This window comes from Canis lupus, chromosome 6 (genome assembly GCF_003254725.2).
Source record: "Canis lupus dingo isolate Sandy chromosome 6, ASM325472v2, whole genome shotgun sequence".
Classification (NCBI taxonomy): Eukaryota; Metazoa; Chordata; class Mammalia; order Carnivora; family Canidae; genus Canis; species Canis lupus.
The window spans coordinates 16,566,709-16,635,933 of NC_064248.1; the positions used below are offsets into that span (position 1 = coordinate 16,566,709).

General features: G+C 45.2%; 4 protein-coding genes across 8 annotated transcripts; 1 reads left to right on the plus strand and 3 right to left on the minus strand.

The window, feature by feature from the left end:
- Window positions 1–31,798: 31,798 nt before the first annotated feature.
- LOC112679064 (alpha hemoglobin stabilizing protein) lies at window positions 31,799–32,726 on the minus strand. The gene is made up of 3 exons (XM_025478551.3): window positions 32,635–32,726; window positions 32,389–32,467; window positions 31,799–32,167 (listed from the first exon to the last, which is right to left on the minus strand). The coding sequence occupies exons 2-3, from the start codon at window positions 32,461–32,463 to the stop codon at window positions 31,964–31,966; spliced, it is 279 nt and encodes a 92-aa protein (XP_025334336.3). The 5' UTR covers window positions 32,464–32,467; window positions 32,635–32,726; the 3' UTR covers window positions 31,799–31,963.
- Window positions 32,727–39,594: 6,868 nt separating this feature from the next.
- Window positions 39,595–53,980, plus strand: RUSF1 (RUS family member 1). Of its 4 annotated transcripts, XM_025415966.3 has the most exons (13): window positions 39,600–39,965; window positions 40,161–40,275; window positions 43,478–43,523; window positions 45,144–45,176; window positions 45,266–45,371; window positions 47,563–47,664; window positions 50,109–50,179; window positions 50,259–50,443; window positions 50,526–50,583; window positions 50,951–51,021; window positions 51,677–51,820; window positions 51,929–52,006; window positions 52,492–53,980. In XM_025415966.3, exons 1-13 carry the CDS (start codon window positions 39,615–39,617, stop codon window positions 52,587–52,589), a joined length of 1,458 nt encoding a protein of 485 aa, XP_025271751.3. In that variant the 5' UTR covers window positions 39,600–39,614; the 3' UTR covers window positions 52,590–53,980. The 4 variants fall into 4 exon arrangements, 3 of the variants coding, with proteins under 3 accessions (XP_035574254.2, XP_035574255.2, XP_025271751.3); XM_035718361.2 differs by lacking the exon at window positions 51,677–51,820 and having other exon boundaries at window positions 39,597–39,965; XM_035718362.2 differs by lacking the exons at window positions 50,259–50,443; window positions 50,526–50,583 and having other exon boundaries at window positions 39,598–39,965.
- On the minus strand, window positions 52,645–58,854 carry SLC5A2 (solute carrier family 5 member 2). The gene is made up of 14 exons (XM_025415965.3): window positions 58,691–58,854; window positions 58,071–58,142; window positions 57,890–57,994; window positions 56,912–57,076; window positions 56,493–56,598; window positions 56,172–56,252; window positions 55,792–56,021; window positions 55,356–55,491; window positions 54,970–55,077; window positions 54,705–54,855; window positions 54,409–54,577; window positions 54,120–54,335; window positions 53,223–53,352; window positions 52,645–53,137 (listed from the first exon to the last, which is right to left on the minus strand). The coding sequence occupies exons 1-14, from the start codon at window positions 58,814–58,816 to the stop codon at window positions 52,911–52,913; spliced, it is 2,022 nt and encodes a 673-aa protein (XP_025271750.1). The 5' UTR covers window positions 58,817–58,854; the 3' UTR covers window positions 52,645–52,910.
- Window positions 58,855–62,137: 3,283 nt separating this feature from the next.
- TGFB1I1 (transforming growth factor beta 1 induced transcript 1) lies at window positions 62,138–67,710 on the minus strand. 2 transcript variants are annotated; one of them, XM_025415970.3, is made up of 11 exons: window positions 67,624–67,710; window positions 66,258–66,373; window positions 66,085–66,137; window positions 65,840–65,982; window positions 65,586–65,673; window positions 65,355–65,469; window positions 65,059–65,253; window positions 63,769–63,942; window positions 63,478–63,559; window positions 63,058–63,206; window positions 62,138–62,802 (listed from the first exon to the last, which is right to left on the minus strand). In XM_025415970.3, the coding sequence occupies exons 1-11, from the start codon at window positions 67,634–67,636 to the stop codon at window positions 62,536–62,538; spliced, it is 1,395 nt and encodes a 464-aa protein (XP_025271755.1). In that variant the 5' UTR covers window positions 67,637–67,710; the 3' UTR covers window positions 62,138–62,535. The 2 variants fall into 2 exon arrangements, with proteins under 2 accessions (XP_025271755.1, XP_048967194.1); XM_049111237.1 differs by having other exon boundaries at window positions 66,085–66,118; window positions 66,293–66,373; window positions 67,624–67,703.
- Window positions 67,711–69,225: the final 1,515 nt, after the last annotated feature.

Consider the following 69,225-nt stretch of genomic DNA (forward strand, 5'->3'; position numbering starts at 1 on the left):
ATAATTTAAAAAAGTAATCTGTCCAATTTCTTTTATATTGACTCATTCCCTAGCCATGTTTGGATCATCTCTGGAGGCTTGTCCTGTTCTCCCCAGAGCCTCATTATGTAGGTAATAAGCCTCCTCTTACTCCTTGGTCTGTCTGTGGCATCTCCAATCTTGACCTGTAATTTTAGGAAATACTCAAGGTGAGGGATAAGGGTGTCCTGAGACACATAGGTAGGCAGTATAAGACACATGTCAGTCAGTGTCAGTGAACTGAATATGGAGTGAGATTATGGTAATTCCAAGTTTTTCAGTTTTAGCAGATCACTGGGTCTGCTTGCTAGAGGTAAGAGATTTAGAATATGATGGAAGTAATCTATAACTATAAATTATATTTATAATATAAATCTATAACTTGGCTGTTGGTTTTGATATTTTGTATTTGACCATATATACCTTAATGTTTCTGAAATATTAATGTTTCTGAAATTAGTCAACCTTATAACAAACATAACAAAATATAACTAGTGTGAAATAGGTCTTGTCTAGCAGAATCTGTGTGACATGTTTATATATGCTACAATAATACAATCCGTAAAAATGAGCTATGTAACAGTAAGCTTTTGGGAAGAATATCATTTCACAGATGCTACTGGTATTCAATGTGCATAGAAAGACAGGAATATTAAAATATATAGATTAAGAATTAAATTTTTGAAATAAAAGTGTCTCAGAATATATAAACATAATCTTCAGAATTGGCCAGATAGTGTCTCATCAGCTGGGCTGTTGTTGCCTGGGCAGAAGGAGAATGCCCTTCCTCCTGCTGGGATAGTAAAGGAGTACCTAAAGTGGCATTAAGTTGTAGGGTGCTTCTTTTCCTGTTGGGTCTGTAAATGTAGAACAGTAAGGTGTTAGAGCTCTCTCCTGTGGCCCCCTGACTTAATTTAATTTAATTTTATTTTATTTTTAAAGATCTTATTTATTTATTCACTAGAGACACACACAGAGAGAGGCACAAGCAGAGGGAGAAGCAGGCTTCATGCAGGGAGCCCAATGCGGGACTCGATCCTGTGACCCCAGGACCATGCCCTGGGCCGAAGGCAGGCACTAAACTGCTGAGCCATCCAGGGATTCCCCCTGACTTCATTTTAAACAAAGTTTACTTCTATTAATTGTCACAGAACATATGATATTCTCTATCTTCATAAACACTGAATTCTGTTCCTTGACAATTCTGTTCTTTAAGAATCTTGATGATCCCTTGGTCTGGTATAGCTGTATATTTGCTGATTCTGCAGGAAGACTCCCTGAATCTTGATAGCTTACCCCTCAGTCTCAAATACCTTTAATATTTATATTCATAATCAAATTATTTGTCTATCGGATGAATTAGACTTGGTTTGAAGATCTAAGAGAGACTGAAAGACAATGATTTCCAGTGACATAATTTTTGGGATCTTCTTTCTCTTTCAAACTTGTATTGGTTTCATGGGGAATTTTTTGTTATTTACATTTTATATATACACCTTCTTAATTCTACCTCATAAGAAGAAGACTGTAGATATGATTTTTGCCCACTTAACTTTGGCTAATGCCCTGACACTCGTATTCAGAGGGATTCCAAGTGCAATATCATCCTTGGAAATTAGGTTGGAGATGGGTGATACTAGATGTAAAGCAATGCTCTATATTCAGAGAGTTACCCGGAGTATCTCTCTGTGCACAACCACCCTCCAGAGTGTATTTCAGGCAGTGACTATTACTCCAAATAATCATAAATGGGCCTGGCTCAAATACAGAATCTCTGCATTCATTCAACCCTCTTTACTTTTCTTCTGGATGATGAACTCTGTCATCTATTCTGTGATCATTTTACAAACTGTGGCCAACAGGAATATCACTGATATTAGACTTGGGTACCATGTTGCTTATTGTAAAAGCAATGCACACAATGGCCAGATATCATCAATATTTCTAAGTACATTATTCATTCGAGATTTGTCCTTTCTCTTCCTGATGACATGTAGTAGTATCTACATGGTGAATATCCTCTACAAACACCACAAAGCAGCTCAGAATGTTCGCAGTATCAGTCAGTCTTCATCACACTCTCCTGAAAACAAAGCTGCCTGTGTTATTCTCATACTGGTGAGCTGCTTTGTTTTCTTTTACTGGACCAACACCTTTCTTACTATTTATCTATTTTATACAAGTAAGAAAAAGCAACTAGAGAAGTTTAATAACTTTTTTTCATCATGTTACCCAACCATCTGTTCTCTCTTTCTAATTAAAAACGAAAATAGAATTTCCAGAATAAATTTCATGAAAGCAAGAAAAAGGCTTCTCTTTTAAAAAACATTCATGGATCATAGGAACACTCTTTAACAGTCTTCTGCACCACAGGAGTCATTTGTATGAATACAGAGTAACATGTTTATCAATGACATGAGCTACATTTACAGTCCCCATTGAACTGAGTCAACAATCCAAAGAGCTATGATCAAGTTATTGTCAATTTATGAAACATTTTAGACATTTAATGTAAGGCTTAGATTGTGATGCCATGTATATAAGTTTTAAAATTTTATAAAATAATAACATATGTCATATGTCATGTAGAATGTTTTGTAACATTGGAAACATTGTCATATAATTATACAGAAATCAATAACCTCCCAAAAGGGTAGTGGTTACTTTTTGGTGTAAGGTAACTCTAGCCCTAAGCAAGGTGATGAAATGTGTGTGTTTATTAAATTATGCTCTATACTTTTGCATGTCAGAAATATGTCATGTTTAGTTTTAAAAATAAACAGAATTATTAAGATTTGTGTATAAATTCAGAAATGTGTTCCAATTTTCAATAATTTTTTACCTACATTTAAGATAAGGATCACTAAGGATTAATAAGATCTCAAATACCTAGATTATTGTCCTGAGAACTGTTGAATATATAGGGGACTTGAGGTTTGAGTTGAAGATTGAAAGAAGAAGGGGACAGGGGTGCCTGGGTGGCTCAGTTGGTTAAGTGTCTGCCTTCAGCTCAGAATGAGCCCAGGGTCCTGGAATTGAACTTCACATCAAGTTCTCTGCTCAGTGAAAGGCCTGCTTCTCTCTCTCTCCCTCAGCCTGCCACTCTGCCTACTTGTACTTTCTCTCTCTGTGTTAAATAAATAAATAAAATATTTTAAAACAAAGAAAGAAAGAGAAAGAAAGAAAGTAAGTAAGAAAGAGAGAGAGAGAGAAAGAAAGAAAGAAAGAAAGAAAGAAAGAAAGAAAGAAAGAAAGAAAGAGGTCAACATCCAAGAACTAGATATCTCCCACAAGCAGAGAAAATACGACCGCTTGTCACAATTACACCTTGTTACAAAGGGCTACATGCTCAGCTTATGGCATAGTGGAATAGTGCAGATCAGATGGTTCTAGTATGTGGTTAGGAAATAAGGTATAGATTCAGGTTTTGGCTTAGATTCAGAGTCTGGGGATAGGGGTTTTGGATCAAGGTCAGGGTTAAATTTAAACATACCTGGCCCTCTTCCTCTCCTTCATCTTCCTGGGCCTCAAGGGTGGACAGGACTTGGGATGCCTGGATGGCTCAGCATTGAGCATCTTCCTTTGGCTCAGGGCATGATCCTGGGGTCCTGGGATCGAGTACCACATCAGGGTCCCCACAGGGAGCCTGCTTCTCCTCTGCCTATGTCTCTGCCTCTCTCTGTGTCTCTCATGAATAAATAAAATTTAAAAATCTTTAAAGAAAAAAAAAGGTGGACAGAACTTGCCCAGGATCACAAACAAGTCCAGGATTGAGCTGAAGCACTGATTTTTTTTTCTGCCCTTTAGACTTGGGCTGTAATATTAGAGTGACATGTCTACCTGGTCACTGACTGTTTCAAATCCAACCCAACCCCAGTCAAGGGTTGTGGAGGGTGTCAGAGCTCATGTTCTTTCCACTATCCCACCTGGGAGAGTGCTGTTGGTACCATTCTGCCTGGGTAGCTCCAGATGCCAGCACAGCCCTGACCCACGAGGGCACTCAGTAGTCACATGTGGATTTATACAGGACTGTGTGCGTGGGCTCAGTAGCCCCCATGTGCACCCTTCTTGCAGGCTGATGGGGCCTTCCTGGCACCCTTCACTTGGATGCACCACAATATGCTTATAGATTCGCTTATTGAAGGACATCCTGATCTCTTTAAGTTTTTAGGGATGATGAATAGAGCTACCATGCATAATCGCATGCTATTTTTTGTGTGGAAACAGTTTTCTCAAAGCAGTTGTCTAAATACTAGAAGTGTGATTGTTGGACCCTAAGGTGAGACTTATTTAGCCTTGGAAAAAACTGCCAGACTATCTTCCAAAGCAACCGTACATACATCCTCAGCATGAAGGAGCGTTTCTGTCACATACCACCCTCCAGCACCTGGTATCCTCATATTTTGGACTTTAGCATTTCCTATTAGAAATGTGTGTACTTCTATCTCACTGTTGCTCACATTGGTAATTTCCTAATGATAGAAGATGTAGAGCATATTTTTGTAGGCTCATTTATTATCTGTACATCTTCTTTGTCCAGGTGTCTGTTCAGATAGTCACTCATTGTTAATTAGGTTATCTGTGTTCTTATTGTTGAGTTCTGAGAGTTTTTCATATAGTTTGAATAAAAATCAAATTGTTTGAATATCAGATGTGTGTTTTGCAAATATTTTATTACAGTTTGTGAGTTGTCTTTTAGTTCTCTGAGCAAGGTCTTTCACAGAGTAGAAATTTTAACTTTATAAAGTTCACATCAATTTTTTTCTTTTCTGGATCAGTGATTGGTGTTGTGTGTTAAAATTCATCACCAAACCAAGGTCATGTAGATTTTCTTTTATGTATTCTTTTTGATATTTTGATAGCTGTGTGTTTTAAATTTATGTACAATGTTTAATGAATTTTGGTGTAAGTTGTAAAGGTTTTGTCTACATTTCATTTCATATCATATGGTTTTCTTTTTCTTTTTTTTTTTTTAAAGATTTTATTTATTTATTCATGATAGTCAGAGAGAGAGAGGCGGGGGGCGGGCAGAGACACAGGCAGAGAGAGAAGCAGGCTCCATGCACCGGAAGCCCGACGTGGGATTCGATCCCGGGTCTCCAGGATCACGCCCTGGGCCAAAGGCAGGCGCCAAACCGCTGCGCCACCCAGGGATCCCTCATATGGTTTTCAATTCATTGTTCCTTAAGTATTTCTGGAGAAGCCAAGATATTGTACTCCATTTCAGTGAGAAATTTCCAAAGTTTATTGGATTCAGCTAGACCCTGGAAGGAGCCAAGTGCGTCCATGGGAGTGAGTGCACCATATTCTGCAGGCCCCCTTGCAGTGTCTGAACAGCCCACAGGGGGGGCACCCGAGCTTAACTGCCCGACCCCACAGGTCAGGGGTGGGTTATGGCCCAGGAGTTTGGAGGGTCCTATCTACCACCATGGGGGAGACCTCCCCAGATGGCAAAGGTGAGGATGAGGTTGAGGGTGAGGCTCATGCTCCTGGCTTGTGTGCATGGGGTCCCTGAACATTGTCCAGGGCTCAGGGAGCCCTTCAGATTTCCCAGGCTTCTTGTATCTCCCCCTCCTAAAAATAGCACCATTTCCTCCTGGGTCGGTGGCCAGGCTTTCTGGTGTCACTCGTATTGTCAGTCTCTTGGGTTTCAGGGCCAAGCTCTGGGCCTGGGTCAGGTCAGAACCCAGTCTAGGGGAGGAAGCAAGATGGTGGAGAATAGGAGTCCGTGATTCGTCTGGTCCCCCAAACTTACCTAGATAACTTTCAAAACATCCTGAATACCTATGAATTCAACCCAAGACGTAGAGAGAGAAGAGCTGGAAAGCTACAGAGAGAAAAGTGATCGCTTCTGTTAAGGTAGGAAGGTGGAGAAGAACAAAGGCAGGGGATGGGGAGCGAAACTAGGGCAAGCTGGGACAGGAAAGTGGAACCACAGACAATCGGGAACTTTAGAAATCTGTGCCTGAGAGAGGCTTCCCTGGCCAAAAAGTGCTCAGTGGGGAAATAGGGCAGAATCGTAGGAGGGGCAGTGAAGCCTCAATATTCCCAGAGACGCTACAAATAGGGGTGCCCAGGAGAAAGCTCACTGCAAACCACAGTCAGATTGCTGTAAAAGGCTGAAATACTGCAACCCTCCCAGGGCATCTGGGAGAAGCTGGCTGGTGCTGCCGGCCAGCATCAGAACTCTCTTTATCTTAGAGCCCCACAAGGGATGGAGGCAGACTGTCCTCCATTCCCTTCAGAAGAGGCAGACCCCAGGAGTGCAGGTCCAGCAGCATTGGGCCCTCCATCCAAGGGTGCCCCAGCAGATGAAACCAGTTATCTCTGTTCCCTCCAGGACAGGTGGAATCCGGGAGGGCATGGAGGATGAGAACTCTCCTGCCGCTGGGCGCCCTTCAATTTGTGCAGATCAGTGTCCCCGTGCCTGCCCCCAGGAGCATCTAGGCCAGTGTGCACTGAGAGACTATGGTTTGGTACACGTGGGGAGCTCTTGGCTCCAGGGCTGGCGATCTGGCTACCACCATTTTTATTTTTTTCCTTTCGTCTTTCACCTGAGAGAGATGAGGCCTCTAAGGAACAAAGGCCTCACAGGATAAACAGCTCGCACTGAGTTTCCTTTCAATGTATTCCATTTCATTTTTGTAGATATAGAAGTTTGGGGAAGTTTTGGGTTTTCTGTTTTGTTTTGTTTTAGAATTTTAAAATTTAGTACCTTCTAACGTACGAACCAAAATACACTCAGAACTAAGTGGAGCACCATGTTGGTCCACTCTGTAAGATTATATTCTCTTTCTTCCCATTCCACCCCCTCTTTTGTCTTTTTGGTTTTGTTTATGTTGTTGCTCTTGTTTCTCTATATAAGTTTTGCTTTTTTATATAAATTTGGAATTTATTACGTTCTAACATACAGACCAAAATACACTCAGAACCAAGAGGATCACCATCTTGGTCCACTCTGTGAGACTATATTCTCTCTCCCCCACCACTTCCTTCTCCCGCCTTTTTAAAATTTTTACTATTTTTTAAATTTATTTTTCATTTCCATGCTCTTTCTTTTCTTTTCCTTGTACTTTCTAGTCCCTGACCTCTTTGGAATTGTCTAGGGTGTATTTTACTTAGGTTGTGGTTGATTTTTTTTTACTCCACTTGCTCATACAGCCATTCTGCACTGGACAAAATGACTAGCAGGAAGAATTCACCAAAAGAAAGAGCCAGAAGTAATACTCTCTGCCACAGATCTAATGGATATGGATTTAAGAAAGATGTAAGAGATACCATTCAGTATCACAATTACAAAATTACAAAATTACAGGTAGCTTTTGAAAAAAGCATAAAAGGCTAGAGATTCTCTTACTGCAGAATTGAGATCTAATCAGGCTGAAATTAAAAATGCTTTAACTGAGATGGAGTCTAAACGGATGTTCTAACAGCTAGGGTCAATGAGGCAGAAGAGAGAGTGAATGACATAGAAAACAAGTTGATGGAAAGGAAGGAAGCTGAGGAAAAGAGAACAACTAAGAGCCCTTGAGGAGAGACTCTAGAAATAAAGTGATGGTTTGAGAAAGAATAATATTCGCTTATTGGGATTCCAGAAGGCATGGAGAGAGGAAGAGGACCAGAAAGTATGTTTGAACAAATCATAGCTGAGAACTTCTCTAATCTGGAGAAGGAAACGGACATTCATATCCAAGAGATAGAGAGGACCCCCCCTCCAAAATCAACAAAAACCAATCAACCTGAGATTTAACAGTGAAGCTTGAAATTTTCAGAAATAAAGAAAAAATCCTAAAAGCAGCTCGAGACAAGAGATTCCTAACTTATATGGGGAGAAATATCAGATTAACAGTGGACCTATCCACAGAGACCTTGCAGGCCAAAAAGGGTTGGCACGATATATTCAGGATACTAAACAATAAAATCATGCAGCTAAGAATACTTTATCCAGCAAGGCTGTCATTCAGAATAGAAGGAGAGATAAAGAGCTTCCAGGATAGACAGAAACTGAAAGAATATGTGACCACCAAACCGGCTCTGCAAGAAATATTAAGGGGAAACTTGTAAGCAGAGAAGGAGCCCAAAGAAACAATCTGTAGAAACAGAGACTATATAGGTAATACTATGACACTAAAATCATATCTTTCAATAGTTACTCTGAACATGAATGGGCTAAATGGTCCAATCAAAAGACACAGGGTATCGGACTGGATAAAAAAGCAAGACCCAGCTATATACTGTCTACAAGAGACTCATTTTAGACCTAAGGACACCTTCAGACTGAAAATGAGGGGGTGGATAACCATTTATCATGCAAATGATCCTAAGAAGAAAGCTGATATAGCAATCCTCATATCAGATAAATTATATTTTTAAGCCAAAGACTGTAATAAGAGATGAAGAAGGACACTATATTGTATTTAATGGATCTATCCAACAAGAAGACCCTACAATTATGAATATTTATGCCCCTAATGTGGGAGAGACCAATTATATCAACCAATTAATAATCAAAGTAAAGAGACACATAGATAATAATACATTAGCAGTAGGAGACTTCAACACAGAACTCTCAGCAAAGGACAGATCTTCTAAGCAGAAGATCACCAAAGAAACAAGGACCTTGAATGACTCACTGGGCTAAATAGATTTCACAGATATATACAGAACATTCCATCCTAATGCAACTGAAGACACATTCTTCTCAAGTGCATATGGAACTTTCTCCAGAATTGACCACATACTGGATCACAAATCAGGTCTCAACTGATACTAAAAAAGATTGAGATTATCCTCTGCATATTTTCAGACTGCAGTGTTTTGAAACTAGAACTCAATCACAAGAAGAAATTTGGAAGGAACTCAAACACTTGAAAGTTAAAGAGCATCCTACTAAAAGATAAATAGGTCAACCAGAAAATTAGAGAAGAATTTTAAAAATTCATGGAAACTAATGAAAATGAAAATACAACTGTTCAAAATCTTTGGGATACAGCAAAGGCAGTCCTAAGAGGGAAATACATTGCAATACAAGACTCCTTCAAAAAATTGGAAAAATCTCAAGTACACAAGCTAACCTTACATATGAAAGAACTGGGGAAAGAACAGCAATAAAGCCTAAACCAAGCAGGAACAGAGAATAATAAAAATTAGAGCAGCACTCAATGAAATAGAAACAAGAACTGTAGAACAGATCAACGAAACCAGGAGCTGGTTCTTTGAAGAATTCATAAGATAGATAAACCTGTAGCCAGACTTATTAAAAAGAAAAGAGATTCAAATTAATAAAATCATGAATGAAAGGAGAGATCATAACCAATACCAAGGAAATACCAACGATTTTAAAAATGTATTATCAGCAACTATATGTCAACAAATCAGGCAATCTGGAAGAAATAGGTGCATTCCTGGAAACCTACAAATTACCAAAACTGAAACAGGAAGAAATAGAAAACCTAAACAGGCCAATAACCCATGAGGAAATTGAAGCAGTTATCAAAAACTTCCCAAGAAACAAAAGTCCAGGGCCTGATGGCTTCCCAGGGGAATTCTACCAAACTTTTAAAGAAGAAATAATACCTATTCTACTAAAGATATTTCAAAGGATAGAAATGGAGGGAATATTTCCAAACTCATTCTGTGAGGCCAGTATTACCTTGATCCCAAAACCAGACAAAGACCCCCATCAAAAGGGAGAATTACATTCCAATATCCCTGATGAACATGGATGCAAAAATTCTCACCAACATACTAGCCAGTAGGATCCAAAAGCACAGTAAGAGGATTATTCACCATGACCAAGTGAGATTTATCCCTGGGATGCAAGAGTGGTTCAACATTTATAAAACAATCAACATGATAGATCACATCAATTTAAAAAAAGACAAGAACAATATAATCCTCTCAATAGATGCAGAAAAGGCATTTGACAACATATAGCATCCTTTCTTGATTAAAACTCTCCACAGTGTAGGGATAGAGAGAACATATCTCAATATCATTAAAAAAAACACCTAAGAAAAGTATACGGTGAATGTCATTCTCAACGGGGAAAATCTGAGCATTTCCCCTAAGCCCAGGAACACGACAGGAAGGCCCACTCTCACCACTGTTAGTCAACATAGTACTAGAAGCCCTAGTCTCAGCAATCAGACAACAAAATGAAATAAAAGGAATTCAAATTGGCAAAGAAGAATTCAAATTCTCCCTCTTCACAGATGACATGATACTGTATATAGAAAATCCAAAAGACTCCACCCCAAGATTGCTAGAACTCATACAGCAATTCAGCAATGTGGCAGGATACAAAATCACTGCGCGGAAATCAATTGCATTTCTATACACTAACAATGAGACTGAAGAAAGAGAAATTAAGGAATCAATCCCATTTTTAAAATTGCACCCCAAACCATAAGATACCTAGGAATAAACCTAACCAAAGACATAAAGGATCTATACTCTAAAAACTACAGAACACTTCTGAAAGAAATTGAGGAAGACACAAAGAGATGGAAAAACATTCCATGCTCATGGATTAGAAGAATAAATATTGTGAAAATGTCTATGCTACCCAGGGCCATTTACACATTCAATGCAATCCCTATCAAAATACCATGGACTTTCTACACAGAGTTGGAACAAATAATCTTAAGATTCATATGGAACCAGAAAAGACCCAAAAAGCCAGAAGAATGTTACTAAACAAAGCTGGGGGCATCACAATTCCTAACTTCAAGCTGTTTAACAAAGCTGTGATTATCAAGGCAGCATAGTACTGGCACAAAAACAGACACATAGAACATTGGAACAGAATATGGAATCCAGAAATGGACCCTGAACTTTATGGTGAACAAAGCAAGAAAGAATATCCACTGGAAAAAGGACAGTCTCTTCAATAAATGGTGCTGGGAAAATTGGACAGCCACATGCAGAAGAATGAAACTGGATAATTCACTTACACCATACACAAAGATAAACTCGAAATGGCTGAAAGATCTAAATGTGAAACAAGAATCCATCAAAATCCTAGAGGAGAACACAGGCCAAGTTTTGGAACTTGGCCACAGCAACTTCTTGCAAAACACATCTAGGAAGGCAAGAGAAACAAAAGCAAAACTGAACTGTTGGGACTTTATCAAGATCAAAAGCTACCGCACTGCAAAAGAAACAGTCAACAAAACTAAAAGGCAACATACAGAATGGGAGAAGATATTTGCAAATGACAAATCAGATAAAGGGCTAGTATCCAAGATCTACAAAGAAATTTTCTAACTCAACCCACAAGAAACAAACAATCCAGTTTGGGCAGAAGACATGAAGAGACATTTGTTTAAGGAAGACCTACACATGGCCAACAAACACATGAAAAAATGCTCCATCAGGGAAATACAAATCAAAACCACAATGAGATACATTCTACACCAGTGAGAATAGCTAAAATTACCAATACAGGAAACAATAAATGTTGGCAAGGATATAGAAAAAGGGGAACCCTCTTGCACTGCTGGTGGGAATGTAAGCTGGTGCAGCCACTCTAGAAAACTGTGTGGAGGTTTCTCAAGAAGTTAAAAATAGAGCTACCCTATGACTCAGCAATTGCAATACTGGGTATTTTCCCCAGAGATACTGATGTAGTAAAACAACAGGACACCTGCACCCCAATGTTCATAGCAGCAATGTCCACAATAGCCAAACTGTGAAAGGAGCCACGATGTCCTTCGACATATGAATGGATAAAGAAGAGGTGTGTATGTTATATATATACTCAGCCATCAGAAAGGGTGAATATTGGGCAGCCCTGGTGGCTCAGCGGTTTAGCACCACCTTCAGCCCAGGGCCTGATCCTGGAGACCCAGGATCAAGTCCCAAGTCAGGCTCCCTGCATGGAGCCTGCTTCTCCCTCTGCCTGTGTCTCTGCCTCCCTCTGTGTGTGTGTGTGTGTGTGTGTGTGTGTGTGTGTGTGTGTGTGTGATGAATAAATAAATAAAATCTTTAAAAATAAAATTAAAGGAAAGGATAAATATCTACCATTTATGTCAACATGGATGGAATTGGAGGGTATTATGCTGAGTAAAATAAATCAATCAGAGAAAGACAATTATATGGTTTCATTCATGTGTGGAATATAAGAAAGAGTGAAAGGGACTATAAGTGAAAGGGACACTGAGTAAATAAAAATTAGAGAGGAAGACAAACCATGAGAGACTCCTAACTCTGGGAAACAAAGGGTTGCAAAAGGGGAAGGGGGTCGGGGTTGGGGTAATTGGGTGATAGGCATTAAGGAGGGCACATGAATAAATAAATAAAATCTTTTTTTAATTTTTTAAAATAATTAATTAAATTCTAATTAGTTAACATATAGTGTAAATTTTATTCTTTTTCATTATTTTTATTTTTTTTAAATTTTATTTATTTATTCATGAGAGACACAGAGAGAGAGAGAGAGGCAGAGACACAGGCAGAGGGAGAAGCAGGCTCCATGCAGGAAACCTGATGTGGGACTCCATCTCGGGACCCCAGGATCACACCCTAAGCCAAAGGCAGATGCTCAACTGCTGAACTACCCAGGCATCCCAATTTCAATTATTCTTAATTCACTTTACCATATATTTTGAGTAATATATTAAACACTGTCTATATGTAAGTATGCGTAGCCACATATATATTAATTTTTTTCAAATGTTAATCATAGATTCCAACATTTATTGAATATTAATTCATTTTCCTATAATTTTAAAGGGATAAGTCCCTTTTAATTTTTTAAAAATATATTAACCTGAATAGCATAGGAGTTTCATTCCAGAACAAATTCCCCCCCAAACTGCTCTCTGCCTCTCTCTGTCTCTCTCTTGAAGAGAATGATCTGGGAAGAAATTTGAGAAAGTTTCGTTTTATCACTCACATTTGACTGTCTATATGCCCCATGCAGTGTTCAAGCATTAGAATATATTGATTTGCACAGCAATCATCTCTAACTTCATGGAGCTAATATTATACCAAAAAGGAGCAGAAATCCCAGGTGAAAGCAAAGTAGGTAGCTACATGCTATATGTTAACAAATACATTTTATAAAGCTCTGAACATGTTCTGAAAAATGGATCAACTTGGTTTAAGTGCACAAGGTCATAGGTGAGAACATTGTGTAAAAAGTTCTTTACCTTTCAAAAGGTTGGTTAAAATGCAGCCTAGACCTTTTTCTCTCTGAAACAGAAACTTAGTAGCAAGAATTAACATCAAATTCAGTTTAAGAAAAGTGGTACCTGTTTTTTTTTCAAAAGCTATCACAACACTTGCTATATATTTTGTGTTCAATAAATATTCACAATGAGCTAACCAATGGAATGTGTCATAAATGCCAACTGTACATGTGCATGATGGTATATGTTTTTCTGTCAGTTGCAAATATAATTAGCAACGTCTAATGGACTTTTCCATTTTATAGGATGACCCTTCTGAGAATGCTCATCTTGAGAAATTATATTTTGCATTGCTATAAAATGCATATAAGGGTAGTTTTTATCAATCTCACCATTTTAAATAATCTGAACAAGTGTATGAATAAGAACACTAGATGGAATCATCAGTAGTGGCCATTTCATGGCTTTTACTTGGGTTATTGACAGGCAATGAGAGCTTTAGATATTGTTGGGCCAAGAGAAGCTCTTAAGCCTCAATCAGCAATTTGTCTCTCATAAAAAAGATCCCTGAACATCTTCAGATTTTCCAGTAATTTGGAGGAAGAAAGTTAAAATGATAAAGAGGATCTGAGAAGACTGATTTCTTCCATTCAGATATGTCAGATAATCATGTGTCACGAAACATACACTCACTCAGAAACACACCCACACACATGACTTTTCCTTTTTTAATTTGAATTTGATTAATTAACATATAGTATATTATTCAGAAGTAGAGTTCAGTGATTCATCAGCTGCATTTAACACCCAAGTGCTGGTTACATCATGTACCCTCCTTAATGCCCATCACCCAGTTACCCCATACTCCCACCTACCCTCCCCCCGCAGCAACCCTCAGTTGGTTTCCTATAGTTAAGAGTCTCTTATGACTTGTCACCCTCTCAGATTTTGACTTATTTTAGTTCTTCCCTCCCTTCTCCTGTAATCTTCTGTTTTGTTTCTTAACTTCTACATATGAATGAAATCATATGATAATTGTCTGTCTCTGAACAGTTTATTCTGCTTAGCATAATACCCTCTAGTTCCATCCACATCGTTATAAATGGTAAGGATTCAGTTTTTGATGGCTCAGTAATATTCCAGTATATATATTCCAGTATTTTATATATATATATATATATATTCCAGCATTTTATATATGTGTACATATATATTCCAGTATTTTATATATATTCATTTGTTGATGGACAGCTGGGCTCTTTCCATATTTTGGCTATTGCAGACACTGCTGCAGGTACCCTTTCAGATAAATATGTTTGTATCCTTTGGGTAAATACCTAGCAGTGCCATTGCTGGGTCATAAGAAAGCTCTATTTTTAACTTTTTAAGGAATCTCCATACTCTTTTCTGGAGTAGCTATACCAGTTTGTACTCCCACCAGCAGAGCAAAAGGGTTCTCCTTTTTCCCCATCCTTGCCAACATCTGTTGTTTCTTGAATGTTTAATTTTAGCCATTCTGTCTGCCTTGAGCTTTCTCATTGTTGTTTTGATTTGTATTTCCTGATGGCAACAGATATGGAGGCATTCTTTCATGTGTCTGTTGGCCATTTGTATGTCTTCTTTGGAGAATTGTCTGTCCATGTCTTCTCACTATTTCATGACCAGTATTTGTTTTTAAGTAGTAGATTATTTGTTTTTTAGGTATTGAGTTTGATAAGTTCTTTATAGATATTGGATACTAGCCCTTTATCTGATATGTCATTTGCAAATATCTTCTCCCATTCTGTAGGTTGCTTTTTCGTTTTGTTGACTGTTTCCTTGGCTGTGCAGAAGATTTTATCTTGATGAAATTCCAGTAGTTTATTTTTGTTTTTGTTTCCCTTGCCTTTGAAGATGTGTCTAACAAGAAATCGCAGCAACTGAGGTCAAAGAGGTTGCTTCCTGAGTTCTCCTCTAGGATTTTGATGGATTTCCATCTCACACTTAGGTCTTTCATCCATTTTGAGTTTATCTTTGTGTATGAAGTAAGAAAATGGTCCAGTTTGATTCTTCTACATGTGACTATCCAATTTTCCCAACACCATTTGTTGAAGAGACTTTTTCCAGTGGATATTCTTTCCTGCTTTGTTGAGGATTAGTTGACCATAGAGTTCAGGATCCATTTCTGGGTTCTCTATTCTGTTCCATTAATACATGAGTCTGTTTTTGTGCCAGTACCATGCTGTCTTGATGATTATACCTTTGTAGTATGGCCTGAAGTCCAGAACTGTGGTGCCCCCAGCTTTGTTTTCTTTTTTAACATTCTTCTGGCTGTTTGGGGTCTTTTCTGGTTCCATATAAATTTTAGGATTACTTGTTACAACTCTGTGAAAAATGTTGATAGGGATGCCATTGAATGTGTAAATTGCTATGGAGAGCATATTCATTTTAATAGATTTATTCTTCCAAATCATTAGCATGAAATGTTTTTCCATCTCTGTGTGTCTTTCTCCATTTCTTTCATTAGTGTTGTATAGTTTTCAGAGTACAAATCCTCTCCCTCTTTAGTGAGGTTTATTCCTTATGGCTTTTGGTGAATTTGTAAATGGGATCAATTCCTTAATTTCTCTTTCTTCTGCCCCACTGTTGGTATAGACAAATACCATCAACTTCCATGCATTGATTTTACATCTTACCACTTGCTGAATTTCTGCATGAGTTCTAGCAATTTTGGGATGGAGTCCTTTGGGTTCTCCACATACAATATCATGTAATCTGTGAAGATTGAGAGTTTCACTTCTTTGCCAATTTGAATACCTTTTATTTCTTTTTGTTGTCTAATTGCTGAGGTTAGGACTTCTAGTACTATGTTGAACAATAGTGGTGAGAGTGGGCCTCTCTGTTGTGTTCCTGACCTTAGAGGAAAAGCTCTCAGTTTTTCCCCATTAAGAATGACATTCACTGTGGTTTTTCTTAGATGGTTTTTATGATATTGAGGTATGTTCCTCTATCCCTACACTGTGGAGAGTTTTAATCAAGAAAGGATGCTGTATGTTGTCAAATGCTTCTTCTGCATCTATTGAGAGGATCGTGTGGTTCTTGTCCTTATTTTATTAATGTGGTGATTTATTTGCAGATGTTGAACCACCCTTGCAGCCCACAAATAAATCCCACTTGGTCATGGTGAATAATCCTTTTAATATACTGTTGGATCCTACTGACTAGTACCTGGATGAGAATTTTTCCATCTACCTTCATCAGGGATATTGGTCTATAATTTGTCCTTTGTGTTGGGGTCTTGGTTTGGTTTGGGATCTAGATAATGCTGGCCTCATAGAATGAGTTTGGAAGTTTTCCTTCCATTTCTGTTTTTTGAAACAGCTTCAGAAGAGTAAGTGCTAATTCTTCTTTAAACATTTGGTAGAACTCCACTGGGAGGCTATCCATGTTTGGATTCTTGTTTATTGGGAGGTTTTTGATGACTGATTCTATTTCCTCACTGGTTATTGGTCTGTTCAGGTTTTCTGTTTCTTCCTGTTTCAGTAGTTTATATGTTTTTAGGCATGCATCCATTTCTTCCAGATTGCCTAATTTGTTGGTACATAATTACTCATAATATTCTTGTATAATTCTTTGTATTTCTTTGGTGTTGGTTGTGATCTCTCCTCTTTCATTTGTGATTTGGTTTATTTGGGACCTTTCTCTTTTCTTTTCAATAAGTCTGGCTAGAGACTTATCAACCTTACTATTTCTTTCAGAGAACCAACTCCTAGTTTTGTTGATATGTTCTACTGTTCTTTGGTATCTATTTCATTGATTTCTGCTCTAATCTTTATTACTTCTCGTCTCCTCCTGGACTTAAGCTATATTTGCTGTTCTTTCTCCAGTTCCTTTAGGTGTAAGGTTAGAATGTGTATTTGAGGCTTTTCTTGTTTCTTAAGAAAGGATTGTATGTTATATAATTCCCTCTTAAGATCATCTTTGCTGCATCCCAAAGGTTTCGAACAGTTGGGTTTTCATTTTTATTTGCCTCCGTGTATATTTTAAATTCCTCTTTAATTTCCTGGTTGGCCAATTCATTCTTTAGTAGGATGCTCTTTAACCTCCATGTATTGTGTTCTTTCCAAATTTTCTCTTGTGATTGAGTTCAAGTTTTAAAGCACTGTAGTATGAAAATATGCAGGGAATTATCCCAGTCTTTTGGTAACCATTGAGACATGATTTGTGACTCAGTATGTGATCTATTCTGGAGAATGTTCCATCCGTACATGAGAACAATGTGTATTCTGTTGCTTTATAAAATTGGCTGCTCCCAAGTTAGGAGCATAAATATTTACAATTGTTAGATCTCGTTGAATAGACACTTTTAATATGATATAGTGTCTTATATCTCTTATTACAGCCTTTGGTTTAAAATCTAGTTTGTCTGATATAAGGATTGCTACTCCAGCTCTCTTTTGTCCATTAGCATGATAAATGGTTCTTCACCCCTTCACTTTCAAACTGGAGGTTTCTTTGGGTCTAAAATAAGTCTCCTGTAGACAGCGTATCAATGAGTCTTGGGGGTTTTTTTGTTTTGTTTTTGTTGGGTTTTTTGTTGTTGTTGTTTTTTGTTTTGTTTTGTTTTTTTACCCAATCTGATACCCTGTGTCTTTTGGTTGGAGCATTTAGCCCATTTACATTCTGAGTAATTATTGAAAATTATGAATTTAGTGCCATTGTATAACTGTAAAGTCACTATTTCCTTAGATCGTGTCTGTTCCTTTCTGGTCTTTGTTACTTTTGGGCTCTCTCTTCAATCGAAGGATCCCCTTTAATATTTCTTGCAGGTCTGGCTTAGTGATCACAAATTCTTTTAGTTTCTGTCTATCCTGGAAGCTCTTTATCTCTCCTTCCATTCTGAATGACAGCCTTGTTGGATAAAGTATTCTTGGCTACATATTTTGATCCTTTTGCACCTTGAATATATCATGCCAGTCATTTCTGCCATGCCAGGTGTCTGTGGACAGGTCTTCTGTCAACCTCATGTTTCTACCATTGTAGGTTAAGGACCTCTTGTCCCGAGGTACTTTTAGGATTTTCTCTTTATCTCTGGAATTTGCAAGCTTCACTATTATATATCAGGGTGTTGAACTATTTTTATTGATTTTGCAGGGGAGTGCCTCCTGGACTTGAATGCCTGTTTCCTTCCCCAGATTAGCAAAGTTCTCAGCTATAATTTGTTCAATTAACCTTCTGATCCACCCCTCCTCATCTTTTGGAACCCCTATTACTCGAATATTATTGCACTTTATGATATTGCTGATTTCTCAAAGTCTCCTTAGGTACTTTTTTTCACCATTGTTTTATTTTATTTTTATTGAAATTCAATTTATACTGTATTATTAGTTCCCATGATAGAATTTAGTGATTCATCAGTTGCATATAGCACCTAGTGCTCATTACATCCAGTGCCCTCCTTAATGTCCATCACTCATGACCCCATCCTTCCAGCCATCTCCCCTCCAGCAACCCTCATTTTGTTTCCTATAGTTAAGTGTCTCCCTCTCTGTTTTCATCTTATTTTATTTTTCCTTCCCTTCCCCTACATTCATCTTTTTTGTTTCTTAAATTCCACATATGAATGAAATCATATGGTATTTGTCTTTCTCTGACCGACTTATTTGATTTAGCATAATACCCTCTAGTTCCATCCACATCATTGCAAATGGCAAAATTTCATTATTTTTGCTGGTTGAGTAATAGCATATCATATCTTCTTTATCCACTCACCTGTTGATGGACATCTGGGCTCTTTCCATAGTTTGACTATTGTGGACACTGATGCCAATAAACATTGGCGTGTATATGCCCCTAAGAATCACTATTTGTATTCCTTGGATAAATACCTAGCAGTGCCATTGCTGGGTCATAGGGTCACTCTATTTTTAACTTTTTGAGGAACCTCCATATCTTTTCCAGAATGGCTGTACTAGCTTGCATGCCCATCAACAGTGTAAGAGGGTTCCCTTTACTCTTGGCTCTTTCATGGTAAATTGGTTGACCATATATGCATTGATTATTTTTCTAGGCTATAGGTATTTTCAATACTCTTTTCCTTTAATCTTAATTATACTTAGGTAGTTAACACACTATTCTAGAGTTAGTTTTCTATTTCTGGCTATTTTTCATCTTTACCAGAATGTTAGTTACTTTCATATGTTTTTATGTTTCTAATTAGCTCTCTCTTTTTTTTTTTTCTCATTTTAGCTTGAAGGATGCTTTTTAGCATCTTGCAAGGCAGATCTAATGGTAGTGAAGTCCCTTAACATTTGTTTGTCTGGGAGTCTTATTTCTCCTTATATCTAAAGGATGGGGATCTCTGGGTGGCGCAGCGGTTTAGCGCCTGCCTTTGGCCCAGGGCGCGATCCTGGAGACCCAGGATTGAGTCCCACATCAGGCTCCTGGTGCATGGAGCCTGCTTCTCCCTCTGCCTGTGTCTCTGCCTCTCTCTCTCTCTCTCTGTGTGTGTGTGTGACTATCATAAATAAAAAAATTTTTAAAAAAGGATGACTTTGCCAGATAATATATTCTTGGCTAGTGATTTTTATCCATTAATACTCTGAATATGTCATTCTACTCTCTCAGAGATTGCAGAGTTTCTGTTGAGAAATCATTGGTAGCCTAATGGGGATTCCTTTGTAGGTTATTTTCTTTGTTCCTGGCTCCTTTAAGATTATCACTTATTTTTAACAGTTTCATTTTAAGATGTCTTGGAAAAAAGTCTTTTTGCACTGAGATAATAGGTGTTCTATTAGCTTCATGAACTTGTATGTTCAATTTTTTTGCCCAGGTTTTGGAAGTTTTCAGCTTTTATTTCTTTTTTTTAAAGATTTTATTTATTTATTCATGAGGGAGAGAGAGAGAGAGAGAGGCAGAGACACAGGCAGAGGGAAAAGTAGGCTCCATGCAGGGAGCCTGACCTGGGACTCGATCTGGGTCTCCAGGATCAGGCCCTGAGCTGAAGGCGGGGCTAAACCGCTGAGCCCCTCGGGCTGCCCTAGCTTTTATTTCTTTAAATAAACTCACTTCTCCCTCTCTTCTCCTTCTGGCACACCAATTATTCTTATATTTGCCTTTATGATCAAACCAGATAACTCTCATAGGGTTTCTTCACTTTTTAAAAATATACTTCTCTCTCAGAAATAATTGAATTATTTCTATACTCCTGTCACCCAAGTCACTTCTTTTTTCCATCTGGTTTGTCCTGTTACTGGTGCTCTCTATTGCATTTTTAAATTTCATTCATTGAATTTCTCAACTCTTATTTGGTTTCTTTTTATAATTCCAATATCCTTGATAAAGAACTCCTTATGTTCATTAATTGTATTCTTATACTCACTGAATTTTCTCTCTGAGTGTTTTGTAGCTCTCTGAATTTCTTCCTAACAGCTATTTTGAATTCTTTATCAGTTAGATTGCAATATATCATGTCTTTAGGTTTAATCACTGGAGAATTATTTTCTTTTTGTGATAGTATATTTCCTTTATTTTTCATAGTGTTTGTAGGTATGGACTTTCTGCTTTCACATTTAGAGTAGCAGACACTTCCTTAACTAAGCTTTTATATTTTCTTTGGTTCTCACAACTCAACAGGCTATTAGAAACCTTTCTTTTGTAATCCAGAAGGTGGTGCTAGTGCTCAAGTTGGTGATTTCTCCTTTGCCCAAATTTCTTGGCCTATTATCTGAGCACCCTCCGAGTCTACCAGAGTTCACTCTGGCAGATATACTTGCAAGCACACAAGGAGCTGGCCACAGAGTAAGAAGAGGTATGGGGTTAGCACATAGTCCTTTGGAGTGCCCACAGCTGAGGGTATCCTTGAGTGGGGTACTACCAAAGGTTTGAGTGGATTTCTCACTGAAGTCCTGAAGTAGACAACAGGAAATGCTCCCTTAATGTTCTTTGATATTTTTATCTACTTTATTCCCTTTTTCCTCCTTTCCCAATCATAGTGGTCCTCAGAAATCCAGGTTAGAAGAGAAGAGAAGAGAAATGGGTTTCTCCAACCCATTTATTGTTCAGCAACCTGTACAACTAGGATAACCAAGCAGTCATTCAACACTTTTGCTTTCCACCTATTCTATGAGATAGGTCACCACTTTCCACCTCTACTTCCAGAGAAGTGGCCGCTGCTATTGCCAAAAGCCCACCTCTTGTAGTATTGCCCTGGAAAAGAGGCACCCTTGGCAAATTCCTGTCTCTTATCTGTGTCCAAACTTGTCCTTATCCTTCTCTAACAGCACGATAGAATTCCTCCTTAGGCCGGCTGAACTTCCACAAATTCTCTCTTGTTTGTGGTTATCCCCCAGTTTTGCAATGCCCAAGTTCTTTTGTCTCCCAGTTGTGGTGAGTGGGTCAGCAGGTCTGCTGACTCCTTTGGATCTATAGCCTTTATTGAGGTTCTCTTTGTTTATTTTCAGATGGAGAGGTGAGTAGAAACCTCCTGGATTCTTTGATATAATGTGCAAAGACACATTTGTTCAGTTATGGATATGTAATTAGTTATTTTTAAAGGGGAAGAGAAAAAGAGGAACACCTTATGCTTCCATAATGCTGACTTCACTCCTACTGTTCACGCTATTTCTAACTCTAATCCATTATCACATGGGTTGTTCATAACTTTTCCCCTTGCCTGTCTCTCAATTCCCACTCTAACATTGAGAAACCAAACTCCAACTATCTACTTACTTCTTTGTTTAATTTCAATATGCTTATATAACAGCATCAGAATTATTAACGTGCACTTCTGTGGGAATTAATTTTATCAACTCTCTTATGTGCAGTTAATTCTGTTTTAGACTCCATCATTTCCAAAGTCACTTAGTTTAACACATTTTATTCCCCCATCCCCTTAGTGAAGCTGTCTTGTACATTTGTAATACAAATCCAAATGGATTCTCTTGTCATGTTCTGTATTCTTTCCTGCAATTCTTTAGACTTATCTAAATAATTTTTCTTTAAATCTGCATACATTGCAATTCATTCTTTGTGTTATAAAGTACTATGGATTTTGAAAAATGCATAATGCCATGTATCCACCCTAACAGTATCTTATAGAATAGTTCCACCCCCAAAAAAATCCCCTATGCTTCATCTAGTTAACCTTTTCTGCCTCCTGCTTCATTCCTGACAATCATTGGTCTTTTTACTGTCTCTAGAGTTTTACTTTTTCCAGGATGTCACATAATTAGAATCATGAATTATGTAGCCTTTTCATATTGGCATTTTACACTTAGCAATAAATTTAAGGTTCTGTTATATATTTTTATGGCTTAACAGTTCATTTCTTTCCATCACCAAAGAATATTCCATCATATAGATGTAAATGAGTTTATTTATCAGTCACCAGTTGAAGGCTATCTTGATTGCTTCCAGTTTTTGGTGATTATAAATGATGTGTTAAAAAAAATTAAATGATGTGTTTATTCCTATTGAGTGTTTTTACTTTTTGGCCCCTCAACTGGCCCCTAAAGTCAAGTCCTTCCTTTAGCAAGGAACTCTAAGTTTGTATACAATCCATGTATATAGGGCAGCCCCGGTGGCGCAGCGGTTTAGCGCCGCCTGCAGCCCGGGGCGTGATCCTAGAGACCCTGGATGGAGCCCCACGTCAGGCTTCTCCCTCTGCCTGTGTCTCTGCCTCTCACTCTCTCTCTGCATCTCTATGAATAAATAAATAAAATCTTTAAAAAAAAAAAACAATCCATGTATATATATGTATCTATAAATATTTCTATATGTATCCATTTGTATGCAATGGCTGAGAATTTCTGTTGCTCCACATCCTCATCAGCATTTGGTGTCCTCACTGTTTGGGGTTCTAACCATTCAAATAGGTATATAGTGGTATAACATTGTTATTTTAATTTGTACTTCTCTGATAGATGATGTGGAGCATTTCTTATATGCTTATTTGCTGTCTGTATATCTTCTTCATGAAGTATCTATTCCTATCTCTGCCCATTTTTAAAAATCAAGTTGTTTTCTTGTTGAATTCTAAGAATTACTTATATATTTTAGAAACAGTTATTTATCAGATTTGTTTTACAAATATTTTGTCTCATCAATTGTAACAAAATCACCATATTTTTCTTTCACAGATTATGCTTTTGGTTTTATATATAGAAATTCATCACCAAAACTGAGGTCACCTAGATTTTCTTCTATATTTTTGTTTTGCTCACTAAGTTTTATACTATAGTTTTGTGCTTTCTATTTAGGAAAATGATAACATTTTGAATTAACTTTTTTTTAAGTATAAGATCTTTAAGAGAATGAGAAAACAAGCTGCAGACTCAGAGAAAGTACTTGCATGAGCTTTTCATGAATTATTCATAAAGAGATATGGATCAAGTTTAGGATATGTTTAGGTTTAATATTCAGTGAATGGTTTGGGTAAAAGTAAGTGTCACAGTGAAGATTAGGGATATGGTCAGATTCAGGGTCACAGTATCACAGTGAGGACTATGAGGGTCAGGGTTAGAGTTAGCATGAGTAAGAGAAGTAAGGGTCAGGGTGAGAATGAGTTTCAGTATCTGTTTCAGGGTCATGATGATGATCATGGTCAGGAAGAGTGAGAACATGAGGTTTCAGTCAGGTTCAGGAAATGGCTGGGGCAAGTGTCAGCGTCTTAATGAGGATCAGGATCTGAGTAATGTTAGGATAGAGGTAAGAGTAAGGGTTACAGTTGAGTTTAGGGGGGGTGACTCTGAGCGTCAGAGTCAGAGTAAGCATTAAGTAAAAGTCAAGATAAAGATGAGATTCATCTTTAGAGTGAGAGTTTGTGTCAGAATTACGGTAATGGTCACAGTCAGGATCAGGCTGGTTGTCAGCATCGTAGCAAGGCCAGGGTCAGTGCAATGGTTATGGTCAGGGTCAGGAACAGTGTTTGGAATCAGTTCTGAGTCATGTTGAGGGTGAGAATCAGTCAATGTTTGTGTGAAAAACAGGGTAAGATTCTCTAACCCTAGGTTAAACATTGGGAACACAGGCATAGTCAGTGTTGGGTGTGGTTCAGGGTCATATTCTATGTAAAGGTCAGGGTCACCTTGAAGGCCAGAGTCAAGATAGGAGTTAAAGTGAGAGTCATTTGACAGAATTAGCTCTGTAACATGTTTGGTGTCAGGGTGGTTAGTTAAAAGTCATCCTAGTAAGAAAAACTAAAGCAACTCCATAAAAACTTTTTTTGCTCCTTTTCCTGATTTTATTCTTGCTAGGAACTCCACCTCCACTTTACATATGCCTTATAGAACAGATAATGTATGTATCCCTTGTAAAGGTCAAAGATTTAATGATTTCTTTGGAATCTTCCAGCACAATAGATAACATCTAAGGAGTGACCCAGTGGGGTCATGAACATTTTCCAAGACCACTGATCCATCAAGACCTCTGGCTCCAGGGCATAAGGACTTATGGAGACCATCTAAACAGTCATCTTTGTTCCTAGATTACTAAAAAGACACATGCACCAAACCACTATCCTCAATAAAAACCCCAGACCTCAAGCAAAGATGAGACTCACTCTTCTTTCCTAAGTCTCCCAGATGCTCTGCCCATATCTACACTCCCTATATATCTTTAATAAACTCTGCTTTCACTTCCTTTCAGTTTGCCTTTGATTTCTGTCCTGTATAAAGCCAACGACCCTCTTGGCTGGTCCTACTGTCCCCCACTCTGGGTCCTCAGACCCAGCCATCCTGCATCACTACAGTCATTTTTAGTATGAGGGTAACCAAGTCAAATTTAGGATCAAGGTGAGTGTCAAGATGAGGGTTAGGGTGATGGTCAATGTAAAGTTCAAAGTCAGGATAATTGTCAAGTTCAGGGTCAGCCTTAGAGTGAGGGTCATACCAAGGATTAGGTAAGGCTGAAGGCCACGTGAGGACCAGAGTCAGGGTAAGTGTGAGAGTATCAGGCTTATGGTAAAAGTAAAAGCTAGTTTCAGGTTCAAGGTCAGGGAGAGGGTCAGTAAAGATTCTGTTAATATGACTACAGTGTCTGGGTCAGTGTGTGCTTCAGAATCAGAGTCATGGTCAGGTTATTTTTAGTGTAGGGTGATCAGAGTCAAGTTCAGAGTAGGGTCAAGGTCAAGTTGAGGGTCAATTTCAGGTAAGGCTCAAGGGAAATAGGTCAGAGTTAATGTCAGGTTACATCAGAGTCAGTTTTGGAAGATGGTAATAGAGAGAGCGAGATGAATGTGTGGGGTTTTTTTAGATTTTATTTATTTACTCATGAGAGACACAGAGGGAGAGGCAGAGACAGAGGCAGAGGGAGAGGCAGGCTCCCCATGGGAAGCCCGATATGGGACTCGATCCCAGGACCCCAAGATCCCGACCTAAGCCAAAGGCAGAGGCTCAACCACTGAACCACCCAGGTGTCCCAAGTGTTGTTGTTTTTGTTTTTTGTTTTTTTTTTGATGTAGGTTTTATTATGATTCACATAAGGTGAGGCCAACAAATCAAGAGATGATTACCATTTGAAAGATATTTTGTTACTCACAGTTTCTAAGAGAAATGGGCAAGGCATGCCACACAGGGCCACATGAGGAAGCACTGAGTTAGTCAGAAAGCAGAGAGAGTAAAGGGAAAGCATAGGTTTTATTATGGTTTCATACAAAGGAAGAAACCAAGGAGGGTAAGCAAGCTAAGCATTGGCTAGTTTGAATAATTTCAGTGGCTTCTGAGACATAAGGGCTGTCCCAAGTTGCCTGGTACCTGTGTTTAGGATAGTTATGGCAGAGAAATACTGGCCAAGAATCTAAGAGTCTGGTGAAAACCAGCAAAGGAGATAGTTGGGTAGTGTGGACTTTGGATTCGTTGCTTTGCATATGAAAGGCATGTTATGAGGGAAGTCATTTGCTATCTCTAGGAGTTAGCTAGCCCAGGGAAAGGCAGTCTCCTGTCAGCAAAACTCCAGTTGAAAATATCATAAAGTACAGAAAATTTTAAAACATGATTAATACAAAGCATCTGGGATGGCAAGGATTAGGTTCAGGGCAAAGTTATTATGGTAATGATAAGGTTGAAGGTCATGGTGAGGGCCACAGTCAGAGTAAGTGTAGCATCAGGGCACAAGTTAGCTTCAGAGTAAGGTTCAAGTCAGGGTCAGGGTAGGTAAGGATAAGAGCCCAATGTAGGTCTAAGAGTCAAGGTCAGGGTGATGGTCAAAGTCCTGATCCTGTTGAAGGTCACCTTGAAGCTTGGAGGTGAAGACAAGAATCAGTGAGGACCAAGTTTCAGAGCCAACATGTTTGTTATGGTTAGAATCAAGGTGGAGTGATAATCAAGGTCAGGATAGTAGTCATTGTCAGGGTCAATGTGAAGTACAATTTCAAGACCAGGGTGAAAAAAGGAATTAGAATCAGTTTCAGAATGGGCTTCAGAGTTAGAATCAGTGTGAGGATCACAATAAGGGTTAGCATTCTGATCATGGTAAAGCTATATTAGAGTATGAAGGACAGAGTGAGTGTCAAGTAAAAGTTAGGGTAAGGAGGAGGGTAAGAAGCAGGATCAAGATCAGATTCCAAAATACTGTCTTTATAAGGGTCAATATGAGGGTCACAGTCAGGGTCATAGTCAATGTGAGGGACTCCTATATAAGTGTGGATGAGCAAGCAAATTGGTTATCAGGGTAAGTCCTGGGGTCCAGTCAGGATATCAGTGTCAGAGACATGGTCATTGTCAGAGTCAGTGACTTCTGGGTGAATTAGTGTCAGAATTGGGTGAGGGTAAATGTCAGGTCAAGGTCAAGTTCATGATAAATGTCAGAATGGTGTCAGGGTGAGAATGTCAGAATGGTGTCAGGGTGAGAGTGAGGATGAAGGTCAGGTTTAAAGTATGGATAAAATGAGACTAAAGTTCATAGTTAGGATCAGAATCAGAGTCAGAGTAATGATCAAAGTGAATTGTAATATCTTGGTGAGGATGAGGTTAACAATCAGGGTCAGAATTATGTTCATGAACATAGTGATCAGGGTCAGTTCGAGTGTCCATGTGAGGTTTAGTTCGGTTGACAGATTAGGTGAAGTTCACAGTTCAAGTCAGGGTAAAGGTAAGCATGAGTGTAAGGATCACATTATGGTCAGGTTCAGGAACATGGTAAGGTTTAGAAACAAAGTTATTTCTGGAGTAAGAATGATTCAGAGTACGATATCAGGTTCAGTGTCAGGAGAAAGGTCAAAAACAGAGAAGTTTAAGGGTGAAGATTGGTCAGGTTCAGGTTGAGGGCCAAAACAAATTGCTGGGTCTTGATGAAGGTAAAGGTCAGGCTCAAAGTCAGGTTGAGAGTCACTGTGAGAGTCAGAATGATGGTCAGTGTCAGAGTCAAGATGAGAAGTCAGGAGTATGAGGCAAATACTCAGAGTCACGCTCAGGATGAGAGTCAGGGTCAGTTTCAGTATCAGGATCAGGGTGGGTGCCAACCTGGGTCAGGATGAGAAGGGTTAGTGTCAGGGTCAGGCTGATAGTCTGGTTCGGTTCACCATAAGCTTTAGATTCAAGGCTCTTTCAGGGACACAATGGAGGTATGTGTAATGGTCATTGTAGAGTCAGGGTAAGGTGAGGGTCAAGTTTATGGTCATGATGAGGGTCATGGTGAGGTTAGATTCAGGCACAGGATAGAGGGTCAAATTGAATGCTGGTATAGGAATAGCTTCAGGATCAGAATAAGGATGAAATTGAAGGTAAAGGTGAACATCAGCGTCACTTTGTCTCTGACAAAGCGTCTAAATGAAAATCAGGATTAGAGTCAGGGTGAATGAGAGTGAGCATCAGGGTAAGGTTTAGGTATAGAATAGAGGTAGTAGGGATCCCTGAGTGGCTCAGCAGTTTAGCGCCTGCCTTTGGCCCAGGGCACAATCCTGGAGACCCGGGATCGAATCCCACGTCGGGCTTCCGGTGCATGGAGCCTGCTTCTCCCTCCTCCTGTGTCTCTGCCTCTTTCTCTCTCTCTATGTCTATCATGAATAAATAAATAAATCTTTAAAAAAAAAAAGAATAGAGGTAGTATCAGAATAAGAAGAGTAGAAGTCAAGGTGACATTGAGTATATACTTCAGGGTCAGAGTCATGGTAATGATCAGTGTCTAGATTAAACTGAGGGTCAAGGTTAGGGTCATGGTGAGGATAAGTATGAAGTCAAGGTCAATGTCAGCATCATGTAAGGATAAGAAAGATATAGAGGTTCACCGTCAGTATGAAATTCAGGGACATGGTGAGAGTCACAAGTAGGATCAGCATCAGAGTGAGATGAGGGTCATAAAAAAGTCACAAGTACAGTCAATGTCAGGTTGAATATCAAGTCAGTGTTATAGTCACAGTCAGTTTGAGGAAGAAGTTCAGGGTCAAGAGGACCAGAGTCATGTAGCATATGAGGTTAAGGGTCAGAATCTAAGTTACACACAGGGTCAAAAAAGAGGGTTAAAGTAAGATTTAAGGTCATGGTGATTCTGTGTATCAGAGTCAAAGTCAACTTCAGAATTAGTGCCTAGGTCAGGATATCAGTCCAGAGTCAGAGTAATCAGAATCAGGGTCAGTAAGAGTTTCAGGTCAAAGACCAAGTTCAGTTTAAATTTTGAGGGGTGGAGAGCATAGAGTTAGTATTGGGATTAAGTCAGAATCAAAGTCAGTTGAAGGTCATCATTAGGGACAGAGTAAAGATGAAGTTCAAGGACAGATGAGGGTCAGCTTCAGAGTCCAATTCAGGGTCAGGATCAAGTTGGTCAGTGATCAGCATGAGGTTCAGTATTAGGATGAGCATGAAAGTCTCAGAGTAAATTTGAATATCTGTATTGGGTTAGATTTAGATCAAATAAGAGTCAGGTGTATGGTGAAATTGAAAAATGGGTCAGGTGTATAGCGAAGTTGAAGATAAGGGTCTAAGACAGGTAAGCTTTAAGGTTGAAGTCAGGGTTTGGGTGAGAGTCAATATAAACATGATTCTTGGTGATAGGATCGAGCAAAGAATGAATGTCATGGTCAGGATCAGTGAGAATAAGGGATATTGTGGAGTTCAGAATCTGTTTCATGTTCATAGTCAGGGTCTTTGTTCAGGTATAGATAAGGATCGAGTGGAGGGACAGGGTCACTGTCAGGGTGAAAGTCAACATCAGGGAAGTATGATAGTTAAGGTCAGGATCAGGGGTTTGCTGGTGGTAGTGTCAGGATCAGCTTCAGGATCAAAGTCAGCATGTTAGTGTCAGGTTAATGATCAGGGTCAGGGTGAAGGTCAAGTTAAGTGTTGGGTTGAGAATCAGAGTCAGCATGAATGCCAGGGCTTTGGCCAGGTTCAGTATGAGAGTGAAGATAAAGGGTCTTGGCCAGGTTCAGTATGAGAGTGAAGGTAAAGGTCATGGTCAAGGGTCAGTGACATGTTGAGAGTTAGAGTCCTGTCATGGTTAGGGTAAGGTCATACTAAGAGTCAATTTCAGGGTAAGGATCAAAACAAGATCCAGGTTGAGAGTCAGGGTCAGAATTAGGGTCAAAATTAGGATCAGGTAAAGTTCAGTGTCTAGTTCAGCATCAGGATCAGTGTGAGGGTGAAAACAAAAGAGGTCAGCATGAAGGTTAAGGACATTTGGGAGAATAAGGGTGTCTGTCATTGTCAGGATCAAGGTCAAGTGGGACTGGGTAAGTGTGAGGGTCAGAGTGGAGTTAAAAGTGAGGTTAAAGTTCAGAGTCAGCCCTAGAGTCAAGGTCAAAGTCAGGGTCAAGATAAGAGCAGGGCAATTGCTGTAATATTTCTTTTGTTTACAATCTTACTTCTAGCATTAATTCAGCTGTCAACGCAAAAGAAGCATTATTCTTCCTGCTAATTTTGGTTTCTTTTTCTGCAGGAATAGTAATGGATTTGGGGTACTCACTGGCCAAGTAACTTTTATTGTATTCTTATGGACCATCAGATCCTGATGAAAAGTCAAAATACTCCAAATTTTACTCCTTTGTGGATGTACAACCAGATGCTTGCATGATAGGAATGCAAGAACATGCAGTGCAGTTTTAACAGGTTTCTGTCCATAACTAAAAAAAAAAAAAAAAAAAAAAGTACTGCAACTTCTTAATTTCATAGCTATGGAATGACTAGAATAGAATTTAGATGTTGAATTTCCCATTCCACTATAACATACCTGATAATCGATCATCTTCCTTTCAGCATTTGAGAAATGGTTAGCTAGCAATTCCCACGGTGAGATAGTTCCAAATTTATGGAAAAACTATCTTTATTAATTGAGCCAAAGTGGTTTCTGATCATTCTTTTCATGTTCATACAGCAACAGAGTTAATCCAATACTTATTTTCACATGGCTCCTCAGTCTCTCTCCTCAACCCATGTAAAGTAATGCAGGTCTTTCTGCAAAGGTAACGCTATGACTAATGTCCCAATCTGGGCAGGCCCTAGATTCCCATTAACAGGCTGAAATTTCCCGAGTGGCGCAGTGGGAAGGCCTTGGCATCCACCTGGACCACCAACCACACCTCAAAGATGCTCACCGCCTGGATTCCCAGGAAGGCTGCAATTCTCTTGATGAGTCCTCTCATCTTGACACTCTTAAGTTTGGAAGGATAGCGGGGGGGGGGGGGGGCGGGGCACTGAGAGCTCCTCTTCGACCCTGAGCTAGACTAACGAGGCCCCCAAACCAAAAGTAGATCTGAAACGTAGACTTACTGAAGGTTGGAAGGAGCAAACAACCGTCTCAGGACCAAATCTTTCTGGCTAAGGAGAAAACAGGAAATGATAAAGAAAGCTCCCAGCTCCCTCCTGCTAGCGCCAGCAGCGCCTGCACCTTGCATCTGATTAGCGCTCCCCGCCCCTTGGACCTGCGCTTCCTACCCGTGCCTCTCACATCTTCCTTCCTCCCCTGCGCACTGGTGCTGTGCACCCGTGAGGCTTTCCGCAGATGTTGCAAAGCTTGCCGGACATTCCTTTTTCTAACACCTTCATTTCATTTTTTAAACACTCATCAGACTGACTGCACCGTGATTGCACCCTAAAATGAAGACGTTTGCAATGTTTAGAGGTTGAAGAGAAAAGAGATCTAGTACTGGGAATGGCAGGAGAAGTTTAGGGCCCAGAGGAGAACAGGAATCTATGCTTCCCAAGCCTAGGATCTGAGGCTGAGGGATTCAGAGCCAAAGGTTTTCCTATCTGAAAAATAAGGGATGTATTGAATGGTTCCCAAGATCCTTTCCAACTCTCACAGCGATACTCCAGGGAGGTATTCTGTGGTATTAGAGTTCTGAGATCCTAGAACTTTGTTCAAGCTGGGGCTAAGGGCAAGGAATTCGAAAATTGAGATGAGTGGCCTCTTGATTTCACCTACTGTAGGATGAACAAGACTGGAAGTCTTTCAACAAGAATTTCACAGGGCCACAATTTCTAGAGAGCTTCTTTTTTCTTTTCCTTTTATTTTTTTTATTTTTATGATTCTAACACCCCAACACTTTCTCTCCGCCTGCCTGGCCTGTCATTCAGGCTATTTTAGTATTGCCCAGTGGTTACTTAAGGCTGCTAACCTCTGCTCTAAAGGAATTAAATATCCAAGATCATATCTAGGAAATAGAGCTAAAGGAAAAGGAACCAACTGCCTCCACAAGTCAGGGACCAACAACTGAAAAAGAACAGAAGAGACAGGAAGACCAGCAAACCAATTTGGTCTTTATTGAGGTGTCAAGGTAGAGTAACACCATGAAGGAGCAGAGCCTGAGCACTCCAAGAACTCGGAGGCAGGATTTAAGAGTTTCTTAGAGATGCAGGCCTGGGGTTTTGAGCTAAGAGAAAGGCAGTGGGTGATTTAGTTGCTCATAAGTGCTTCAGGAAAGCTCTATATTTCTCCAGGAAAGGGGCAGACAGAGTATTTAGCTCTTGCTGAAGTTCCTGGAGAGCCTTCTCCTGCTCTTGCTGCTCCCCCACCATCTTCTGCCTGTAATAGTTGATGTAGAAGTTCACCCAGTCATTCACCATAGTCACCATGGCTTCTTCAGGGATAGGAGGATTAGGGAAGACCTGCAGGGAGAGGGGATCACGAGGGAGAATGTGGTCAGCTGTGTGATTCAAGAATAACCCACAACCTCTGACATTCTCCTTTCTCTGACTTGTATTCCCTGTCTCTAATTGTTGCCATTAACTGCACCATTACGCCCCAGTTCCAAATTATTGTCCCTTCTCTGCCCTCACCCACCTGCCAAGAGTCTAGGCCTATCCTTTGAAACAGTGCCTGGGCTTACCTGCTGATTCAGCAGAACATTAAATTCCTTAATTCCTGTAGAAATGAGATCCTTATTGGCCTGAAGCAAAGCCATCTGCCTACGTTAGAGAAAGAGATCAAATTTAAGTATCCTTTTCTTCATTCCTGCATATTTCCCCCAATTCCCTTATTTCCCTTAAAGATCTCTGGTGCCTTGTAGGACCACCTCTCCAGCATCTTTCAAATCATATTCTGCTGAGATCACATTTCTCCCAGGTTGGCTCACCTGCAGGTCCAACGGTGTATGTCTCACCCACAGTTTCCAGGGTGTGTTATGTCCCTCTCTGAGCTAAATGTAGGCAGAGTCAAGTGTCAGCATAAGAGGGAAACGCCCTACATCTAGGTCCTGAAGGAAGGTGATAGGTCAACCAGGGGTTGGGAACAAGGGAGAGGTTTCTCTGAAGTTAAAAGATAGCAAGGCCATTAAAAACAGATAAGTAGGGAGACCTAGAAAACCAAACCCAGGACAGATCCTTGCCATCTGCCCCACATCCCAGTATCCACACTCCAAAACTAAAATTCAGACAAAAAGAATTAGTATCAACTGACTCCCTGTTGGATGACAGATACTTTTTTTCCATTTCATTTCATTTAAATTCCAATATAGTTAACATACAGTGTTATAGTACGTTCACATGTACAATATAGGGACTCGATAATTCCATACATTACCCAGTGCTTATCACGATGAGTGCCCTCCTTAATTCCCATCCTCTATTTCACCCATCCCCCTACTCACTTCCCCTCTGGTGACCATCCATTTGTTCTCAATAGTTAAGAATCTATTTCTTGGAGGCTCTCTCTCCCTCTCTGTCTCTGTCTCTCTTTCACTTGCTCATTTGTTTTGTTTCCTAAATTCCTCATATGAGTGCAATTATATAGTGTCTATCTTTCTCAGACGGACTTATTTCACTTAGTTCCACTTAATTCTCTAGCTCCATCCATGTCATTGCAAATGGCAAGATTTCATTCTTTTTTTATGGCTGAATGATACTCCATTGTGTATGTATACCACATCTTCTTTATCTATTCATCTATTGATGGATACTTGGTCTGCTTCCATACATACAATTACCACATGACCCAGCAATTCCACTCCTAGGTATAGTTCATAAGAAATGAACATACACATCTACAAAAACACTTACATGCAGGGATGCCTGGGTGGCTCAGCAGCTGAGTGTCTGCCTTTGGCTCAGGGCATGATACCAGAGTTCCAGGATTGAGTCCTGCATTGGGCTCCCTGCATGGAGCCTGCTTCCCCCTTTGCCTAGGTCTCTGCCTCTCTCTGTGTGTCTCCCATGAATAAATAAATACAACATTTTATATATATATAAAACCACTTACATGCAAATGTTCACAGCAGCTTTATTCATAATTCCCCAAAATGGGAACAACTTAAATGTCCAATAACCACTGAATAGATACACAGATTGTGGCATATTCATATAATTAAATTATAATTAAATTCATATGATTAATTCAGCAATAAAAAGGAACAGACTAATGGTATTCATGAGAACATGGATGAATCTCAGAATAATTATGTTGAGCAAAAGAAGTTAGACATACAATAAAGAGGAAGAAACAGGGGCATAAGGAAGACATGAAGCAGGGAGGTGGCCTGGGGGATGGGTGAAATAGATGAAGGAGATTAAGAGTATATTTATCCTGATGAGCACTGAGCAATATACAGAATTGTTTTTTTTAATATACAGAATTGTTGAATCACTATTTTGTACACCTGAAACTAATATTTCATAAAAGATTATATTTATTATTTGAGATAGATAGTGAGAGAGCATAAGTGGGGAGGAGAGGGAGAAGCAGGCCCCCCACTGAACAGGGAGCCCCATGCGGGTCTCGATCCCAGAACCCTGGGACCACGACCTGAGCGGAAGCCAGGTGCACAACCAACTGAGCCACCCAGGCACCCCAACCTGAAACTAATATAACACTACACTGAAATTAAAATTTTTAGAAAAAAAAGAAGCCAGACATAAAAGATTATATACAGTATAATCCTAGATCTATGAAATTCTCGAATAAACAAAAACAATCTATAGTGGCAGAAAGCAGAGCAGAACACAAGATTAGAGATTAAAATGCAAAGCTGCTGCCTAAGGGAAATTTTTTGGACAACAGAACTATATATGTCTTGATTATGATAAGCATTTTCATGCACTGTTAAAGGAGTGTAAATTGGTAAAGCTTTTTGGAGAGATAATTTGACAATACTTGTTCAAATTAAAATACATATATGCTTCAACCCAATGATTCTGCTTTGAACTCTATTTTAAAGAATTATTCATATTCAATGTGCAGAAAGGTCTGTACAAGGAATTTGCCATAATAACGTTGAAATTATTTGCAATAATGAAAAGGCAGAAAAACCCAAATGCCTATTAATATAGGGAAATCACTAAAGAAATTATGGCATATTCATACTATGGCATGACATGCAGCTATTAAAATAAATAAGGTAGATATTTATGTGCTGATATGAAAAGATTTCTAAGATAATGTTAAACAAACCATAGAACAGACTACCCCGTGAGAGTAAGATTTAAACATAAAATTGTTTCCCTCTCTCCCTTCCTCTCTCTCTCTCTTTCTGTGTGCCCGTGCACGTGTGTGTGTGTGTGTGTGTGTGTGTGTGTGTGTGTCTAGAATAATAAACAATGTTCACTTCTGGGGATTGACTAGTATTTGTTGGGAAATGGAAAAAAAGGAATAAATGTCAAGGAAGAATTTGAACTTACCTATCTATATTATTATTTGAATTATTTTACAGAAAGAATGTATCCTTCTATTATTTGTATAACTCTTACAAAGAACACAAAATTTTATTTTTATTTTTTTAAAGATTTTATTTATTTATTCATGAGATACACAGAGAGGAGAGAGACAGAGAGGGAGAGAGAGAGAGAGAGAGAAAGGCAGAGGGAGAAGCAGGCTCCGTGCAGGGAGCCTGATGTGGGACTTGATCCCAGGTCTCCAAGATCAGGCCCTGGGCTGAAGGCGGCGCTAAACCGCTGAGCCACCAGGGCTGCCCAACACAAAATTTTAAAGGTAGAAAGAAGATGGTGTAATTCTAAAATCATTAGCCTCAAATTTGAATCCTGCCCCAGTGCTTAGAAGAGTAGCAGCTGTTCACTAAATATTTGTTGAATGAATATATAAATGAATGCTTTTGCCACTTTTCAGCTCTGTGACCTTGGTGAAGGCACTTCACATATATAAGGCTCAGTTTTCTTGTTTGCGAAGAAGCAATAAAATAATAAGGGCTTTCTCAATAGCCCTTACAAGGGCTATTGAGAAAATAAATTCATTCATTCCACAAATTGATATTTGGCACCTACCTTGCACCAGGCACTGGTACAAGGCGCTGGGAATATATTCAGTACCAAAGACAAAGTTCCTGTCCTCCTGGAGTTTGTGTTCTGGTAGGAGGAATGACAGAATGAATGATAAGGGCAACATCTGAGAGATAGGGCAAGACCCAGTCTACAGAGCTTTGTGGGCAAGAAGTTTGCCCACAAGAAGTTTGTGTTTCATTTTCTTTTTTTTTTAATTTTTATTTATTTATGATAGTCACAGAGAGAGAGAGAGAGAGAGAGGCAGAGACATAGGCAGAGGGAGAAGCAGGCTCCATACACCGGGAGCCCGATGTGGGATTCGATCCCGGGTCTCCAGGATCGCGCCCTGGGCCAAAGGCAGGCGCCAAACCGCTACGCCACCTAGGGATCCCTGTGTTTCATTTTCAAGTGTGAAGAAAAACCACTGAAGGATTTGGAGAGAATATTGCAATCTTCTTCTACAAAAACAATAGGATGCCACTGAAAAGTTTTAAGCAGAGGAGCTTTAAACTTCTTGGAGTGGACTGTAAGAGGGCAAGAGTGGAAGTGTGGGGATCAATGAGAGTAAAGTCAAGGAGATAAGCAGCTTGGAATAGTCTACCCAGTGCTTGGTATACTATCGAATGCAGACTACCAAGAGGTTTCATGGGGTAGGAAAAGGGGAACCATCACTCATCTCTTCATCAAGCTACTGATCTGGACACTTCTCAAAGAAGTGTATGATGAGTCCTTGTCCTTGCTTATAGTTCAGTTGAAAAGACAGGACACAAGTATCTAATAAAGGCAAATACAAACTGGCTCCAGAAAGCATATGGTAAGGGCTAAATAAATGCTACAGTGAACAAGGGCTGCCATGGTCTCTGAGCAGGAGAAATCAATGTCGACAATGGTGGTCAGTAACGCTAAGAGATCCATAATTAGCGTGACAATATATATTGCCCAGAACAGCTCCAGTCTGTTTCCCCAACATAATTATTTGTAGTGCCTCCTTTAATGACACTTTCAAAAATTCTGATTTGGGTAATGAATTATATGGTGATGTTAGTCATGAGGGCCATTTGAACTGCCTCAAATGGAGCAAAAAGCCCCATATTTGAAGACTTGACCTTAACTCCAAATAATGGTCAACACTTAAATACTGTTTAAGTACTTAAAAACTGTGCCAAACAGCTCTACACATGTGACTCATTTAATCCTCAACTCAAACCTATTGTGGTATTAGTATTATTCCCATTTTACAGATGATGAAACTGAAGAACAGAGAGATAAAAAACTTGCCCAAGATCTCACAGATACTAAGTGACAGAACCTAGATTCAAACTAAGGCCCTCTGGTGGAATTCATCATAGAGGTTGGCTTCAGAGTTCAATGCACTCACAGGCTAACATTTAAAATATGTCACGTTTGTCAGCATGAAGCTTCCTCCAAAAGTTATAAATAGAATTATCCTACCCACTACTAAGTATTTACTTAAAGAATACAAAAGTACTAATTCAAAGGGATACATGCATCCCAATGCTTATAGCAGCATTATCTAAAATAGCCATGGAAACAGCCTAAGAGTCCACTAACTGATGAATGGGTAAAGAAGATGTGATATATATACATATACATATATATATTTTTTACACACACATAATAGAATATTACTCAGCCATTAAAAGGAATGAAATCTTGCTATTTGCAGTAATGTGGATGGATCTAGAGTATTAGGCTAAGCAAAATAAATCAGTCAGAGAAAAATAAATACCATATGATTTCACTCATATGTGGAATTTCAGAAAGAAAACAAATGAGCATAGGGAAAAAAATAGGACAGAGAAAGGCAAACCAAGAAACAGACTCTGAACTATGGAGAACAAACTGATGGTTACCAGAGGGGAGGTCGGTGGGGGGATAGTAAAGTAGGTGATGGGGATTAAGCAGTCCACTTGTGGTATTGTATGGTATTGTATGGAAGTGTTGAATCACTAAATTGTACACCTGAAACTAATATTACCCTTTATGTTAACTAACTGGAATGTAAATAAAAACTTAAATAAATCAATAAAATATTACATGTTTATAACCCTTCAATTTTTCACTCTAACAAAAAAACTTAAAAAAATAATAATGAAGTGCCCCAGGTCTATCTTAGCATCAGAGAAACTCTGTGTAGGTCTCAGATAAGGTGAGGCGGGGTAGAAGAGTGTTCCAGGCTGACACCCAAGAAGAAGGTGACAGTTTGGGAGAATCATAAGTTTCAACCGGTGAGTCAGACTGTGGGAGTCCAAGAAAGCCAGGCTCAGAAGCCAAGATATTTTATTTTCCGATTAAAAAAACAGGGCACTTTTGGCAAATTTCTACATTATACCAGATGGAAGGAGAAAAGGAGAGAGGGAAGGAGAAAAAGAGATGAGCTGGGAGAGAGAGAGAGAAACACTGTCTTTAGACCCTTCTCCCAATTTAATGGACCCTTTCCACCAATAAACACACAAGAACTTCTTGCCTATTCCTCAATTTCTGAGACTATTAACTGCAATCCCTTGATTTTCTCATTCCTCAGATGTCCTAAGGATCCTTTCAGAAATAATGCTCTTCCAGGAAAAATAAGATGAACACTGAGAGGGAGGCAAACCATAAGAGACTCTTAACTCTAGGAAGCAAACTGAGGGTTGCTGGAGGTGTGGTGGTGGGGGAAGGGATTATTGAGTGATGGGCATTAAGGAGGGCACTGATGTACTGAGCACTGAGTGTTCTACGCAACTAATGAATCACTGAGTTCTACCTCTGAAACTAATACAGTGTGTGTTATCTAAATTGAATTTAAATTTAAAAAAAGAAAGAAAGAAAATTAATTATATTCTTCCAGCCTTGGGTAAGGCATAGGACCTCAGGGATCATTTGCTCCAACTTCTCATCATGCATTAGTTGATATGCTCATTCATTCGTAATATCTTTTTTAATTTTTTTATTTTCTTTAAGATTTTATGTATTTATTCATGAGAGATACAGAGAGAGAGAGAGGCAGAAACACAGGCAGAGGGAGAAGCAGGCTCCATGCAGGAAGCTGGATGTGGAACTTGATCCTGGGACTCCAGGATCATACCCTGAGCCAAGGGGAGACTGCTGGGCCACTCAGGTGTCTCTGTAATATCTTTTACATACCTACTATGAAAAAATAAAATAAATAAAATAAAATAAAATATAAAATAAAATAAAATATAAAATAAAATAAAATATAAAATAGAATAAAAATATAAAATAGAATACAATATAATATAAAATAAAATATAAAAATAAAATAAAATATAAAATAAAGTAAAATATAATATAAAAATAAAATAAAAAATAAAAATAAAATAAAATATAAAAAAATAAACACCTACTACGTGTTAGGGACCCAGGATGAAATAAGAAATAATATATAGTCCCTGCTCTCACAACAAAGAAGGCACCTGAGGCCCAGGGAGGGGCACTGACTTGCCCCACATCACAGGCCTGAGAATCCTGTGGCCGCACTGGGTCTCACACACAGCGGTTTCCCAGGGATGCCCCGTGCCCTTGTACCCAGAGCTCTTCGAAAGTTGCAAGTTAGAGGCGCGCAGGCATCTCCAGGCCTTGGCGGGCTGAAGGGCTCCCCTTGCCCCTGCGGCCCACCTGCGGAATGCTTCAGAGAACAAAGGCGGGGGGCAGCCTCGAGGAGTCCGCAGCTAGGCCAGGAGGTCCCAAGAGGAATCGCGGGTTCCCCGGGCCGCACGGAGGAGGACGCGGGGTGGGGTGGGGGGGGGGGGCGGGGGGGGGGGGCGGCCCCGGCCCCTCCGCGGAGGAAGATTGCACCTCTGCAGCCGCCGTAGCCACGCCGGAAATGCGGACCGGCCGCGTTCGGTCCGGCGGGCTCGGAGAGGAGTGTTCCGAGATGGCTGGCGGTGCCAATCTTGAGGCCCAGCTGTGTTCCGAACAGTTCGGTTCCGGGGCGGCGCGGGGCTGCCTCGCCGCCGCCGACGGCAGCTTGCAGTGGGAGGCTTGGGAGTGGCGCTGGTGGGGGCTCTCTGGGCCGTGCCCGGGGAGAGCCCGAGGACGGGATGGCGGCGGAGGGGGGACCCCCGGGACGGCTTCTCCGCGTCTCTCCGGCCTGTTGGTCGTGTTCCTGCCGCAGGGCTTCCCCGACAGCGTCAGCCCGGACTATCTGCCCTACCAGCTGTGGGATTCCGTGCAGGTCTGCCCGGCCGGCTGGGGGAGGGGGCGGCACCGAGCCAGGGGTGGAGGGGTCCGCGCGGGCCCCTCCACGTAGAGGTTGGAGGCTGAGGCCCGGAGCAGGGCGGTGACGTCACACATCTCAGAGCTGCTGGTGGAACTTGCACCTCTGTGCTCCAGCGCGCGCTCCTCAACCCTCCTTTTTTGTCTCCTCCAGGCCTTTGCTTCCAGCCTCTCGGGCTCCCTGGCCACGCACGCAGTCTTGCTGGGCATAGGGGTGGGGAACGCAGAAGCTTCTGTTTCAGCTGCCACCGCCACCTGGTTGGTGAAAGGTGAGCTGGGCCCCTGGAACCTCACCTGTGGCTGCTGTCAGCCCTGCCATCTCTTCGGCCTCTCTTTCCTCCAACCCCTCCCTCCTTTTCCCCCCCCATCCCTAGTGTTCTGGGCTGTGGTGTGTCTATGCATGGACTCTTTCCTGATTGGATCTGGGAACCAACTCTCCCCCAGTCCCTAAAACAATCTTTTTATTGGCGTTACTCAACGATTAATTTAGTCGCCCGCCACCCGAACATACTCATCCTGAGGATGAGTTTTGCAGCCACACGCAGTTCTCCATACATACTGTTCCACGTCCCTAAATCATCTGGAGCCCAAGTCCCTAAGTTAATCACTCCCTCTCCTTCACCCCTAGTCTTTTTGTGAAGCACTGCCTAAGAGCAGGGTTGTTTTTTTTTTTTTTTCATTTTTTTTTCAAAGATTCTATTTATTTATTCATGATAGACAGAGAGGGAGAGAGGCAGAGGGAGAAGCAGACTCCATGCTGGGTGCCCGACGCAGGACTCGATCCGGGGACCCCAGGATTGCGCCCTGGACCAAAGGCAGGCACCCAAACCACCGAGCCACCCAGGGATCCCCTAAGAGCAGGGTTATTGAATAAAAGCACCACCGGCTGCCTGATGTGTGGGAAATTGATCAATTCTCGGGGGAAAAAAAACAAACAAACAATTTTGTATTTAGTCCTGAGTAGGAAAGAGGAGGTTCTGGGAAAGATAACAGCATTTTAGAGCATCTGGGTTACTAGATGATGCTGTAAATAATGACTACAGTAACCGCCTATTGGGTATGTACAGCCTTTTGAAAAAACACTAAAATAAAACATGGTTTGGTAACTATGCGACCTGAAGAGCGAAGTAGGGAAGAAAAGGGAAACTGACTCCCGTATCCTACTCTTAACCGCCACACTCTTGCCAGTGGGATTTAGAGTGGGAGCCTAGTACAATTTCTGGACAGCCAATCTCTTCTCAGAAGTTTCTAGATCATATAGTTCAGCTAATTGTAAGTGCACGTGGGAATTAAGTTTCCTAGCCTAGTGGACAGTGTTGACTTTCAGATACAGGGAGGATATGTGTCATTGCATCCAAGTACCACCTTCCAGATTCTGCCAAGCATCTGCAGACTGCTGATGAAGATAGAGTAGGTTCCCTTTCTACCCAGTGGCCCCTGTATGCAGGACATACACCTTATTGGATAGGAGTATTGGGTCAGAGGGAAGAAAGAGTCTGGCCCAGTGAGCTCTCCACAAGTAAAAGTAATCTTGGCATGTTCAGAGTCACTGAGTTGATACAATACAAGAATCTGAAGTGGAACAATAAACATTTTGTGGAGAATAAAATATATTTGAAAGAAAGAATGTAAAGTTGGGTGATGGAGGAAGCCTATAAAGCCACCTTGGTGGCTTCCTAGGACATACAGGGGACAGAAGTGAGAAGCAGAGCAGGCTGGATGAGAAATGTGTTGTACACATGCCTCCTCTGACATAGCCACTGCTCAGCCCCAGCCAGTTGTGATAAGGAAAGCAGGCTTGGTGTTGCCATGTCTGGTTTTTCCAGAAAAGCTGGAAATCCCGATTTTCTCTTAAAATGTCCCATTTTTGTTGACCCGTCTTTGAGCTTTGTTGTTTCATCTGTGAAAAGAAGTGATCTCAAATTCATAGGGTTGTTGTGAAGATGGGAAGGAGTAGGAATTTCAGGTTTCTACCAGCGTGTTTACTGGTGTTCCTCAGTCCCAGGATTGCGTAAAAGTGTGCAGTTGAAAGGCCTCACTGCCCAGGGATTGAATTTGCTTACGGCAAGGGGTGAGTTCATCTCTTTCCAGTGGACAATGGAGAAGGCCAGCTTGCCACCCCTATACGTTGTAGGAAACACCCAATCCTCCCCATAGTCTAGTTTCCCTTCTTCATTCACTTAAGGGTCCATGCCTTCAAGTTCAAACAAGTTAGGAGTCGCCTGCCCACTGTATCTTTCCTTTCCAGTGTCCACTATAGGAGGCCTTCCCAGTTGTTTGGTTCTAAAACCGTCTTTTGTGATTCCCCTGCTGAACTTAAGGAATGCTACTCTCAGTATAAGGGGTTTAAATCAGAGGGTGGCAAACCTTCTCTAAAGGACCAAGTGGTAAATATTTTATACTTTGCAGGCAATATGGTTTCAGCCATAGCAACTGATTCTGCCATCGTGTTACAAAAACAGCCAGAGAACGTCTGTAAATGAATGGGCACAGCTATATTCTGATAAAACTTTATAAAACAGAGAGTAGAAGATTATAGATCACAGTTAACCAATCCTTGGTCTAAATCAGTGTTTTTCATACTGATTGCTATCTGCTTTTTACTCTGTATTTTGAATCTGGAACCATGACTTCTTGGGTATCCCCTTACCTCACTGGTTAGTGCCTGGCACGAAGTAAGTAGCCAGTAAGCATTTGTGCAAATGAAGGTCTAGCTGATTCTGGAGAGTTTTCTGACTTTCTTTAACCTGAGGAGTCTTCTCCCTCTGACCCACATCCCCAGGTCTCTGTCATCAACCTGCAGTTCAAATCCCTTTTTTAAAATGTATACTCTACTGGCCACCCGTGAGCTAGAATATCTGCAGTAACCTTGGAATTTCCTGCTTTTCCTTGTAATAGTTTTGCTATATGTATATATATATGTTTTATATATATATATATACACACACACACACACACACAACTTAAACACTATGTTTAGATTTAGAGCTTTATGAAGAGTATATTTTGCCATGTTGTCTTCCTAGCTTATTTTTTCATGCAATATTATGATACTAGGATTCATCCATTTTTGATACGAGTGTTTGTACATTAGATTTTTGCTGCTGCCTGATATGTCACTGAGTGAATGAATTCTTGATACCAAGAATCAGTGCATTCTCCTGGTGATGAGCATTTGCATTATTCCAGTTTTTTTTTTGCTATTGATGAACAATGCTGCAAAGAGTATTTCTGGTCCTTGTCTCTTGGCACATATGGGTACATAGTTCTATTGGGTATGTACTGAGGTACTGCTAAGTCTGGACCCTTCTGACCGCATTATACAGCTCTGTCTACCCAATATTTATTGTGCCAAACTGAGTTCCTAGGAGCAGTGATCCAAGGTGAATCGGCCATTTCAGTGCCAGGGTCTGTCAGGCCCAGTAGCCCCCAAAACTCTCCCTTGTTCCTTACCAGTGCCTCTCTCCCCAGATTCAACTGGCATGCTGGGCCGCATCATCTTTGCCTGGTGGAAGGGGTGAGTTTGTCTTCCTGGTCTGGCCACTTTCTCCAGACAGGGGTCATTTCTGTCTCATCCCTGGCTATATTTTTTAGCTCTTCCTCTCTTACCAGGCTCCTGAGGAAGGGAGATTCAGCAATTACTTCATCAGAGCTGAGGAGTCCTTAGTAAGTACCCAGTCCAGGTGGCTCACCCTAGCAATGAAGCTACAGAGGCATTGTTATCACACCTGCCTTTAAGAGCGCTGATTTACCACGCTGCTATCCATGATGGAAAAATACAGCCATAAGGCTCTAAGTGTCCTCTGTTGAAAGAGAAGCCTGAACAGGACAATGTTTAATTCAAAAGCAATGATTTTACTCCAGAAGTTACTTTGGTGGCTCAGGTACTTGACTAGACTTTGCTGAGCCTACAAGGGAGTGGACTTGGGCAGGTCATCAGGATCCCTGTTCCACATGGAATCAGCATTACCATTTATCTAGAAGGAATTTAGGATCTTGTGCTGCTTGCTTCCTCCTCATGTCAGTTTTGGGCAACCTCAGGAGTGATTTAGTATCTGCAATTAATTGTAGGCAGACATTACCTACAATGTGCTCAGTAAGATAGTTACACAAAGCACATAGCATATTGTGGCACATAATAAGTGCTCAGAAAACACTAGCTGCTGTTAACAGCTCTGTGCCTCACAAGCTCTCTACATATCATCCCTAATCCTTAGAACAACTTTATAGAGGATTGAATGTGTACATGTTAGCAGACCTAAAAAGGGAAGTTACCCAAGTCACACAGCTCAGCTTGTAACTAATAGTATCAGGCTGCTGCTTTGCCCTAGACCAGTTCCATGTATTCTGGTCCTGCCTTTGCCATTCATTCCTTCAGGAGTTCCTCAGGTGTGTCCTATACCCCACCTAGGAATGCTCCGTTTTCCTTTCAGGAAATTTCATAATAAGGGACAGGGCTAATGCTGCAAATTCTGAGCTGGGGTCTGGAGCTATGGCATCTCCTGCCACTGGACTCTTAGAGAAGAGGTCTCCAGGTGTGCTTGGGTCAGGGAGTCCCTATGACTGGCAGAAGAGGCATCCATCCTCTTGGTGATAGAAATATCCTAGGACTGGATGTCAGAGCCTGCCTCTTTCTCTTGGCCTTTTTTTTTTTCCCCTCTCTCTTGGCTCCTGTTTTCCATGTGATCTGAGGGAAGTCATATCTCCTCTCTGGGCTACTTACCTGTAACCTGCAGGGGTTACACTAAATGTAGTTGTTTACTGGTCCAAAATATGTGGACTTCTTGCTGAGTACTCTTGATCAAGCAGGAGGAAGAGGTTGGGAGATGACAGAGGGACCCAGGGATGCCTCCCTCAGAGGAGGGCCAGAGGGTGGGGAGCAACCACAAGGCAATCACTTCTTTCCTCTGAGGCATCATGAATCAGTAAACGGGAAATACTAAGTGACTACTGAAGGTCCTCCCAGCTAATTGTATTTTAGGCAGCAGTGACACGGTATTGGGACACATGTCTGCCTGGGGTATGGATTTTGCTGAGCCCTTCAGACCTTACCTCAGCTTAAGGATGGCCTGCACTCTCCACATGATGTGTTTTCTCCTGAAATTCATATTGCAAACCGATCTCTCCCCTACAACAGGAGTAAGCTGGACTGCAATGCCAAGCAGTGGAGGTAAGGAGGGGCTGAGACGGAGGGGAGGGAAGTCTTCTGTTATGAAGGTCTCTTACCTCTGATCTCTAACCTCTGATCCCTTCTCCTAGGCTTTTTGCTGACATCCTCAATGATGTGGCCATGTTCCTTGAGATCATGGCTCCCATATATCCAATCTTTTTCACTATGACTGTCTGTATCAGCAACCTGGCCAAGGTATCCACCTCTGGGGGACCCCTATACCTATCTTGGTGATGCTGTTGGGGGTGGGGGCTTACTTGAGGCCCACAGGTGAGACCAGCCTGGGCCCTGTGTTCAAAGCACTTGCAGAAAGGTGACAAAGTTCAGATGTTCCTACTCAAACTCAATCATACTTTCTGATTTCCTCCAACTAGATGGCTTCTCATACTTCAGATAGTCTAAGGTAGTGTCTGAAGCCACAGAATTGGTGAGGAGCCCTGGGCTGAAAGAAGGGGGGTTTCGATGTCAACATCTTGGGACCAGCTCCCTGGCTATCTTTCATTCTTTCAGTAAAATATTTATTGAGTGTCTGCTGCATGTTTGGCATAAAATATAGGCCTTCCCATTTTTTTCTTTGAAGAAAACAGCACACAATTAGACAAATTTTTTTTTGTATTTCTGGTATTCAAGATGAGAAGTGTAGAGGGCTGCAAGAGGGTTGAACAGAGATTCTGGCCTAGTCAAGGGATAGGCCCCTTCCCGAGGCCTGAGTCCTGAAGAATGAGTTTAAGGTGAAGGGTGGATGTTTTTGAGCAGAAAGAACTGTATGGGTCAAGGTCCAGCAGCAAGAGAGCACAAAGTGGTTGTAAGGCTGAAGGGTCACATGGGATGAATGCAAGCTCTACCTCTCTGCCAGGCTGCCCACCCTCAAAATTCCTTCAGGTTGGCTGCATCCAGGTGAGGAAACTGAGGCATAGCAAAGTTCAGTAAAGAGCTTAGCCTGTCTTCACCACAAGGTTAAGTACCTTGCACAGAACTGACTCAAGAAGACATGTAACGTCTGTCTCCAGAGCCCATCACTTTAGAGCAGTGCTTCTCCACAGGGCACTAGTGACATTTCAGATAAAACAGTTCTTGTGGCGGATTACATTTAGCCCAGGTACCAGACCCTGGCCCAGGCATCCTGCCCTGGCATCTTCAACTCCAGGGCAGGAAACACTATAGAAAACCAGTGCTGTAGCTGTAGACCAATGATTGTGACCTCTGCTCTCTGTTTCAAATTATGCAATATACTCTGCCTTTTGGGCTGTAGTCTCTACATCTGTCCAATAAAGGAATAGAATAGGACCATGAACTTTCCCTGGCTCCCTCCCACCCTCTCTAGAGTTCTAGTTTCAGTGACTAGTACCTCTGTACCCCAGGTACACCAGTCAGAAGCCTGGCTGTCATCAATGCCTTCTTGCCTTCTCCTCCCTGCCCACTGTTCCCTCAGCTAAACCTCCATCTGGTGCTTCCTAGTTGCTGAAAAAGCATGGTTGCTTCCTAGGTAGTCTCCCTGCTTCCATTCTCACCTCTCTTCATTACTTCTCAGAGCAGGCCATAATCCTTTTAAGAATGGAAATCAAACCAGGGACCTTCCCTGCCCTCATTGCTCCTAGAATAAAGACCTTAACAAGGTTTGCAAGATTCAGCATGATCTGGTCACTCGAGCCTCATTTTATACCACATTTCTCTCACCTTTGAACAAGTTATTTCTTCTCCCTGCATGACACTTCTTTATTGTCTTTCGATTTATAGATTTCATGAGGGCAAATGTTGTATCTGAGTTATATCACAGCACTAATCTGTGTCTAGCATCTAAAAGAGATTTGATAAATATGAGATGGAGGACAGTGATCAGGGACCCTCACTGATAAGTTCTCCCATTGTAGATCTCAGGTCCAGGTGCCCTGGGAGATCAGGGCCATCACTGTGGGTTTTGAAGTGCCCAGAAGACTTGACTGGGCCTCCCCTGGGACAAATAAGGAGTGGAGTTAGTTACAGGCAGAATGGAAGCATAAAGTTGGAAACCAGACTGGGCCAGGAGCTTAGCAAAGGGGTGGGTACAACCAAAGTAGAAGTTGGAGACTAGAGAAGTTCTGGGCAAAGAAAAGTCTTTGGGCCTCCACCTTGGGGACAGAAAGAGAGTTCCTTGAGACCAGGCCACAGAGACATGTGACAGGCAGAGCTTTAGTCCTCTCCAGGAATAAGAGGGGAGATGGACCTAATGGAAATGTAGGGATGAGAACAGAACACCAAGGATAGCATTTAGGGTTCTGCTGTTTGGTCCCATGATGCCCAGTTTTCTCAAATTGGTTTGAGTCATTTACTTGGCTCAGCCACAAAAATGCCTATGTTGCCACAGCACATGGCCATTCTGACCTTTATTCTCCTTTTCCCCAACTAGTGCATCGTAAGCGTGGCTGGTGGGGCCACTCGGGCGGCCCTGACCATGCACCAGGCCAGGAGAAACAACATGGCTGATGTGTCAGCCAAGGATAGCAGCCAGGTAAGCAGCTGGAATTGGGGTTGAGGGGAGTCAGAGCAGGGAGGCAGGCCAGGCCATGATTTGGAAGTATGGAGAGAAGCGGCCTGAGTGGTCCTGAGGGTAGGGGTGGGAGGCAGACACACGGGAAGAGATATAGTGCCCCCTGCTTTGAACTCACACAGGTAGTCAGGTTCAGGGCATGAGTTCAAGTGGCAGAAAGTCCAGGCTGATCATGTCAAGTCCCTTCCCGTGCCTGTGTGGCCAAGAGTGGGCCCTTGCCCTGGCCTTTACTCTCTCTGGTCCTAACTCCAACCTGAGAAGTGGATGTCTGACCATGTGAGGCCCATTTGTTAAAGCATTTGGCAAATCAGAAGGTGCTCAGCATGCAAGGTGGCTGGAGTCATTGGCCAGAGGTCTCCACTTGACAGTTTCATAGGCCTTTCTGACCCAGCCCCTCACCTGACCAGGGCATCCTGGAATAAAGGCAGGGACCCCCACACATACACAGTTAAACTCTATAGGTACTGGATCCCCCACCAAGCTCCCGTGCTAGGTGCCTATGTGTGTTGCGTTGTTCAACTCTCACACCAGCCCCAGGAAAGAGATGCTATTAATTATCCATGTTTTAGGGCAGCCCCAGTGGCGCAGCGGTTTGGTGCCGCCTGCAGCCCGGGGTGTGACCCTGGAGACCCTGGATCGAGTCCCACGTCAGGCTCTCTGCATGGAGCCTGCTTCTCCCTCTGCTTGTGTCTCTGCCTCTCTTTCTCTGCATCTCTATGAATAAATAAATAAAATCTTTAAAAAAAAAATTATCCATGTTTTACAGAAGAAATTTGAGGCCCAAGCTAGTCAGAAGTACTACATCCTTTTCTTTTTTTTTTTTTTTAATATTTTATTTATTTATTAATGAGAGACACAGGCAGAGACACAGACAGAGGGAGAAGCAGGCTCCCTGATGTGGGACTCAATCCCGGACCCCGGGATCATGACCTGAGCCAAAGGCAGACGCTCAACCCCTGAGCTACCCAGGCGCCCCATTACATTGTTTTCTTTGACACTGAAGCAACTTAGAAACCTTTGTTCTGTCCAGTCCTACTTTCTGTCATTCTCTTGAATTGTTTTGCTCAGTTTCTAAATAGAACTTTTTTTAAAATTTAAAATGAACTCCTTTCAATAATATTAATACAAGCTCAAAAATAGATCTGTTAAAGCTAATATTTATTAAGCACTCACTGTGTGCCAAGTGTTTCATTTGTGTGAATTCATTAAATCCTTACAGTGGTCTCCTATGGGAGGTACTCACTGTTGCCATTCTACAGATGGGGAAATAAGTCAGAGGTTCAATCCCCCTGGGTACCTGTAGGCACATCCCTTCTCTCAGGAAGTGGTTGGATTAATTCTTCCCCTGTTATCGCTTCCATAGGTTGTTAGGAAGGCAGAAATAAGTCCAACCCGGGACTCACACTTTAGGATCTCAGCTTCATGCCTGCTACCTCTCACCTCTTCACTTTCTAACCCCCAGCCTTCCGCACACTCTCCAGGCTGTATTTTCCAAGCCGCAGGGTGTCCTTAGTCTGCAGAGTCAGGAACACATCACAAGAGACACTACAGGACATGTGCTCAGTCCCGTGGCAGGCTCCTGCTTTCTGCTGATACTATTTTATTGCCCAGTGTGGCTGCTGAAAATGATTCTTCCCACCTGAGGGAGAGGAGGTCCTTCTACTCCTGTGCACCCAAGGCCTCTGCCCTCCTATTTACCATCACACCCATAGCTTTTATTTCCACACCCTACCCCCCTTGCCAGAAGAGCTGAGTAAGGAGCTCTTCCAGCCTCAGGCCCACTTTGTGCGAGGACCACCTCTCCCTTGGACCCCAGTAGTCCAGGCACCAATCCAGACTCTTCCTCCTTCATGATGAGTTGGGGACAGGTAGCCTGGTGTCTGTTCCCTTTGGGTGAGCTCAGGCCATCAGAGGGTTATGATACAACATCGATTGTCAGGGGAAGACATTTGGACCTTGTGCCTTTTTTCCTGAATGGTTCCTTGAACCCTTTGCAAATGTGTCTGCCAGTTTTTGCATCCCAGGGGGCTTAGGGGGTCAGTCTTTTGAAACCACCAAATATGAGAACTTCCCCATTCTGAAGACATTCATGTGCCTGAGTGTAGGGCTGCTCAGAGGACTCTTACGAAGTAAAGAAGACATGTTCCAAGGGCATTGTATCTACCTGGACAGAGAGGCAGCTGGTATCTTAAATGACATCTCATTCGTTAGAAACTCACTAGGCAAAAAAAAAAAAAAAAGAAAAGAAAAGAAAAAAAAAAAAAAAACTCACTAGGCATCCACCTCAGTGTGGGAAGCCCTGGGAGGAACTGGGACAGAGGGGAATGTGTCAAAGGCACTCACAGATAATCAGCCTGGCCTGGAAGGAAGCTCTCCTAACTCCCATGCCTTCTGCCATTTCCTAGGAGACACTGGTAAACCTGGCAGGGCTCCTGGTCAGCCTCTTGATGCTTCCCCTGGTGTCAGCTTGCCCGAGGTAAGCCGGGACCAAGGGCAGGGAGGAGGTGCCCCACTGGGCCTCCACCCCCGCTCACACCCTCACTCTCCAACACCAGCTTCAGCCTCAGCTGTTTCTTCTTCCTCACCGCCCTTCACATCTATGCCAACTACCGGGCAGTCCGAGCCCTTGTCCTAGAGACTTTGAACGAAGACCGGCTCCGGCTGGTTCTGAAGCACTTCCTCCAGAGGGGAGAGGTTCTTGACCCCACTTCAGCTAATCAGATGGAGCCACTGTGGACAGGTGACCCAACCCCTTGGTCTCAGGTCCTGTGTCTCCCAAGTCTCTCCCCCTGTCTGGGCATCCTGACTCCAGCTTCCCACAGGTTTTTGGCCATCTCTGTCTCTATCCCTGGGGGTCCCCCTACACCGCTTAATCTCCAGGTAAGTAGCCCAGTGTCTCCCAGCCACCGCTGCTGCCACCTCTGTTCCCCACACATCCTCTATTCTGTTTACAACTGGCCTCCCCTGCCTGGGAGGCCTCTCAGTTCTCGGTTCTTGATTTCCACTAAACAGACTTGGGCCCACTTGGGTCAGCACGGGTGCCCAAGGGCAACAGAGGTGTAACACAGTAGATCTAAGGGATACATTTGTTAGCTGCAGAAAAAAGAGCAGGACAGATGTGGGGTGCATGGAAATGGCTGAGAGATGAGATGTAGGTGAAGGACAGTTGAAATACCGACAGTTCAGCTGATGGACTGGTTCTTCCTGCTTTGCTTTCTCCTCCCCCACTCCACTCTCTTCCCTTCAGTGTCTTTGAGCTGCAGCAGCTGGTTGAAGGACACCAAGAACCCTACCTCCTTCACTGGGACAAATCAAAGAGTAAGTAAGCCTTCGACTCAGCCTTCTGGGGTCACCCTCTCATTCCACCAGCTCTAAGGCCTCAAGCCCTGGACAGTTTAGAAGCTGCCTGGTGTCCTGGAAGGAGCTTCAGACTCAGACATGGTGCATTCAAATTATAGCTGCATGCCCCCAAAGTTGTTTACTTTGTCCCTGTGTAAAATGAGGGTAACGATACCTGCCTTACTGCCTGCATGTTATTATGAGAATCAAATAAGGTGATTGTATAAAGCACTTTATATATTGCAACGTACTCAAATAAGATTATGACCTTTGGTTACTCCTGGAGAACTCTTCTCTCCCATCCAGAGTCACCTGTTGAGGAAACAAGTATTAGAGTTTTCTGGTCTGCTGGTTATGTGCTAAAAGGTGCTTATTCTTACTAGACATGTAAGATAAACCCACTTCGGTGGGTTCCAAATACAAATATAAAGTTGTATTTGGAAATTGGGCATTTCAGTTTGGCCAGAACATTGGGACAACAGGACATGAAGTTGGAAGGGAAAGGGTGAAAAATCGCCTCCATCCACGCCCGGCCGTGGCCTCAGGATGAAAAGGGTGAAGCAGGGATGGTAGGTTTGAGGGTGTTTGGGGAGGTGGCCCTTCCCTAGTACGGTCTGTCCCTGGGTTTCTCCAGGCCAAGTGCAAGTCGTTTTGAGCCAGAAGGCAGGCCCTGAAACCATCCTAAGGGCTGCCACACACGGCCTGGTACTTGAAGCCCTGCAGGGAGATGGGCCCCTCCCAAGAGAGCTGGAGGAACTGAGGAACCGAGTACTGGCAGGTAAGCATCTCACATCTTTAGGCGCAGACGCCTAAAGAGGGGCAGAGAGAGGAAGGACTCTGTTCCACTTGGGGACCTGACAGCTTCTGGTTCTGCACCTACCTCCAGGTGCTGACAAAGAGAGCTGGGTCATCATCAAGGAGACACACCAAGTGTTGGACAAGCTCTTCCCAAAGTTCTTGAAAGGTAACATCCTTAAACTCCACGCCTCCCTGGCCTCTGAGGCCTTCTCCCCAGAAGCCCTGCCTAACCCCACCCTTCTACCTTTGAAGCGTCTCTCTGTGATCTGAATTCTGGACCTCAGTTTCCCTGTCTGCAGGATGGGGAGGTTAGGAGGGTCCCTGAGGCTGTGTCAGTGTTTATAATTTGTATAATTCCAGTTGGCATTGAAGAACTGGGGGTAGAGGCATGGCTCACAGACGACTCGATGATCTTCATTTAGCACCTACTCCATTCCAGCTCCTTTCCATGTGCTAACTCAGGGAATTCTCACTATAGCCAGATGAGGTTTTAGCCTCATTTTGTGCCAGAAATGACCCAGCAGAAGCAAGAGGAGCTTGGGCAGTGCACAAAGCATGCACCCGGCCTATGCTGCTCCTTACCACTCTCCCCAGACTCCCTAGAGTCTTCTCTCCAGCAGTCCCAGTGGCACCCTTCTGACCTCTCCCCAGGACTGCAGGATGCAGGCTGGAAGACTGAGAAGCACCAGCTAGAGGTGGATGAGTGGAGGGCCACGTGGCTTCCGTCTCCAGAAAAGAAGATCTTGTGAGCAGCCCAGATAGAGGACAGGAACCTGAAGCAAGCACACTTTGGCCACAGCAGAATGTGGGAAGAGAAGCTTTTATTTTTGCTTAGGGGAACCGCTATGGCAGTTTGGCCAAGGCCTCATGGGCTGTAAACTGCCAGTCAGATGGACAAGGCCCCAGGCAGAGACAAGGTGGAGAGAAGGGGAACCAGGGCCTACCTCCTCCCCCTCCTGCCATACTCCCTTTTCACCACTGCAGGCCCCGCCCCCAGCTCCCCCTCCCCCATTCATCTTGAGGCTGAGCCCTGCCCTGACTGTGGCTCATGGTGTCCAACGCAGTTGGCCTCAGGCATAGAAGCCCCAGAAGAAAGTGGCCACAGCCATCATTAGCAGGGCATTGATGTTGACCACACGGGCCCAGCTCGAGTCCTCACTGATGTCCTCCAGCCGCCTGGCTGCCGCAGCCATCTCCTCCTGAGTAGGGGCTGGGGGACTACCGGCCCCACCCCCATTCATTCCACAGAACCAGAGCAGACACCTGCGGAGCAGGCCAGGTGCTGGGGGCTGGGGCTCTAGGAAAAATGGACCGCAGACAGTTAGTTTGAGGGAACTTGGCTCCCCTAGTCCCTGGCCCCACCTCCTGAAGCAGTGCCTTACCCTCCATCTCCACCGCATGCTCCGGACACCCATTCTGTATGGGGGGTGAGGTTGGACCTTCCAGCTCATCAGCATCCAGGTCCTCTCGCTCCTCCTTGCTGTGCCGTAGACTGAAGACCAGGCGGTGGAGCTGGGAGAGGGGGCAGGGACCAAGTGAGAGTGCTGCTCCCCCAGCACGCACCCTGAAGTGCCTCATCCACCTGGTACTCCTAAGCTCCCTCTGCCCACCCTATGCTCTTGGTTCAGACTCAGTTCACTCAAACCTGACCTTCCATGGCAGCCCTTTGCCCTCAGATTAAACCTAAGTTCTTTAACTGTGTGTTTAAAGCTCTTGGCCCTGGTCACCCCCGTTTCATCACCCCAAGTCCCTGTCTACACTCAAGTTGTGGTCCTTTAGACTCTAGTCTTCTAGTCCTGCTAACAGTGTTCCTTCCTGTGGATATTTGTTCACATAGTTTCCTCCTGCCTTTCCCTCCTTCTCCACCTGTGCAGTCCTGCCCATCCTTCTATCCTGCCCATCCTTCTACCCAGCTCTTCGGTCCTGGTCCCCAGTCAGCCCTGTCCTGGGGCACCTCCCCTGCAGCAGCACAAGCCCAGACCCTTTTGTGGGCCTTTGAGATAGCATTCTGTCCCTCTCAGCCACCTGGCCTATGTACTGGATCCTGTGTTTTTTGAGTCCCACAGGCCATTCCAAGGATTTTGGGGAGGCTTTAATCACATCCCCCAGACCACCTCAAATAAATGTCATTTAAATAAGACATTGTGCTCGCTTTGCAAATGCACCTTCCAGCCGGACTCCCAGGCATTCCCAGAAGTGGGCCGGCAGATTGGGGGTGGAGATGGCTGCGTTAACACCCATGGCGCATGCTGGGCGCCCACTCGGAGGCCCGCACTTACATGCTTGCGTGGGATGGGTGCTGTGCAGAGTGAGATGACAAGGGTGAGGAGGCCAGAGCAGACGAAGAGCACGATGGCAAAGTAGAGGTAATGCATGCCGCAGAGGAGTGCTGGGCACACTGAGGGTTGCACACAGCTGCCCGAGCCATAGGAGAACTCAGGAATAAGGCGCGCTAGACCCATAAGCAGGCCCCCGATCAGTCCCCAGAAGGCACCCTGCCGGGGGGGAGAGTGTCAGCCTCTGGTGGGTGTTGGAGCTCTGCCCCAAGCTCATGACCTACACACTCACCTTCTCGTTGACACGGGGCACAAAGAGCGCCAGCACGAAGACGGCAGACACAGGTGGCGCCAGATAGCTGGAGACTGCCTGTATGTAGTCAAAGAGCTGCCCTCCCTGCGCTGCCTGCACGATGGGTAGCCAGGCCACGGACACAGCCACGATGAACACCACCCAGAGCCTGCAGTTAGTGGCCATCAGGAGATTTCACCCAGGATTCCTCATCTCCCCCTAATCCTACGAGTGCTCCCTGTCCCCACCCCGGGGCTGATTGGTGGGGCAGGACCTGGGGGAAACCCAGGCCGCACCGTCCTACTAGCAGCAGCTCCCGGTCGCCTGCACAGGGCCGCAGGCGTGTGTAGATGTCCATAGTGAAAAGTGTGCTACTGCTGTTAAAGATGGAAGCCAGCGAGGACATGAGCGCCGCCAGCATGACTGCCAGCATGAGTCCGCGCAGACCTGCAGGTGGTTGGGAGCTGTGAGTCTTCAGCCACCAGGGTGTCCCCGAGAGGGTGTGACTTGGTGAGGGGTGACTTCTCCCAGTTGCAAGCTCCACACCTTGCCAACCCTTACCATTGGGCATGAGCTTCACGACAAGCCGCGGGTAGGCAATGTTGGAGCAGCCCACCTCAGTACCGCACACTCGCTTACACACCTCGGGCACCACGCACGCCACCTCGTCTGCAGGGAAGAGGGCACGATGTGGCTAGGATGGGACCTGGTCTGGGAACTCAGATCCCTGAAGTGGGGACAGGAAATCCTAGTGGAAGAAAGATGGGGCTGCCGATTGGGGGGCGGAGGGAGGTGGTAGGACTGGGTTACTGGATTTACAAATCAAGGGACAGTAGCAAAGATGGGAACTGGGCACCTGTGATCATGCACAAGAAATGCACAGTGCACAGTCCCGTGCACTGGATGGGGCACGGGACTTTTGGTGGGGGCCGGGTTGCGGATGTTACCTGGATAAAGAATGCGGCTGATCATGCCTGGCATGACCATGAGGAACATAGGCATCAGCTTCAAGTAGCCACACAGTATGCAGCCTGCCTTGATGTGGGTCAGGTTCTTCCCGGCCAGACAGCGCTGCACGATGACCTGTGGCGAGGGCCATTAGGCTACCTGCATCCAGTCTTGGACACCTCACCCCTTCAGGCCTTGCCTCAACTCACTGCTCTAATTCAGGCCTGCCTCTGGCTCGGCGGTGCTGGCAATTCACCTTCACTCAGACCCAGATTCTTTGGATTCAGCTGGGTCTGGCTTAGCTCCATCCTGACCAGGTTCCTGACCCCTCCGGTGGCGCCACCAGATGGGTTCCTGTCCCACCCATGTCAGCTCCGCCCACGCGGTTCTGGTTCTCCCCCAGCTTCCCTCCAGGCACTAGACCTGACTCCGCACCTGGTCGCTGCACCAGTACCAGCCCGAGACAATGGTGAGACCCAGGAGCAGCGCGGGCCATGGCAGGTCCCCCGTCACAGGGTCCCGGAGCAGGTGGTAGGAGTCCGGCCGAGGTCGATAGCAAGAACTCGAGATGTTGCCCACCGCCGGATCCTCAGAAACCGTCAGCGACGTCATTGCCCCCAAGTATTTGTCGAAAAGCCCTGAATACCCTCCCACTTCATGGAAGGCTGTGAGGGCAAGGTCGTCAGGAGACCGGGCGCCAGCGCCAAGACGGTCCCTAGGACCCACATGCTGGAGATGCAGGATGTCTCTGCTCCCCCACTGAGGGCTCTGTGACTCAACCTCCGTGCCCCTCCCCCGCCGGCTGAGCTCCCTACCGTAACCCATGAGGATGAAGGCCCCCCCAAGAATGACAAAGGTCTGCACGGTATCTGTGTACATCAGCGCTGCCAGCCCTCCTGCAACAGGCCTGGGTCAGTGGAAACAGCCCAAACAGGATGCCCGGAGCCCATACGGTGTCTGTGCGAATTCGAAAAATGTGCCCCTTCCTGGAGAGCAAATTTCAAAGAAATGGCCCATTCTCCAGGCTCATGTACCTGGGCGTCAGCAGACAGGACTCAGTGAGCAGAATGTGCCTCCGTGACACTCCCAGCACATCTCTCAAGCCCACTCCATCCCGAAGCCCCTGCCACAGCCACCTGTCACAGTGTAGATCATGGTGATGCCCAGAAGGGCGATGACGGAGGCATAGATGTTCCAGCCCAGAGCCTGTTGAATGAATACTGCGCCAGAGAACATGTCCACCTTGGGGGAAAGGAGCGATTGCACAGGTCAGGACCAGGGGGGACCTGGGCAGGGACCCAGAACTACCTCATGCCCAGACTAACACCCCAGGTGGCCACGCTTCAAAGGTTCTCTTATTTTTCAATGGTCTGGCCTTCCCAGGTCCCACCCATTGTGGTCGCAGCCCCAAAACCTGTTCCTTCCAGACCCTGCCTCAACCATGGTTCTTACAAGCAATTTCTTCTTGGTTCCGCCCCCTCCGAGGCTTTCTAGAAGCCTCCACTCCGTGGTCCCGCCCTCCCAGGGCCCCGCCTCGCCCTCCATGAATGCGCACCGAAATCTTGGTGAAGATGTACAGAAAAAGCGAGAGCACTGACAAGTAGAGGCGGATACGGTGGCCTCCGAAGCGCTTGCGCAGGTACTGCGGCATGGTAATGACGCCCGCCGTCAGGTACACCGGCGCGAAGAGCCAGCCCAGCAACAGCACCACGAACAGCGCCTGCAGGCACAGCTACCAGCCGGTGACTGAGACCCTGCCAGGAGGGCGCCCTCGTCCCTCGAGAGTCAGACCTCTTGCTGAACGAGCTATACCAAGGAAAGGTCGCACTGGGAGCCCAGAGGATGTCCCTGAGCCCTGGATATTAAAGGACAGGATCTTTGACACCAACATGGGCCCTTAACTAGAGCCCTCCTGGTCCTCCCAGGCCATGACCCCTGGCCAGTCCCTCCCAAGATTGCCCCTATCCTCCCACCCACCAGCACATGAATCCAACCACAGACCCTCAGGCTGACCACAGCCTCTGCCAGGAAGGGCTGCCTCACCTCTCCTCTTCACCCACCCAAACCTTCTGTCCCTCGAGACTCGGCTCAGAGACCTCCTCCTCCAGGAAGTCCTGATCTCAGCCCTCAAAGATAAGCCTCAGTCCCAGAGCTTTGTCTCCTTCCTGCTTCTGCAAGGGGCCTTAATTTGGTCCAGAGATCCTCATAGGCCACAGCTTCAGAGAGCATCTGAACAAGCACTTCACTATCTTTGAGGATGTTCACCCCACTTCAGAGAGGAGTAAATCAAGGCCACAGAGAGTAGTGGCTGGTCCAGGCTTACACAGCAAGTCAGGAGCAGGCCCTGAAAGTGGTCATCTCCAACATCTTCCTTCCTCCAAGCTGGACGCGTGACCCTCGAAGCCCAACCACACCTCCACAATGGGTAAGTCCCACCTCCAGTCTTATGTCCCCCCAGCTTGGAGCCTCCCAGGTGTGATAGTTCCAGGGGTTCCCACTGGGATGGAGGTTATTGGCAAAAAGGGCATCTCACATTCCACTCAAATCCAGCCACAGCCAAGCCGCTTGCAGCACCAGTCCCTGCCAGGCCCACAAAGTGGCCACTGCCGATGTTGCTGGCAAAGAGAGAGGCCCCGACCTAGATAGCCAGAGGTGGGGGTGAGCTAGGCTGCTTCTCTGGGCCTCCTCCCACTCAACAGCACAGCCTCTCTCACCGGCCACCACACCATGCTTCGTCCTGCCAGGAAGTAGCCGCCAACGGTGCCTCTGTTGGTTCTGCACATGGACTGAGAGACAGGAGTGGGGGGAGACTTGGGTTCGGAGCACATCTTTGGACCTCATTAGCCTTCTCAACACATTCCTCAGCCTTGTTTTAGGCTGAAGATTAACCAGCCCTGGGCTCTCTTGATGGTTCCCACCCAACCCCCTGCCCCAACCTCCTCCGAGGCACCTAGCGCAACCCAGGACCTGACCTAGTGCCCAACTACCCAAGCTTGAGTGTGGCTGGATTCAGCCTGACTTTTCCTGGGGCCTTGGATATGGATGGGCTTCTGGTCAGATACTTTGTAGACAGGGGAACAGAGATCTCATTTAGAACACTGTCCATAATGAAAATCCACTATTCCCTTCAACGGACTCCAATCCAAAGGAGGGAGGACAAGGAACGCCTGTTGGCTGGGCCTCCCTGAGGCTGTCAGAAGACTTGCTTGCCCACCACCCCCAGCTTTCCTCCTCAAAAATCCAGGCATCCTTCCCCTACTGAACATGGGATCTTCCTCAGACTTTTCCCCCAGGCCCGAAGAGCCTGGCCCCCAGCAGCACCCCAACTTCTCACCCACAAGCCGACACCAATGACCAGCAGGAAATAAGCAGCAATGACCAGGATGTCAGCAGAGTTGTTAATTAGGACCTTCTGGTTTCCCGGGCCTGGTACAGAGCCTGCCTCTGTGTGTTCTTCCATTCTGCCTAAGGTTTGTCCCTCAAGGGACTAGCCCCTGGATTTCCCCAGGGGAGGGATTAATGGTTACCTCAGGGGCAGTGAGCCGACAAGTCCCCCAGGTCATGTTCCCCCTCCCCAGCTTTGTTTAGCTGAATCAGGTCTCATCAAGGCCGAACACTTGTCCTGTGGAGCAAGAGCTTTCAAGTTCAGGAGCACTCCTTCTTGGGCCTTGGCCCCCACTCCCTCCCCAGTGCCCCAGGCTCAAAATTATTCCTTTTACCCATGCTGACCCCTTCAGCCTTGACCTAGGGAACTGTGCCTGAGCCAGCCTCTTGGTTCTGACTAATCCAGAGGGATCATTTTCAAACCCCACTCTGACGGTGTCACTCCCCTGTTCAGAAACCCTTCTAGCTGGGATCCCTGGGTGGCGCAGCGGTTTGGCGCCTGCCTTTGGCCCAGGGCGCGATCCTGGAGACCTGGGATCGAATCCCACATCGGGCTCCTGGTGCATGGAGTCTGCCTCTCCCTCTTTCTCTCTCTGTGACTATCATAAATAAAAAAAAAAAAAAAAAAAAACCCTTCTAGCTCCCCATCATCCTAAAAGAAGTGGGAGCTCCTCAGCCTCATGTTCAAAGCCTGCCATACTCTGACTCCTCCCTACCCTTCCCCTTTGCTCCTCCACAGAAAACCTAGAGTGAGATTGCGTTTCCCTCCAACTCCCTCACCCTGCCCAGCCCATGTATTTTCACACGCGTAAGCTTTGGCATAAACTGTGCCTTCTGCTTAGAGTGCCTCCTCGCCTCCCAAGTGGCCCACTCCTACCTCTCAGATGGTAACCTTCAGTACCCAACCCATGTCAACGCTTCAGCGGCTTCTCTGACTTTTCTATACAGTTCTGAGCACATTGTGTTGTACTCGTCTGGGCCCAGGTCTGCCTTCCTAACAGACTAGAGATTACCCACGAGCAGAAAATGATCTGATTCATCCCTGGAGTCCCAGCACTCAGCAGAGGGCTGAACAGAAGAAAGGAGGGTATTAATAAATATCAATACCTCTGCCTTCCGAGAAGAATTGATCAGACTTGGATGAATGATTATGACAAATTGGGTTCAAAAAAGCCAAAAAAGAGGCATGTTGATTAAAAGGTTGCCACTGTGAACAATCCCAATGGGGGCTTTTTGAGACACTGGAGAACACACCTCAGAATTGACCCCTCACGGCCAGAAAGCTGGAGTATTTATTCACCAATTTCTGTCCCTAAAGTTATAGAACCTCCCCACCCCACCCCCTTCAGGTCTGCTGGGTGCAGAAGCCTGCTTGTCCTCCCAGAGAGCACCCTCAGACAGAAACTCAGGGAGCAGCTGGGGAGACTGGGTGTCTAGGAACTGTCTACATATGACTTCTCAGGTGGGCCAAGTGGATAAGGGCAATGCACCCACAGCGTCTGCTTCAGGGGTTGATGAATTTGACGTGCCTGAGAGAAATCCAGGACCAAGTGTCAGAGGACAGACACACTGGGGTTATAAGCCCTTAAAATCCATATGCCCTCTGTGTGGCCTACAAGGCCCTTCATGATGTGGCACCTATTTCCTCTTTGACTTCATCTTCTACTCTCCCCTTTCCTCATCCTAATCCAGCCCTTCTTTTCTTTCATTCAATATGCCAAGCTCCTTCCTACCTCCTGGCCTTACTGTTTCCTCTCCCCGGAATGCTCTCTTCAGGCTCTTTGCCTGGCTGTCTTTCCTCAGACTTCCAAGTCTCAACTTAGATGTTACATATTCACAGAGACCATCTGGTCAAACTAATCCCTTCCTCACTTTCTCTTAGTTCTCCAATTTTTTCCCCTTTACACCTCCCCTCATTTCCTCTCATTCTTTCCTTCATTACCAAACATTCACTGAGCACCTATCACATGCTAGATAGCATTCTAGTCACTGGAGAGACAACGGTCAGCAAAACAAACATACAATCTCATAGACAGGTTCTCAGGAGCTTGCATTCCAGTTTCGGAAGCAGACATAAGCAACAAATAAACACCTATTTGCAATAGAGGTAAGTGCTATGAGGGACTAGGGAGGTGCAATGGATGGAAACAAGGGGGGAGAGGGAACTTTACTTAGGCCATCAGGAAAGTCTCCATTAGTTCATCACACATGTCACTTGGTTCTTGTCATCTATCTTCTCAACTAGACTTCAACTCCATGAGGTCGAGAAGCAGGTCTGCTTTGTTCCCTATGGTCTCCCAGTTCCTGATATCAAGTCTGGCACAGTACATACTCCATAAAACACTTGGTGAAATTAATGAATCGAGTATACAGATGGCCAGTTGGGGCATTTTCAAGACAGGAAGGTGGTTACAAGCCAGGAAATAGAATTCCCCAGGGAGAATATGTGGGAGGAGAAGAGCAGGAAGCCTGGGAAGACTTAGGAGAGGAGCCTCAGAGAGGAAATGGGGGCAGGCCGTGGCAAGGACAAAGAACACTTCACCTTTGTCTTACCCCTACATGTTCTCCTTAGCTACTAGCTCTGCCACAAGCAGGAAGGGCTTCTGAGTATCCATCATTTCCAGCCTCAAAGTCTCCTATAGTTTGCACCCAGGAATCTAAGCCCCCTCCCTAGGGAACTGCAGGGTTCAAAGAGAAGGTTCAGAGGCTCAGAAGTGTGCTGGAGTTTGGAGATTCAGATGGAGCCTAAACTCCACACCTAAAAATCCCTGGCCCCACCCATTTCTGCTGGGGGTTAGGTCAGGTGTCACCTCCTCCAGGAAGACTGCCTTGACTCCCAATCTGAGTTAGAAGCCTCCTTCTGACTCTTACAGCCCCTAGTGCATCCTTCCATCACTGCTCTGACTACCTCAAGTGTCATCCTCTGCCTAGGGGAGATGTTATGAGTCAATACAAATAGGAGGGAAGCTGTGCCTTAGTGCCCAGATCCAGAGTGGGCATAAATTGGCACTTCTGGATGGAGTCCCATCTCTGAGAGTCTTCTCAGGAGAGAAAACTCTGAAAATCAGACAAGGTGACAAGGGTGGGAGGGTGTGGGACATGGGGGTAGAGACAGATTAAGTGCCTATTTTGAGGATACAGGTTGCTGAAGAAATGGGGAACGAGGGTGGGAAGTTTCCAAGGGGCCCAGCCTGACCTCCTGTTCTGGCTCCCCACTGGCTGTACAATCCTGCGCAGGCTCATTTGATATGTGAAGAGCAGCCTGCAAATGCGGAGGCTGCAGGTGGCACGGCGGCCGCAGGCAGGGGCCTAGAACCTGCTGCAGCCAGAGGCAGCACAAGAGGCCAGGCCTCACCGCACAAGGCTTTCCCGCGCACTCAGAGACACTGCACCAGCATGATGTGGCATGTGCTTTTATGTAGGTAGAAAAAAAAGTGCACAGAATAGTGAGGGAGCAGGGAGCAGCTCTGTCCGGGCGGTCCTCTGGTTAGTCAGAGTGCAAGGGCCCTCCTCCGGCCGGGGCTCCCCAAGGGTGGGAATAAAGTGAAGACCTCAGGCAGGGGTGCTCCACAGCGGAGGAGCCACGCAGGAGGCCTTGAAATCGGCCAGACCTTTTCTGAATTTGGCCATGGAGGATTTAAGAGTACCTTAGGGGTGGGTCTCTCCAGTGGCTGAGGCCTCACCGGGTGGGCTGAGAGAGACCCCCAAGCTCCAGGAGCAAGGCCTTGGGGTGTCTGGGGGAAGGGCGGGGTCCCTGGGGCCTTGGTCTCCCGCAGGGGCCAGCCCCGCAGGCGCTCAGCCGAAGAGCTTGACAAAGCAGGGCTGGCAGTAGGGCTTGCCCGCGCGCTCCTGGAAGGAGCCCTTGGTGAGCGGGCGCAGGCAAAAGGTGCAGGTGAAGTGGTCCGGGTGGAAGCGGCGGCCCAGGGCGGACACGCAACGGCCGGTCACCGGGAGGCCACACGTGGCGCACAACGACCCGCGCCGCGCGTGGAAATGGTTCTCGCACAGCGGGCGGCCCTCGTGCTCGAAGAAGCTGCCTCCCGAGAAGGGCGCGAAGCATTCCTGCGGAAGGGCGGCCGCGGAAGCGCAGGTCAGCGCCCCCCCCCCCCCCGCCCCAGTAGCTAGCTTCAGCAGGAGCGCGCTAACCCAGCGTGGGAGCCCCACTGCCCCGCAGCCGCCCCCCAGACGTGAGCACCTGACCCGAATGCCTGCATATCCCCCCCACCTCCAGGCTCCTAGCCGGGCTGGCCGTCCTCCCGGTTCCCCGGCCCCCCCCCCCCCCCCCCCCCCCCGCCCCGCGCTCCCGCAGCAGCGCACCCTGCACACGAAGCAGTCTGGGTGCCAGAGCGCGCTGAGCGCCGAGATGTAGTTGTCCAGGATGGGGCCTTGGCAGCCCTGGCAGCGCGGGGCGAAGAGCTGCAGGAAGTCCCGGCGGCAGTAGGGGCGGCCCTCGCGCTCGTGGAAACCTAGGGGCCGACCGAGCCAAGGAAAGAGATGCGGGCTGCACCCCACTCGCAGGATCCGAGCCCGGGGGCCGGAGGCGGGGCCCTCAGAGGGAGCGGTAGAGCGGGAGGGATGGGTAGAGGGAAGTGGCCCAGTGGGACGGGATAGGACGGAGCCAGGTGTGGGAGAGCATGGGGCCAGGAGAGGTGGGAGGTCCTAACAGGCTGGACCAAAGTGATAGAGGCCGGATGTTGAGCAGATGGGTATCTTTCAAGGCTGGAGCCACGTTCTCACCCTCGTCTCCGAAGGGCTCCCCACAACTGACGCAGCAGAAGTGCTCCGGGTGCCAGTGGGTGCCCAAGGCAGTAACCATCTTCTGCAGGAAACGAATCAGGACACTCCGTGGGGCCCTCCATCCCTTCTTCCCTCCCTCCCCCATCGTGAACCTCCGCATGCAGGTTTAAGTGGGAGTTTGAAGCACTAGGGACCTAACAAGGAACTTGGAAGTCAGAGTGGGCAGGGTCTAGGACATGGGTAGGCGGGAGCTGTGGGAGCTGTGGGAGCTGTGGGAGGAGAAGGGCTCACGTGTCGGATGGGTTGATTGCAGAGGCCGCATCGTGGGGAGAAGCGTTCAAAGTAGCATTCAGGGCAGAAGGGAGCTCCATCCTTCTCAAAGAAGCTGCTGCCTCCCAGGGCCATGGAACAGCCACCGCAAATGAAATGTTCCGGGTGCCAAGCACGGCCCAGCGCGGTCACCACCTGCAGGTTGGGGACAAGGCCTGGGTCAGAGTGGTCCTCAGGTTGCCATGTGCCCAGTGGGCTAAGACCTACATGGCACATTTCGAGTCTTTTTTTCTTTTTACCATTTGACTCCCTTCATTCCTTTCTCCCCATTCACCCTGAGAAGTCAGGATGAAGAACCTGATGTTCAAGTCCATCTGTAAGTGACAGAGATTTAAACCAGGTCCTCCAGCACAGTGCCTAGGGCCCCCAGTAATTTTAGGAGCCCATGAAAATGTAATTACTTTTAAAACCAGAAGAAAAAAATGAGCCAGAAGAAAATGCTTTAATGTATAATATTAATATATTGGGCAGCCCGGGTGGCTCAGCATTTTAGCGTTGCCTTTGGCCTGGGGCGTGATCCTGGAGACCCAGGATCGAGTCCCACGTCAGGCTCCCTGCACGGGGCCTGCTTCTCCCTCTGCCTCTGTCTCTGACTCTGTCTCTCTCTATGTCTTTCATGAATAAATAAATAAATTAAATATTTAATATATATATATGTTATATATATATTCATCTTCACACAAACACAGTCATAAACCACAATTTTAACTTTTTTTCTAACAGAGGAAGGGACCCATGAAGGTGAAAGAGTCTAGGGTCCACACAAGTCATAATGCCACCCCGCCTTACTAAGATTGGAAATTTGGGGCAGGAAGCAGGGCACTAAATACAGCAAGAGGATCTAGGTCAACTGCTGGGCACAGCTGTCATCAATAACATCTACTCAGTCAATAAGCCAAGAAGCAGAGCTCGCAGACCAGATACTGGTAGAGGAGAAACAGTCTTTGTTGGTGCCTGAGAGATGGTAGGTGGCACCAATAAGACATTTGTGAAGACTGAGATGGAGATTTGTAAAGGAGCTAATACTGGGCCGGCACACAGTAGAACCGCAATAAATGGTAACTGGGTGGGAATTCTCATCTGCCACTTACGTGCTACAGGATTCAGAGCTTTAGTCTCCTCATCTGTAAAATATGAACAATGGTAATACCCACTTCCTAGATCATTTATTAAAAGGGAACAGTGCAAAGTCTGGCTCCCAGTAGGGATGGGTCCATGGGTCTCTACGCCCTACTCACGGGCTCCACTTACTTGCCCAGCAATAGGCTTACTGCAGGAGCCACAGAGCCCCTTGGTCTGGGTGGGAACACCACGGCGGCTGAGATCAGACTGCAGCAGCCCCAGCATGGTGTCTAGGCTGCCCTTGCTAGCTGGCCCTGGTGAGGATGGGGAGCCCTCATTCACAGAGCTTGGCACTGGTGGCTGGGTTGATCCAGAGGCTGGAAGCTGCAACAAGGAGGATATGAGAGTTGAGTCAGCAAGGCAGCAGGTGTGGAAGGTCCTAAAAAGGGTCAGGGAGCCATAAATCCACACTGGCCACACCCCACCTGATTCACGTGGTTTTGGACACGGAAGTCAGACAGCGAAGCCATCAATCTATCCAACTCCAAGGTGGCAGAGGTTGCTGAAGTCTTTGGGAGCACAGGGGATGGGCTGGGAGGGCTGCGAAGAACATAATTTGTGTCAGCTCAGAGCCCTCCAGAGTAGTGAATGCTATCCTCCAGTAACTCAGGGACCCGTCACATCTCTCCCAGCTCTGCCAACTATGTCAAACTCACAGGCTCGGCCTTTTCTGGTCCTCAGATGGGTCCTCCTTCTGTTCCCCTGCAGTCTCCTTGCTAGATGGGAACTGAGACATTATTTCATCTGCAGAGAGGAAAGAAGGGCACTGGACATGGGACCAGAGCCTACCCCCAGCCTGTTTAAGGCTTGTGTCTCTTTAGCTGCTACTCTGGGAGGCGGAGACTGCTCAGTGTCTGCCCTTCCCTGCCCTGTCCCCAGCCCGTCAAGGCCTATCTCTGTGACCTGGTACCTGTGATGTTGAACTGGGTAGCATTAAGCTCCTGAAGCAACCGGTCTAACTCGCAGAGCCCTGTGCCCAAGACACCGCTGGAAGAAGAGAATGGAGGGGCTGCGGGGGCTGCAGGCTTTGGGGACCGAGGCTTGCATACCGTACTGGAAAACAGGGTGGGAGTCTGGGGTCAGGGGTGGGGAATCCAAGGCTCCTTACCTGAGTCGCAAGTGGCATCCCCATCCCCTAGGTCCCAGGCCCCTCACCTGTACAGATGGTCCTTGTCCCCAGAGGCTCCTGCAGACTCCCCAGACCCTGTCTACAGAGAGAAGGACACATGTGTGGTGGGATGTACTGTGCCCGCCCATAAGCCCAGATTCCCCTAGCCCTGGCCAAGCTCGGCCCTAGTCTTGCCCCAGTCTCTAGTATTTGATCTCACCTGCGGCTGGTGGCCGTAGGGCAGGGGAGCTGCGACAGACTCCGGGGATCGGTCTTTTGGAGCCCCTGACCTTGGCATGTGTGAGGTGGTGGTCTCCAGGTCAGAGAGCAGGGCATCTGCATGGGAGAGGCCATCAGGGTGAGAATTTGAGAGGTTAAAGTTAGAGCAGAGACAGGGACAGGGTCTTCAGAGATTAGAGATAGGGTTCCGAATGGGCAGTAGCTGAGGAGGACAGAAGGCAGTGTTAAGAGCAGAGGTCAAGAATCGGATGGAAACATAGGCCACCCCGAGGCAGAGAAGGAATATTTATGACCCAAACACCCCGAATCGCTCATCTTGGGAGTCGCGCACAAAAGCTGCCTGATTCTTCTATTCTCCACATCTTCCCCGACGCGGTCAAAATTGACTCTTGACTCAAGTCAAATTTGGCTTCACCCCAAATTGCTCAATTGGCCGAACGCCTGGCACCCGACTTTCTGATTGGGTGCTCTCTCAGCCCACTAATTCCTGCCCCCTCCCGGACCTGGCGCTGGGTCCCACCCGGCGCTCCTCATTGGTGGGTCAGCCGGGACCTGCGTTCCCATTGGCTTATTTTCCACGGCGCCGGTTACCCCAGGCGAGCAGCACCCCCTATCGCAGGGTGCATGAACCCCCTCTCTCGCATGGAGAGCACAGCCTTCCCCGCGTTTCCAACAAGCCAGGAGGAGGAGATGCCTGGGTCCTCCTTCCTCCACCAAGACACCCCCACCCCCACCTCCCATCCCCAGATCTGGATCCTTTAAACCCTTTCCTTCCCAGAACCTGGAAGTGCCTGCTCCTTTACTCATCTCTGAGAACCGTAGTGGAACCCTTACGGTCTCTCTGGAGTCCTGGCACTCATCTAGTCTCTTTCTGCCCCCAAAGACCTGACCCCCACCTACTACCATCCTTAGGGGCACTTAACTCTTTTCTTCCCCAAACCGTGGGAAGGGCCTGTTTTCCCCTCTAGAATTTGATGTCGTGGTCTCCCTTCCCGCCTACTCGCCCGGCGCCCGGACCCAGACCCCTTTAACCCCTCCCGTCCCGGAGCCCCGGAGCCCAGGTGCCCGCTGGTGGGCGCTGCACCTCCCCGCCGGCCTGTCAGCAGCTAGGGGTGGAGGAGCCGAGCAAGGGGGAAAGGGAGGGAGCGGCCGGTCCGGGAAAAGCAGGAAGGGAGAGGCAGGAAGGGGGACGTGGAGTCGGAAAGGAGGCGCGGGCAGAGGCCAGAATCAAGAAGACAGGAGGCGGGGATGGGGAGATGCGGGGAGTGCGAGGGGTTTGCAGCGCGCGGGAGCGGGTCCAGACGGCGGTGAGGAGCTAGGGACAAGGGGACCCGAGCCCCACTCACCCAGGTCCTCCATGGCGGGGCGCGGGCGCACCGCGCGGGGCGAGCAGGGCGGGGGCTGTGTCCGGTGGGGGCGGGGGGCGGGGGACGTCCGGGAGTTGGAGGCCCGGCCGTGACCATGTAAGGAAGCCGGGACCCGCTGGGATGGGGCTGGGGGGGCGGGGGTGCAAAGAACGGGAGAACTCGGGATGGGGGCGTGTAAGGGAGGGAGGGCCGCGGCCCACCCAGGCCCAGCCCGCCCGTCCGCGCCGAGGCAGCCACACCCCAGCCTTGGCCTCGGCTTCAGGGAGCCCCGGGGCGGCCGGAGCCAAAGTCCGAGAAGTGACTCTCCCAGCCCCGGCTCGGGATCCTCTGCTCAGTGAGACCCTTAGCCACAGGCCGACGCCCCCAAGCAGACACCTCCCAAAGCCAGCACCCTGAGTCCCATACAGAAGTCCTGTCCACTCAGGCCATTCCTGGGAGATTAGCTCCAGACAGAATTTTGGGCTGAGGGCAGGAGTGATGGCTCTAAGGATCAGACGACAGGTTCAGAGACCTTCCTTTAGAGACCCTGACCATGACATGAACAGAGATCCCCAAAGATCCACACACCAGACACAAATCTCTCAGAAACAGAGACAGACAGACAGACACAACGAACGCTGCCACCCTCTAAGCCAGGACCTTCTCTTCGAGGGTTGGAAACAGACATACAGACACAGGTAAACTGAGCCCAGGCCCAGAGCCCATGCAGACTCCAGGAAAACACTCACAGGCAGCCAGACCACAGCCAGGCTTCAGGACAAAGCCCTTCCCCAACACCGAGGCAGCCCAGACAAGCCAAAAGAGCCCTTTTCCCCAGATCCTGGAGAACACAGACAAAAAAGACACCGACTCCGGTCACAGAGGAACAAGAGGCCTTCCCTGGACTGGGACCCTGAGAAATCAAAATGAAATAACACTTAGAAAGGACTATGGACAGACAGGACGGTGGTGCAGCCACTGGTCTCAACCCAGCAGCAGCTTATAACGACCTGGGAAGCTTTTAAAAATACTGATGCCCAGGGCATCCTCCCCTCAGCCCAACTCAGTAAGAAAGTGCCTAGGGAAAAAAAAAAAGAAGAAGAAAGTGCCTAGGTATCAGTATTTTTAAAAAGCTCTCTGAGTGGTTCTAACGCAGAGCCAGAGAACAAGGAACGGGACAAACACTCACAGAGGTACAGAGATAACAAGTGTCAGCCTTAGCCGACAGGCAGGCGCAGTCCAGCCACACTCCGTCAGGAGGTCACCTGAGCTGCTAGTGATCTGGGACCCAAGTGCTAGAGAGACCCTACCTCGAGACACCACAGTACAACATAAGCCCTTCCTTAACCTGAATGTAGTCTGGGGCCCTGGCTATCTCTGAGTAAAACTAAGACGGGTCCTCGGGGACTCCAGGAACACAGTGGGTCTAATAGCAGAGGACACTTGACCCAAGAGATGAAAACAGACCCAGAGACCAAAGGCCCAAAGTGGGTGAAAGACACTCAGGAAACAGTAATGCCAAGGCCTTGGACATACATCCCCGTGCTCATTGCATTCCCTTGGCCCAGCCCCTTCATCCCTGACTAATGTGTGTGTCTAGCT

Bases quoted from the DNA above. Each gene is read 5' to 3' on its own strand.
- LOC112679064 (XM_025478551.3), bottom strand. From the start codon at position 32,463: ATGGCTTTGCTTCAGGCCAATAAGGATCTCATTTCTACAGGAATTAAG. The intron at 32,168-32,388 runs GTAAGCCCAGGC...CTCTCCCTGCAG, and splicing joins ATGTTCTGCTGAATCAGCAG to GTCTTCCCTAATCCTCCTAT.
- RUSF1 (XM_025415966.3), top strand. From the start codon at position 39,615: ATGCGGACCGGCCGCGTTCGGTCCGGCGGGCTCGGAGAGGAGTGTTCC. The intron at 43,524-45,143 runs GTGAGTTTGTCT...CCCCTACAACAG, and splicing joins ATCTTTGCCTGGTGGAAGGG to GAGTAAGCTGGACTGCAATG. The intron at 45,372-47,562 runs GTATCCACCTCT...TTCCCCAACTAG, and splicing joins GTATCAGCAACCTGGCCAAG to TGCATCGTAAGCGTGGCTGG.
- SLC5A2 (XM_025415965.3), bottom strand. From the start codon at position 58,816: ATGGAAGAACACACAGAGGCAGGCTCTGTACCAGGCCCGGGAAACCAG. The intron at 56,599-56,911 runs GTGCGCATTCAT...CTTTCCCCCAAG, and splicing joins ACATCTTCACCAAGATTTCG to GTGGACATGTTCTCTGGCGC. The intron at 54,578-54,704 runs GTGCGGCCTGGG...CACTAACTGCAG, and splicing joins GAGCTGCTGCTAGTAGGACG to GCTCTGGGTGGTGTTCATCG.
- TGFB1I1 (XM_025415970.3), bottom strand. The intron at 65,470-65,585 runs GTGAGTTTGACA...TGTTCTTCGCAG, and splicing joins GACCAGAAAAGGCCGAGCCT to CCCTCCCAGCCCATCCCCTG. The intron at 63,207-63,477 runs GTGAGAACGTGG...GTCGGCCCCTAG, and splicing joins GGAGCCCTTCGGAGACGAGG to GTTTCCACGAGCGCGAGGGC.